Genomic DNA, 60,948 nt, shown 5'->3' with positions numbered 1-60,948 from the left:
TCAACCCGGACCGAAAACCTCCAGATCGATTCCAGTATGCAAAACTTGGCCTTCCAGTGCTAGACAGAGTACAGTCCCTTTTTTAAGGACTTAGCACAGCCTTTTCATACGCTCTCAGGGATTCAGAGATTGAAAGTAGTGTAATAGCACAGCCAACAATTTGCAGACAGCCACTTCCATGTAACGGGACGTACATGAGTTTAGGGGGGGAAAGTGTAACCCAGTGAATTAATTTAAATGTATACAGATTGTGCCATCCTGCCTGCCTGCAGGAGTGACCTTGTGCCGCCATAACAAACTGGTTATTTTATTTTTTCCCCAAATTGATTTACTAATTTCCTTAAACTGTTTATTTTGTTTACAAACCGTTCATACCACACCCCAAATCCGCAACTCATTATCCAATTCGAGCTCATCCCATAACACATAAATATCCGGTGCACAAGGTCACTTCCTCTTTGGCAATCTCCTCACCTGGGGTCACGCAGGCAGCACGGCTGGTTGGCAGCAGAAATTACACACTACCTTCACTAAACGGTCGATCCTAACATTATAGAGACTCAGCGGTCAGGTTTTTTTTGTTACCCCTTCCTTTCCCTGGATTGGATCCGTCGTAAGACTGGCGAGCTACCCAAGGAACTCTGAACTCCCCACACCTCCCCCCCTTCCCCAAAGAAGACTACCACGGTTAGGGTAGGAACAAGGACTCTGGGACATGAGGAACTGAACTGATTTAAGGTCGATTAAAGAAAGGGCAGAACTTTAATTTTTTTGCATTTTTTTAAAAAGGCCTCCCTTTGTTATTATTGATGGATTGTTTGAAGTTGTTTGTGTTTATTATTTGGAAAAAATATTATTTGTCAATACACTTACTTTAAACTTAACTTCTGTATTTGTTGTATTATTCACACACCCTGGGCTTCCTTTGAGACGAACCTAAGTTTTCTGAATTACCTAATTTTCCACTATTTATTATTTCAATTTTTTCCAATTAATATAATTTTCGTTTATCTAGGTTAACATATTCAAAATGTTACACATTACATGATTATTTACAATTGATGAAATCTGATTTGATTTTTTAAAAGAATTTCTATGTTTTAGAGTGATCGTAAATCACCTTGGGCCCACCTGCAGTACCATTGGGGCCCTCCAGGGGGCTTGACCCACACTTTGGGAAGCACTGCATTACTGAAAAAAAAAAAAACCTTAAGAGTTCAATTTGAAACAAGAGCTCTGCATTAATTTATTAAGCACAAAAACTCCTTAAAATGTACATTTTTAACATGTTGCTAGGTGCAACATCTTTTTCTTTCACCACTTCCAGGGATGGTGAGTCCATGGCTCTGGCACTGTTATTCAGGGGCTGAAAAGTTTGGGAACCATTGGTCTAAGATGCCTTCATCTTGACTGGATTGCCTCTGTAGACACAATACTGGCATGCATCAGAACCACCTCCTCAAGCAGAATTATTGGTTAATTGGCCAGTCAGCAAAAAGTGTGGTTTATTTACATTCATCCGGCCTCACTCATTGTAATGAGAATTGCAGTGCTATTTATAGGTCATGATCATTTGACACAACTCGGTAGTAAGATAAAGTGTGGCTCCCTTATGGCTCTTCAATCAGTGTTTTAGCTTTTTTATATCTCCTATCGTTCAGATAACCAAATAAGGCTTGTAGAACCCCACAAGGCTTATTTGCTGAAGAGTTTATCACCATTTCTTTTAAAAGCGTGTTTATGATGACAAAATGAAGGAGAAAAGCTGCCAAAGTTGCACTGCTAGCATTTTAGTATATGGCTAATTTTCCCCAATTCATTTGTTTTTCTAAAAGCTTCGCTGCAAAAAGCATGCAGAAATACCTCACTACTCTAAGCCTGGGAGCAATGTATGGGCTGTTATTTGCATGAACAGTCAACAAGTGAGTTCAGATTGTCACTGTATTGTTAATGCAGGATATGGACACACATTTCTATTGGTATCCAGCAGCCAATAATGGATGTCAATGTAAGGCATAAACATAAAAACAGCGTCCTCAAATTTCCAGCTTTTGGAGAGTAGAGGCATTGTTGTGGCTTTAAAATGGTTCTCTACTGGCATCATCTGAATTAATAAAAACAGGATGTGAAGATGTGTTTTCTTTTCTAGTTTAAGGATTAAAGCAATGTAAACCATGCAGTTTTCCTTTGAGTGTAATCTTAATCCGACCTGACTACAGCTATGATGTAAATGCTGTTTTTTATACTGGCTGTTTACAGTAATTCCATCTATTCTAATGTGTAATTTCCCAACATAAGAAAACAAACCCTCCAGATTACTCAACTTCATCCTGTTTTACACACGAAGACCTCATAGCTTTGACCACTTGATTGCTGTTTTTGATATTCACAACACGTTCAATTATCTGCTTCTTGTAAACATGAATGGTTTCTGATTTCAAAAACAAACATGATTTTAACAGCAGATGACACGCAGGGCAGGAAAGGCACGACTGCTCGGTTAGTGCAATGGAAGTGGTTGTGTGTCTGAGCTCTTAGTCACAGCATCAAAGCAAATATGGTGTTCATGGTAAAAGAGCGTTTACTGGAATCCAGGGTGTCCTGACGGCTCTGTGGGCAGACAGATACTGGATCCAAAGGACTTTTATTACCGACCTCCTGCTTATCCTCATTTTTATTGGGAAATATATTTTCAGAGTGGAGTTATCTTCATCCAAGTACATTCCACATAATGATTCATATATTATTCTATCAGAAGTAATCTGTTGAAGACTTTGAAGGGATTCAAATCAGGGTTTTATACTCATCCATATAATGACAAATACAGTGGGTTATTGGTCAATCTCAATAAAAAGGTCAATGAATCACTTTAAAAGAAGTGCTGTCAACGTGCCAAGATTCAGATGACTTGAAGCTCCTGTGATGAGAGTTTTTCTTGCTGCAAAACAGACATAATGTATGTTAAACCCACAGTAAGTAAACTCCACCACCAGTTACTCTCAATCAAAACGATAACAAAAGATGCTGAGTAGAGATGCACCTCCCTGCCTACTTCTTGCACTGCCTCTAAAAGGTGTAAACATTAAGCCACTATTTTCATTTTGAGGATGAATTTCACATAAAAAGAGAGAAAAGCTGTAAAAAATGGCCTACTTCTTAGTTCCAGAAGGACACTTTTAGGCAGCTTTTCTCCTTCATTATGTGAAATTCATCTATTCAACAAAAACAGTGGTATATTTTTTGTTGAATAGAGTCAGATGTGGGCAACACCATAACCAGATCTAGAGGCTGGGGATGGAGTTAGGGTGGGTGTAGTACCAAACGTGAATAAGAGACAGCAGGGGTGTCCAAACTTTTTCCATTGGGGGCCACATACAGAAATATATGAGGATGGTGGGAACACTGCCATAAGTAGGTCAGAATATGCTCGGTGATTGGGTATGCTTAAATGGCTAAGTGCTGGCTGATGAGGTAAATAGCCAACCATTTTTTAGAATTTTGGGGAGGCCAATCAGATTTTGACATGGTCGAATTTTGATTCATCTGACCACAAAACAGTTTTCCATTTTGCATCAAACCAAAGTATAAAGGAACCACATTTGAGTCTTCACAAGCCACAATAACAATTCAATTCAATTCAATTCAAAACTTTATTACAGACTCTACGTCCAGAGAATAAAAAAGAACAAAAACCAAACAAAACAATACAAAACACATAAAAAGGACAGAACAATACATGCATGTTACCGTGACGGCACAATAAGTTAATGAATCAGATTCAATATAAGCACAAAAAATAAAATTACACTAAAAACAGGCATCTATACCAGTGTTTCCATAGTGGAGACATGTATTTAACAGCACTATGTTTGATGTTCGTTAAGGCCAAAATAATTTCATTCCCAGTGGAATCAAGTCGACACATGAATTTATACACAAGATTTCTTAATACAGCATGTAGAGTATTAACTCCTGCACCTACAAACATCTCACTTGCACTGCACCATCTTGGTCTTTTCAGTAGTAATCTCAGAGCATCATTGTAGGCTACTTGTAGCCTCCGCATACTTGATTTCATATAGTTTGTCCATAAGTGTGCAGTATACAAAGGCATACAATATACTTTAAACAGAGACAACTTAACAGTATCTGAACAAAAACCAAACCTACGAGCAAGAATGTTTACTTGTGCATAAATCTTGCAGCATTGTCTGTAGATATCATCATCATCCATCATTTTATCTGTGATAAAATGCCCAAGATATTTAACTTTACTACAGTAAAGACAGGAAAGTTCAACATCTGATCCTCTTTTGTGCGGAAGATCATCACTGAACTCTTCTTGGCATTATATTTCATATCATGTTCAACACCATATACAGAGCAAATAGACAGCAACTGCTGAAGACCAGCACTACTGGGACTAAAAATAACGAGGTCATCAGCATACATCAAATGATTTACCAATGTGTTACCTATTATGCATCCAGACTTACAGGATGTCAAGTGTTTGGACAAATCATCCATATACAAATTGAAAAGAACAGGGGACAGAATTCCTCCCTGTCTCACACCATTACTCACCCCAAACGGGGTGGAAAGACCATGCCCCCACTTTACCTGCATAGTCTGGTTTGCATACCAGTAAGCTAAGAGTCTAACAATGTATTTGGGCACTCCTTTATCAATCATTTTTTCAAATAACTTTTTATGATTTACTCGATCAAATGCCTTGGATGCATCAATAAAGCACATAAGAACTGTCGAGTTCTGACACCTATACATGTTTACAATTTCTTTAAGTGCATATATGCACAGGTCTGTGCCATGATTTGCTTTAAAACCAAACAAAATTCCACCACATAACATATTCAGTAGGCATCAGATGTAGGTTATTGTAATGTGATTTATTTGTTGTCATATCAATAACAGACCTTTCAGTCTAATAAAACATGTTCACCTTTGTAAAACTGATCTGCTGAAAAAGACAATTGAAGTCAAATTTGAAATCTTATCGGTTCGTTTCGCAAGGGATTTTCTCCAGTTGAGGTCAAAAGTTGATGAGGAGTTGTTTATTGTCAAAGCCAGCATTAGTTACAGAAAAATAATCATTTTCTTTCCTATTATTATCATTCCAACTCCTCCCTGAACTTCCAGCCCATTGTGAGGAAACTTGCTCCTCTCTGATGTCGGCTAAGCGTGTGAGTTCACACCATTAGTTTTCATGATGATATGCTTAAACTGAGGTGTCACTTATCTGTCACTGCCAGATGATTCAAACAAATCTTTCCACTGTACAAAAAAAAAAAAAAGAAAGAAAGGGAAAAAGTTTACAGCTGTAATGTTAAATCCAAGTTTATCTGACATTCATTCTTATGGTAATTCATTACAACAGAACTCATTCAAAATCCAAATGTCTCTGCTTTTATAAAATTTTAGGTAGAATAAAAACTCTTCATTAATAAAAGTGGTAAAAAGATCAATCAACAGTTGTTGAAGGACTTCTTTATTATTTCTTGATCATGTCTGTGGGATCAGCAGGGCAGAGCAAAAACATCTTTTCTGCCAAGAATAGCTTTCAGTGCACTTCTTTGCTAATCTTCAAATGAAGAGACAAGGTTCATTTCTGATAAAACTGCCAGTATCGCTGGATCCAAACTATTTTTTCACCATTGTTTACAGGCTTGCAGTCGCTTGAGCTACCATCACTTTCTTCTAACATGATGATGATTGGTCCTGCCATTCTTGGACTAGGATCAAGCGATTTAAAGTTAAAGAAATTGATCAACCTGATCACAGACGTGGAATCTGGTCAATCAATCAGCTTAAACAATTCTGAGTATGGAAGAAATCCCTGAGTATATACTGCATATTAGCAATAACTTTTAAGTATTGAACTGGAGCAAACAGGTTGTAAACTGCCCCACAATGCTTTGCAGCTCTCAGAGTATCTCTTAGCATAGCTCATCTGCCAGCCAAGCAATGCAAAAATTAATGTGACTATGCTGAAAAATATTTTAAATGTCTTTACTTTAAATGTTGCTGTTTTAAAAGTTGCACCAAAAAGGCCATGTAGCTGAATAAATAATAAATGTTTGTACTTTGTTTTAGAATTATATTTATAGATCAGTGGAGGAGCTAGCTTGTTGCTAACTTAGCCCACAAAGCCCAGAGAGGACATGCATCAATGATACAGTCATGTGATGTGGCGATAATGGGCTAGTAGTTATGGTGGAGCATAGAAACAGCATAGAAACTGCTTACATACAGTATGCATATTTTAGATTTGGTTAAATGTAAAAATGATACCACCATCTAGTTCATAATATCATCAAGAGATTTATAGTATCTCGAGAATTCTTTGTGCAAGGAACAAGGCCAAGGGTAAAAATTGGATGCTCATTATCTTTGAGCATGGCATCAAAACAGGAATGATTCTGTACTGGAAATCACTTTCTGGGCTCAGGAACACTTCACTGTATCTGTCAACACAGTTCACTGTGCCATTCAGAAATGTTAAGTTAAAGCTGCGTGATGCAAAGACATAGCCATATGTGAGCACAATCAAGACGCACTGCTGTATGTATGGGGTGAGGTGAGGTGTGTATATGTGAGGTGAATTGGAAAACTGTCCATCCATCCATCCATCCATCCATCTTGCTCTGCTTATCCGAGGTCAAGTCGCGAGGCACCAGCCTAAGCAGGGAAGCCCAGATTTCCCTTTCCCCGGCCACTTCGTCCAGCTCTTCCCGGGGGATCCCAAGGCATTCCCAGGCCAGCCGAGCGACATTCTCTCTCCGGCCTGTCCTGGGTCTCCCCTGGGGCCTCCTCCCAGTAGGACCTGTCCGGAACACCTCACCAGGGAGGCGTTCAGGAGGCATCTGGACCAGATGCCCGAGCCACCTCATCTGGCTCCTTTCAACACGGAGGAGCAGCGGCTCTACTCCGAGTCTCTCCCGGATGCCCAAGCTTCTCACCCTATCTCTAAGGGAGAGTCCAGACACCCTGCTGAGGAAACTCATTTCAGCGGCTTGTATCCTTGATCTCAGTCTTTCGGTCACAACCCACAGCTCGTGACCATAGGTGAGGGTAGGACGGTAGATCAACCAGTAAATCCAGAGCTTAGCCTTTCAACTCAGCTCTTTCTTCACCATGACAGACTGATGCAGAGACCGGAGAGGTGGCAGCTCAGGGAGGGGTGGAAAACTGTTCTGTGGTTGAATGAAAACTTTTTGCTGATCATAAAATGAAAAAAGAAGACCTAGGACTGTCGAGCATCTTGAATCCTACATCAGACAGGTATGGGGCAACATTTGTCTCCTTAAACTCCTACAACTGGTCTCCTCACTTCCCAGACATTTACAGACTCTTGTCAAAAGAAGAGGGGATGCTATACAATGGTGAATATGCACTGTCCATACTTCTTTGAGACATGTTGCTGCCATCAAATTCTAGCTAATATTCTTCATGAAATGGTAAAATGTCTCAGTTCCAATGTCTGACATGTTGTTTATGTTCTATTATGAATAAAATGTAAGTTTGTAAGATTTACAAATCATTGCATTCTGTTTTTATTTACATTTACACAGCATCCCAACTTTTTCAGAACTGGGGTTGTTATAGTGGCAGTATGTATTGAGCAGTTTTGGACACACTTTTTGGTTTCTATTTGGAAAAATCTTCAATTTAAATATAAAATTGGGACTTACAGATAACTGAATGGTTTTTTTCCTCATCACAGCTGTGAATATCATACAAAATATTTTATAAAAAGCAGCTGTGAGGGTATGAGCCCCCCCCCCTTTTGACAAAGTATGAAGTCATATTTGAAAAAGTCTCAAATTCAGTTTTGGTAATTTTTAAAATAAGATTGGTCTAAGTCCATTGTTATTCAGTCCTGTATAAAAAAAAATGAGGCTTTCAAAATCTACATTTTGTTGAGGTTTCTGCCTGTTCTTAGGCAGTTTGTCATCTCCATTTACTTGTTGCCAAGCGCAGCTCATGGTTGATTAGTGTTAATTCTGGATATAACATGAGCATGGTCTATCAGTTGTGTCTTGAGGCCAACATTTGTTCTAAATTTGTGTCTTACAGAAAAAATAATTGATTGAGATTGATTGACGGGTTATATCTTTAGACAACTGGCCCAATGGAATATTACTTACGGACATATGGAATTATCTTGGCTCTTCTTTTCCTGCCTTGTGAATCCAGCTGTATGTCAGCAAAAACATCTTCATTCATTAAAAGCTCACTTGTCTCACCATCATTTCTCCTATCTGTACACAGTGAAAGACAAGTTAAAAGATGACTTTTTAATGATTCATGCTTCATTTCCCTCTTGGATCCTACAGCAGATATGAGCCAAAGGAAACCTGGAACTCACAGGCAAGTCTGTAATTACTCACTGTGTATCATAAACATATTTTTCAGAAATAAAAATGAACTAGTCTTGAATTTCAGCCTTCATCACCAAACCCTTTTTCTGGGTCAACCGAAGTTTCATCAAGGAAAAATGTCAGGATTTCAGAACTTCACTCTTGACCAAAGAGGGTAAGGTAAGACACTCCAAGAAAATTTATAAATTGTGTATAGAAAAAGAAAATAGATTGGCTATGGCCAGCTAGTCCTTTCCCTGTGTTTGAAGTGTTGGCGCTAAGCTAGGCAAGATGCTTGTTAATGAAAGTTTTACTTTCTGGCTCTGTGTTTGTTGAGGGGTCATCAGAGTTCAGTATCTTTCTTCTTTTTAATTGAAAGGTTGGCATTGAAAAAAGGTTTTAGTCATTAGTATTATCCAAAAATATATATACATTAAGATGTTATTGTTGAAGAAATTGGTACTGGCTTTTTTATTTTCATTTTTAACCCTTTTTCCTCTAAGTTTTCAAAGTTGTGATTGTAACAGTTCTTTGCTTGGAAACTCCAGCTATTTGCTGTTTAGTAAGCAGCATAACGCTCTCTGTCTGCTGACGCCATCTTTTCATAGAGTAAACAAAACTTCAGAGAAATTCAAATTAAAATAAATGTTTTCTTTCTGGCTTTGTCCATACAAATTCAATTACTGTGCCTGCCACTAAAACTAATGGCCCTGCAGTACATGACCGTCTAGGAGGGCGGCTGTATGTGTGAAACGTAATGAAAGCAACATAATGACTCACTCAGGCTGTCAATGCTCCATAAATCAGCCACACTGGCTGCTGTGAAGCTTCACAGAATTCCTCTGTCATCTTAACGCCTTTCCTCAAACAGACACCTGTCCTCTGTCAGAGGATGGCTTACCTCACTTCTGCTCTCTGTTTCCATTAGGCTTGATCTCCATCAAACCAGAACTGTACCAAGGAGGGGGAAGGGGGCTGACCATGCAGCAAAAGCAGTATTAGTAATACTGCGCAGCAAGAGAGAGAGGATGAAGGGGTGTGAAGGAATGCAGCTGTTCAAACAGCTCTTTGATTTAGTGGTCACGGCGCCTGATGTGACTCACTCTGGCTCAAACAGCGTGGAGATCACTCAGACGTTCATCCCTCGGCTTCAACTGTGTTTCTGCTCTGTTTTCGGGCTCTGTGAGTGTTTGTGTGTGAGTTTGAAAGGAAGAGAGTGAGTTTAAATGTGCAAAGTATCCGCTGCACCTGAATCTAATGACTTGTACATGTGGCAAATTAATACCCATATGCTTTCTATTTATGGAGCTTGTTAAATACACAGGAACCTCCTGAAAGTAGGTATAAACTTAGAGGAAAGGGAAAAACAAAAATAATGTTTCCCTATTCCATATCATGTATGCTTTTCTTTCTCCACATCTATCATGCATGAGCATCTGCTTCTCATAATGATTAAAAAACACCTGCATGCCTTTCTATTCAGTGGAATAAGTTGCATATCAACGGCTTTCAGAAATACATACATATATATAAAGTTAGTTATAAGTTTGCTGGCTCCAGCTTATACATGCAGAAACATGTCAGAACCCTTAGAAATGGTTTAAAGTCTTTCCAGGAGAAAACCATGTCACATGATGTCTATTTATGCAGGCAGCAGTAAAACTTTTCTAATAAAGGCCTGCAAAAAATAAAGGGTGCCATGTGGTGGATTTTCTCTTGCAAACAGGCAGTAAGCGCAGCCTTTACCTTTATCTAATCTGTGGGTCTTTCAAAGCACACTAGGTGCATCTTTGAGGTCTAACCAAGCGGCAACCTCCAGGGTTGAAAAATGAACCTAATCCTGAAATGCAAAGGCTGCAGTTCCTTGAGAGTCCACTTGAGGCTGACTACAAGAGCCAAGAGCTACCCATTAAAGCCAGAATTTTGATTCTACGCCACAGCCTATGCTGTAGGTCACTTGTAGCCCAGATCCTCATGCAGAGGTCTATGCATATAGCTGGCTTGCAAAAATGTAGCTACAGCATGTGCTGACACAATGCAGACTGTAAGCCCTGTGATAGAGTAGCACTGGTGACTGCAGTCTTTGAAGATGTCTGACATATTGTGTAGTGTGAGCAAATGGCTGCAGACAACCATGCACCCAGACAAATCTTCTTTCTAGTATCTAAAACAATCAGACATGTATTTTCTCATCCAATTCCCTCACTGACCAAATGATTGCAAAAATGACTCCATACTGTGTCAGCTGATTCAGCAGCCCTACTCTCACCTCTGATGTCTTCTCTCTTTTCATCTTTGAAGTAACCGCATAATAATCAACTGCTGTGAATTGTAGCCCTAACCCAACATAATATGATTGGTTCCAATGGCCATGGCTTTCTGTACACATGCAGACAGGAAATGTGGAGACAGGACCATGAACTGGCATAAAAAATTGCAAATGGCATTTAGGCACTGTCACTACAGTATAGCTATAGTGCGGATTCAAAGAGGAAGTATAAATCACTGTATGCCCATGTTAAAAAGCTAATTAAACTGCTTGCTTCTACTGACTTTATGAGCAAAGCTGAGCGGACCTACATGCTCACTGACCAATAAAACCTGCCTCCTCCTCCTCCTCCATGTCAGAGCCATTGTCAAATGTTTAAAGGCTGCTGTGTGCTGTGATGGTTTGACTCAGGTTCATATGAGAGTAGTTCTCCACTGCAACTAATACATCTTCTAAGGTGTGTTTGAACCAACATCTTGCTTGTCACAAGTCCCAAACAGTTTAAACAAAGCCAAAATTGATGGCTTGAGACTGCAGGATATGCTCAAAAAACTAAATCCCAGCAAGTCTAAAACTTAAAATACAGGAAAATACAGGCTAATGTCTGCATGGTCAGCAAAAGCCAGTAAACCAGGAAAAATGCAACCATGAAGGGTAAATGTATTTGCCAGACTGTCATTAGGCAAATCCATCTAGCAAAGCTCTGATCTACAACATTTGTGCCAGACTGAAAAACGCTTCAGACCATTCAGCGTCATTTGAGGAGAACCAGGTGTTGGCTACGGTGAGTCGATAGCAATAGCTACCGCTCAGTGTGGCATTTAGCGTGGATGTAGCTTTAGGCCCCGTCCACACAGAGGAGTATATGCAAAAGATAGTTGTCGTATCGGCGTTTCATCCACACGGAAACAGCATTTTGGGGGGCTGTAAATGCTACTTTTTGAAACCGGGTCCCAAAGTGAACAAATCGCTTACCGTTTTGTCTCCACGTGGACAGGCAACCGCATCTTTCTTGAAACGATTACATCATACATAGCGTAGCCCACTTACACCTCATGCGCTGTCAACCCAAAACAACAATGGCGGACTACAGGGTTATGTTTGTGCTGCAGAAGCTACTGAACTTATTGTTGCTTTTACAGCAAAATCTGATGCTCTTTACCACCACTGAGATCAGCATGCACCATATGTTCTTAAATTCACCACGGAGAACAACCAGAGGGGCAACGCAGGAGAAAGTTTGTGTCAGTTTTCTGTAATCTTCTTCTCTTTTTTGGTGCATTTCCGTGGCAGCGTTACAGTGCCACTAACAGGCTAATTTTATCAGAATTTGACAAGATTTCTTTGTTAAAGAGCTAAGAACTACACAGAACGCTTTTCCTGACAGAAAAGGTGTTTTCACCCTTCTGCAAACCTACTTCAGCTCCAGGCCAGGCTAAGCAGCACCAGCTGATGACTTCAGCCATGTAGAAGAGGAGATGTTTATTGAAGTCTCCTCAGATCCAGTAATATTATTCCAATTCAAGTCCAAGACGTTGTCAGCATTTTGGATTGGAATGGAAAAGGAGTAGTAGTAGCTAGGCACGAGAGCCTTTGCCACACTTTCTCCCTTTGCATCGTCCTACCTGTGAGTGGATGTTGCATCTACAATACAAAGAATCAAAACAACAAATCATAGCTGGACATTGAAAATGAACTGAGAGTGGCTGCACCCAAGACGCGAAAAGATCTGTTGCACCAAAAAAGCCCACAGTCGTCACTGAAATAGTTGCAGGACTGGGTGTATAAATATTAAAGATGTTTTTATTTTCAGAGAATTGTTCATCTTCAGCGAGGCAGATATTTAAAACTTAAATTCTTTAGGTTTTATGCTGTGATATATTCTTTAAAAAAAAAGAAATCTGTCTGCAAAAACTGTGAATAACGGTGTGTTTGTCATACATTTACATGTTTTTACATGTGGATACATACAGTGAAGGGTAGGGGGCCTGAAGATATTTTCATCTGCCAAAGGGGTGCCCGGTAGAAAAGATTTGGAACCACTGCCTTAACCAGTCAGCTGGATTCTTTTTTGATGATAAAATATCCCTTTAAAAGCAGTTTTAACATAGCATTTTGTCTGCCCTTACTATGTGATTAGTGTAGCCATCCATCCATCCATTTTCAACACCACTGTTTCGTTGGGGATCACGGTGATTAGTGTAGCATTTGCAGCTATTTCCAAGTGCAAACTTTATCATCTTGTATGGTTAGCAGCACAGGTACAGATGCCAGAAGGTAATTTATGAGTTTTTATTGTCTTTTGAGATCCATTTTCTTCAAGAAATGTTTGTTCTGGCCCCGTGTGCTTTTTTTTTTTGGCCACTAGGTGCCACAGTTTGACCATTTGATATACTGTTTCCCATTGTTTCCTCATGGTTTTCTGCCTGTTTTAGCGGCTCTAGGCTATAAATGTAAGTTAAATACAGGCAGAAATTTTAATGTGTTTGTATGTACGTAAAATGCGAACTGAGCTCTGCACAGTGCTGTTATGCTTTGCTGAGGGAAAAGAGGTGCAGAAATCAGATAACAGAAGGCAGTTTAAGAGCATTTATTGTCTTCTGCAGGAGCAAATAAATGCTGGAAAACAATCCATGCATCTCCTCCTTCTATACCCCATACACGCCTTACAGTTGCTTTTGTAAAATGTAGCTTGTTTCAAAATGCCGACCTCCTTTCCTTTGACAGACGTAGCCTTTTATTTTAGAGCATTAAAACTGCGGTCAGGCCCATTGAACTAAAGCTTTGGCTAGTCAGACTTCATAGTTGAGCAATGACTTGCACAAGTCAGGATGCCAACAGAGAAAGCTGAGGCAACGTTCTGGGGGACATCTGAACCCAAAAACAACTTGTTAACATACTTTTTAGCTCGACAAGGGGGCGACTGTTGGACAGGAGGCTAGCATCAATGCTAGCGATCCAACACACATGGGTTGATAATAATAAATCACATCTGGGGATGGTTTGTTGACTTGGCCTTTCAAGTGCCCTGCCATTTCAACGGTCAGGCCTGCTGGTGTTTTGTTCTTAGTGACTTTGAGTCAGTGATCACTCTGTGACAGCAGAAGCACCTTCTTCACGTATTCCTTCATGTATCAACAATCCAAGTCAGGTAACACGGTTGAGATGCATGCTTAAGATATGTGATGGGGTCATTTGTCCAGTCTGATGGAGAGAGTCTGAACAGCCACTCATAACTTGGCTCATTTTTTGAAATTACAATGTCAGATCTTGTTCAGAAAAAAATAAGTGTGTGTTTAACTCTCTGGCTGCTGGATTTAGGCTTCTTATCAACCATTAAACTGTACAGTCCTCGTGTTTTAAGTTTCTAAATTGCCAAATACCCTGTCTATCCTATTTACCACCACTCTTTTAGATGTAACATTTCACCCAGAAGGCAGGGAAAAGTACCCACGTAGATTTATCTTATCAAAAGAGCCCACTCTCTTAAACACTATTATCATTCTTCCTACACTGGTTCTGATTGTAAGCATGTAAATCATAGGCAATTAAGTGTGGCAGCCCTCCTCACAATCTGCCTACAAACATCAGACTTCATGTTGAAAAGAAATCTGATTTATTCTTTGAGCGACCTCTGTGACCCATCACTGTAACAAGCTGATTTTTAACAGTATAACAAGCCTGAGAGGAAGCCAGGAGCTGTCAGGCATAAATAAATCTTAATGTGAAATGAAAATGATTTATGTCTCCAAAAACATCAAATCCCTGCTTTGGCCTGGCCTCCACGTTCTGCCTTTTATAAACCGCAGCTCCTTGAACACTGGGTCTGTCAGTCAAACTGCTCCCCTCCAACTCTACGCCACTCTCCGTGCTCACAGGGGTCAAAACAATCCAAAGAGCCACTCTGACTTCTTCTTACTCCGACTGTGTCAACAAGCTGAGCACAAGGTTTCAGTTTCCCTCCATGCACTTCTCACCTGCCTCTCACTGAAGTCACGCCAAAAATGATCACGTAAAAGTGGAGAGGTCGCCTGCGTGTTGGCTGACGCTGAGTGTGTTCTGTATGTGCGCGTGTTAAAATCTGAGGTCAGGTATCCGCCAGGCTCCAATCCAAAGCACTGGAACACCACCTGATCTGTGAGTGAGCGTGTGCATCAATGAGAGCCTTGTGTTATCAGGCCGCTGCCATTGCCCCCTGCCAGTGGGATTGAAATGGAAATTGAACGTGTCATAAAGCCTATATTGTCAGCCAAATGCTAAGTTATGAAGGAATAATAACAGGCTCTTTCATTAGGGAAATGACAGGTCTTGTTTGCTCTGATTTTTCTGCCGCTGGAATGATCCGGTAATTGTTTCAATGCTGAGAAACAGAAAAAAGGGGAAACATCTGGGATCAATGACAAGGTTTTCTTTGGATTTTAACAACAATGTTTTAGTTCTGGCAGTGTTTTCTAGTTTAGGCAACAATGTTCCGTAAAATGTTTAATCACCAAAGATGCCAGGAACCGTCATATTTTGGGAATTTTACAATTGATTGAGAAAATAAGAAAAATACTAAAGCTGTGTATTTCAACAGTACATCTCACTGTTAAATTAACATATCAATAGGAAAGCAACTAAGAGAGACTTCATCACGTTTATTTTACACTTTTGAAGAAGGATGAGAACAGTGATAGACCCCATAGTGACATCTACGTGTACGCCAGAGGACTGAAGGCCCACAACAGGCTGAATGCAGGATGTGATGAAGGGTGGACATCTGAAGAACTCAACCTGCATGCCAGTAACATGGACTGGATTTGACTTTTAGGATCAGACCTTTAAGGGTGCCCAGCTCCTCATCAAATTGTGGTATGTGGAGTTCCTTTCAAGTGTGCAAGCCTGCTAAACAAAAAAATACTTTCCTACTACCTTATTATCACCTTTATATACGTAATACATATTTCTTGTCACTGCCATTACTCTTGCTAATGCCGGTAGTACAATTATCATTTGACATGGCTTTTCTTCTTCTCCTGTCATGGGCATCGAAGGCTTTGCTGCTGTGGACCGACCCATCTACAAATGCTTCATCTGTTACCATCATCCTTACTTCTATTAACATTACTAGAACAGTTAAATAGACTCTAGGAGAAACACTGCTTTAATTATTAACAGCAGTCCTCTCTATTAATCATCCTAGCAGCTAATGCTAATACTGCATTGTTGTGGTTTCTGTCAATCATAGCTGTTACAGCTGTTTTTGACATATTGCTACCATTACCAATAAAGTTATAGCAATTTTCTACAAAATGGGATATATGTTTATGGCTGCAATGACCATAAATGTTTCTTTGATTTGTTGTTTCTCTTGTCCCTCTCCTTTACTTGCTTTTCTCCACCCCAACCCCTTCCAACCTCAGCTAAGCTTCTTCAGACAGCTGTAAACATGAGTCTGGTCTTTTGTAGCCATTGTAATGGGACTAAATACTGCTAGTGCTGTGCTCATAGTGATTAACACTGGTCGTTATTATAATAGGTTATAGTCTTTATTATAATATTAATGATTAACACTGGTCTATGATAATAAGCTACAACAGAGAGTACGGTCTAGACCTGCCGTCTATGTAAAGTGTCTTGAGATAACTTTGGTGCTATAAAAACACAGATGGATTGATTGACTGCTTGCCACAAGTCAACTCATCTATGAGCATTATTTCAACACAATTATTTTAAAAAAGCTTTGGATGCTGGACTTGTCACATTGTATATCTACATGGTGCATGTCTTTTTCAACTCTAAGCTATGAGTCAGTCAGTCATTAGTTTACTGTTAAGTTAAAGGGTCTTTAATAAATCACCAAATAACTTGCCTATTGAATCACTGACCTCTGAGTTTTTCTGTCATCTAGCATGGATGGGATTAAAGTGGCATAAATGTCCCATGTACACAGGCAGCCTGGGTTCAAGTCTGACCTGTGGCCACTTTTCTGCACTTTTTTGAGAAATATTTTCAGAGAGCTTTGTTATAGGTGCAATCTTATTATTTCATATGATAGCAGAGATCATTTAATAAAAGTTACAGTTTTCATTTTACTTCTGTCTCACTTTTACTGACCTTGAGGACAACAAAAGCAAAAATCAGCTCATCTTTCAACACTCTCTCTTAATAGGGATGACCCATCTGGTCATAACAGATGGCTGTTCAACATGAGTCTGATTAAGGTCTGAGTTTCTGCCTGTTTAAAGGACTTTTTTTCTTGCCACTGTTGCCAAGCACCTTCTCATGGTGGATCACAGTTGGGTCTTTCTAAATATCTAAAACTAAGAGTTGCATTTAGACATGCTTGCTTTGTATTCTGATCTAGGAAAGCTTTTGTAACAATTTTTGCATTTGTGAAAAGAGATTGTGATTTTAAATGCTGTTCACTTTCGTTATTTTAAAAAGGAAATTATTATTCAACTCTAGAACTATTAGGACTCTCCATATATACCTAGAACTACCAGCAGGTAGAATTTACCTGAGAGCGCTGATTTTAATAGGGCCTGATGACCAGGTGCAGTTACTTAATGACAAGCAACAAGTATCAGATTAACTGCAGAAAGAAAACAGGATCATGGGGTAAATTTTACCCACATGGCAGTTCTAGGTATAAATTGTCATCTTAAGTATCTGAATGTGAGTGATTTTTTTTCTTAACAACACCATGTGCCACAACACAGACTTTTAGGAAAATCTAATTTAGATTTTAACTATAGGAAGTTAGAAAAAGATTTTTTTTAAAGCCTTGAATAGCTGATGGTAGTTCTAGGGTTAATCATGAAGTCTTGTGAGAATACTTCCAATTACAGTGCTACAGTGTGTGATTTGTGTCTGAACCACAGGAGTAGAGCTGTGTCACTGCTACTGGTTGTCCACCCTGTCCAGAAGTTTATGACTCACTGTCCGTCTGTCCTGTTCAGTTATTTACTCAGTGACTTTCTCTGACCTCAGTTTTTTCTGTTTCCTTAAAGCTGTAATCCTAATGACAAAATGGAGCAAACTGGAGTGAGACCACACAAAGCAACAGCCAAAATGAGAAGGGAGGAGTTTGTAATGTTAAGGAATGTAAAGGAAACTTTACTGCTATTGCATTAAGAAAACATTAGATATTAACATTTATACATTTACATGCATGCAAATAATGCATTTAATAACATTTAGACCAGTGATTCTCATCTGGTGGGCTAAGACATAAAAGTGGGTTGCAAAGCTCTTCCAGTGGGTCTTGAATATGTACCGCTTGTACGCAAGCCTTAAGTGGATATCCGGTGAATTCAAACATGAGTTTTAGGTTTTCCAATGTTAACCAGTTAAACTAGTATTTGACTCAAGTGCTCTACATATCTACTTCCTTTTCTTTGAAATACAAAGCCAACAACAAAATATCATGAGAAATGACTAGATTCCCATGCTGTCTCTGAAAAAGGGAATAAAAGATGTTTGCATGCATGTCCTCCTGTCATAAAGTGCTTTTTGAACATGTGTTGAAATGTGTTTAAACATGTGCCAGCCTCTCTAGTGCTCTTGTTTTCTATGTGGATTTTGTTTCTGTGGTTTTGTCTGCATAAAATAAGGGACAGAAATAGACTGTTCTCGGTTTATGTCTTTGGACCACTGCAGAGGTCATCAAACACACCATAGGCAGGGAGTATGTTCTCTCTGAGGATTTTTTTTATTGACAAAACTAGTTTTAAGAACACTGTAGTCAGATACGTTTGTGAGATTGTTTCCTCTATCAGCACACCATTCACTTTATAGAGCTTTGGAGTGTTGCACACTCCCCTCTGCTGGACAGGATGTGTAATAGCTCTGAGACAAATCAGGTGTTTGTATTCATCCCTCCTGTACTAGATCCAGATTAAGAAAAAGAACTAAGGGAAAGCTTGTAAAAAAAAAAAAAAAAAGTAAAGGTTAGCTTTGGTACTTTCTCTCTTCTCCTCCATTCAGCTGTGGCAGATGTTGTAAACAGCTGATGATAGTCCAGGCATTATCATTTGGAAGTCGTCTTATGTTGATTCCCAATTTGTTATTTTATCTGATTAATCCAGTTGTTTTGTCTGTGTAGATTTATGTCTCCTAGATTAAGTAATTTATTTTTAATTTTATAAGAAGTTAATTAGCTGTGTTCGATGTCCATTACTGGATCTGTTTAGTTTGGATTTTATTGCATTATTTTCTTTATTTCCTCCAGTCAACCACTCATTTAGCGTTTGTCTTTTCTGTACCCTTTCCCTGTCAGTATAATTGGTCTTCTTTTTCTATCTCTGCTAGGAATAACCTTGCAAAGCAGATGGATATGCCCATTTCTTTGTTTTTCACTGGCGAATCCATCTTGTTAAGCTCCCATCTGAACCATTTGGGCCTGTTAGAAAGTGACAGGACCAATCAACGACGAGGGGCAGTACTTTCAGGCACGGCAGAGTTGTCACGTAAACAAGCAGCAGCAAGAGGCCGGTGCAATTATGGCGGAAGAGCTTAGCGTGGGTGCTGCCAAAGCATAAGTTTTATCAGAACTTGACAACAATTCTTCGTTAAAAGAAGAAAAAAGAACAGCAGTGAGTTGCTTTCTTTACAAAAACAACAAAAGTCGAGTACTTACATGTCTATAGTCGCCATGTTTCGAGTTATTCCCCAGGAGCTGCACACGGCAGCTCAATAGATGCTATGTCACATGTTTTGTTGCTCTTATTGACCTGTAGAGATATGACAGACAGAACGTTCATTCAATCATACTCTGAGGACTTTTCAAAGCCTCTGCCTTTTCTCAAACGTTTCCTAATAAAGCTTTCCCACATGGATATGTGAAACAAATCCATCTGGCGTGTCAGGTTATGCTAGGAACTGATTCAAAAGTAAAAATACAATAAAATAACTACGCAAGATCTGATGCAATCTGAGTGCAATGATATTTGTTATCCATGTGATCAGGGACACAAACATGTTTTTCTAATTTTGTCCAAACACACCTTCAGCTTTTCATTTCAGTCAGCCCACCAGTTATTTGGTACATGTCTAGGCTGTAGGCTTACCTTGTTCATATTATTATATATATCATCATCATTTGTTTTTATGCTAGGAGCGGTTTAAGAAGTTGAATTATAATAAAATAAACATTTGTTTTAGTTTAACCAGCCCAGCCAGGACAAATAGAACTTATAAAAATATTTCAGATTGGTTTTCATGTAAAAATAATATTGCAGGAATTTCACTTAATAGTTTGTTTGTGTGTGCCTCTTAAAAGAGCCGTTAGGGGTGTAGGCAGTGAAGGCACCCTTTACCCTGTTGACCCTCTTTGCTGCGTTGTTGGAAGCAGCTCATCCCAGATCTGGCACTGGCTACGCCTCACTAACCAGGACACTCCATCTCATTGCATCCATTTGGGTTTTCTGCAAGAAGTTGTGGAGAACACAGGTGGCCTGGACACACATCTCTGCTTCTTCTTTCTGAACCTCAAGAGCACGCCTTTACATCCAAGGTACTGGATCTTCAGCCTCCTTCCTCCACTTTGACATACTTACCTGTCTCTCCATCTCTGGCTGCAACTGTCTCTTTCTCTCTCTGCATCCTTCTCTGTCTTCCTTCTTTTCAACCTCTCGCTCTTCTCCAACCGTTGATGTTTGTCCTTGATAGCTTAGGCCAGGGGTAATCAATTAAAATTCAGAGGTCCAGTCAGAGAAAATATATTAAACCAAAGGTCCGGAACATCATAGTCTCTAACTAACACTAATCTGTTTGTGATTTCAGGGACTAGTTGTGCTGATAAAATATGAAAAATTTCTTGTCTACAGCTCACCTGTTTCTCTGTCTGTAAATCTCTCCTTTAGAGCCCTATGAAATCTGTTTTATTTTTTTTTTTTTTGCCAAATTCCATTTTAATATTTTGGAATTCTGTTGTTTAACTGTTACACTAATTTTACCATAAAAACGAGTGCCCTGTTTACATAAATGAATCAAATATTCACCAATTAAATAGAAACAACCTTAAATTTATTAAAAAAAGGGCCAGAGTTGGCCTATTGGGTACCAAAAAGTACCTTTGAGTTTTGACACTGATGGTGGTTTATGATGGTGAAAACAAAAATAACTAGAATGGCCATCTGAGGTGGCAGACCCATGCCTAAGCAGCGCCACCGAGGAACTCACACTCCCATTGATTACTATGGTGTTCAAAATTCGAAGTGTGAGAAAAACCGAACGGGTGCACGGATCATCACCAAAATCTAATTGATTCTTCCCTGTCACTATCCCAATATTCCCCGAAAGTTTGGTGAATATCTGACTTTCCGTTCTCAAGTTATCTTGTACTCATACAAACAAACAAACAAACAAACGAAAGAACAAAGATAAGGAACCCTTTACATAACCCCCTGCCGATTTCATCGGCATGGGTAAAAATCATTATATGGCTGTGTTATTATGTTTTTCCTTGGCACCTGCACTATTTGATTCACGTAAAAAAATTTCATCTCCCTAAAAGGTTACATTAATGCAACATTCTTGACTACAAAGGTCATTGCTGGTTCTTACCAAAGCATTCTTGATTACTTTTGACATACATGACAAGTACGATGAAAAAATAAGAATTATCATAGGGTTCTGTTATTATTATTTTTTCTAGGGACCTACGCTGTTCGTAAAGGGTTACATTAACCAATAAATCGATGCCACATTCTTGACTACAAAGGTCGTTGCTGGTTCTGACTGAGACGTTCTTGATGACTGTGACATCCATTAGAAGTATGATTAAATGAACAGTGTACCATTGCTGAACTTTGGCATTCATTTGGAACTAACATGGCAGTTGACAAAATCTTTGAATGAAAACTTCAAGTTTCTTATAAAGTTTTCCTTTGAATCACCTAACCTTGAAAATACTTTTTTTTTCTTTGTTGGATAAATAACTTTGGAAGACAGGATCAAACAAAATAGGCAATATTTCATTTTATTTCATTTTTTAAAGAATTGTTTTTGGACCTTTTCGTGCCTTTATTTGGATAGAAGAGGACAGTGGATAGACTCAGAAACAGGGGCGAGAGTGGGGGAGAGACATGCGGCAAAGGACCTCAGGCCGGATTTGAACCCAGGCTGCCTACGTACATGGTGTGCGCCTTAAACACTTGACTACGGTGCACCCGGCAATATATTTAAATGAAAATATATGTTTCATGGCAGTCATCCTTAATGCCATTTTTTATGCAGCAGTTCAGGTAGCCTTTATAGTTATTGGAACAAGTCTGTTAGATTCTCTGACCCAAAAAAGGTAGGATTGGACACAAAAATCATTTATTTATCTGTTCAAGTAGCTGAGATATGGCGAAATTTGTCTTTTGCGGCAGCCATCTTGGACGCCATCTTGGTTAAAGTCTAATATGCAACTGCCATCGACAAAATCACCTTCACTTGCCATTTTAGTGTCCAAAAACCTAGACTTGGAAAATAATTGTTTTTTTCTTCAATTTTTTTTAACCCATTTCAATGGGGCTTGGTGTGATGCATCGACCATCTTGGAAAATGGTCGCCATCTTGGATTTTCGTGTGGCCAGCGTTTTTATGTTGTTGTTGTTGTTGTTTTAAAGTAGGCTTTGAAGAGTACATGTACCATACTTGTATCACCATTTGAAGGATTGTTTCACTTATCTGCTCCACTATGGTGAAAGGGCCAAAAGATGCGCTGAAGGCGATTTTATACCCCAGCTGAAGGAATATGTTCTAGAATCAATATGGACCAATCATATTACGCCAAATTTTTGTAAGGCACATAAGCCTGTGTTCAGGGAAGTCCCTTTGGGAAGTCCTTGATCGTCCCTGACCCTGAATATGAAATTATACTATTGACATAAATTATTATAACAAATGTAGCAGTGTTACAGTGATAGTTGAAGCAGGTATTTGATTATGAACCACAGAATATAAAATATAGCCAGAAAGTCAGTAGATGAAAGAAAAAATGCCAAAAAATAATAAAATAAATTAAAAACAAATTTGAAAGATTAAAGTGTGACATTCATTTCGGAATAAGTCTAAATTGGCATTAAGTCTCATCATAAAAATGTGGAAGAAGGCAGAATTGACATTAACACTGAACTCACACGTTTCTAATAAAAAGGTTCAAATTAGTCCTGGAGTCTTAACCCTCATGTTGTGTTCCGGGCAAATTTGAGCGATTTCAAAGTTTTATCTGTGAAAAATGTAGTTAATTTGATCAGACTGACATAAGAAACCATGACTTTGTCAACAAAGAGGATTTCATCGCACAAAAAAAATTATATTCATTTGCATACAATGTTGTGCTATGCTGGCATCCCACATTCAACACAGCAACACTTTCCCTGAACGCCAGCCTCTGCAGGATTGTTGAAGACTTTGGGCTTGGAATATTGTGAAACTGTCAAGTGTATTGTTGGGATAATGTCCTTTGTACACAAATAAAATCTCCCTGGTCAAAGGAACACAACAGGTCTTACTTTTTGTGACTGTATAAAAATTGTAAATGGTTTCAAAAAAGTTCTCTTTGGGAACTTTCACACAAAGCATTCTGTGATAAACAGCAAACTATTTTTTTTTAGGTGATTATTTCTCCAGAAATTTTTTTTCAGAAATCAAATTCAAGATGCATAAGCTCAGATAAATGAGGCAAACAGGTCATAAATAACAGAAATTAAAAGCCTGTACAGTTCACAAGAACTTAAGTTGATTAAAGAACCTAATGCAAAAAATTATGATAAAATACGTATTATTGCAGTTTTTATGATGGATCTTAATAGAGCGGCCATTTTTGACCGGGAACACAAAATTGAAATGAACACAACATGAGAGTTAATGTGTCAATGGTATTTGTCTCTCCTTGCTTCTCCAGTGGCCCCTCTGATTTTCACACTGTACTTGTCAGTTTCCGGGGTGGAAAATGTGTAAACATGCAAAAAATCTGGCCTTCAGCCTCAACATCTGAGAAAGTTCAACACAAGATAAAATGTAAGTGACCTCTTGCATGAATTTCACCACTGCACTTACAGAACTGCAAAGACAGATGACAGTGGGTTTAACACATTTGAACATTTATCCTCTCCACAGCTGACCAAAAGTAAATCAACAATAAATTTAGCACCTGGCTCATGGAGTTTTGTGTTAAAGTTACTCCTTACTGTAAAAGAGATATCTAACAGAAAGAGAATGACAAGTTAAAGCCCCTGTGAGTAACAAGGGACTGTTTTGTTTGTACTCATGGATGACACTTCTATGATTAAACTACATACACAGCAAATTTGTCAGTGTTAACTGAACTCAAATCAACTTAAATTTCGTGCTTTAAAACGGGCTATGTTGCCCCACTACATATAGTTAAACTAAGCTTCTTAACTGTTTAATATTTTACAAAATGACAGAACTGCAGAAACTCTTGAAAAGCTGTGGCAAGATGGGTCACCTCTGGTAAGAACAATGCAGTGAATTGACTCTAACTCAGTGGATAACTTCACCGAGTTCACTCCAGTGAGTAAAACAGCAGTTTTGGGATGTGATGTGGAATCATTCTCTCACCATGTGCTACTGCGTAGTCAACCGAGGTGGAAAAAGATCAAGAGTGATGTACTCAAGTAAAAGTACAGTTTCTCTGGTTAAAACTTAAATAGAAGTAAAAGAACTAAATTAAAATGAATTTAAAAAGTACAAGTACCCTTAAAAACTACTCACAGTCATTTGTGTAAATATAATAAGGAACTTTCCACCCCTGCCCCTTTCATAAAGAACCAACTTAAATGTATGTGGTATTGGCAGCATTAACAATATTTATATTTGTCATCATGCTGAATTAAAAAATAAAAATGTCATTTTTTTTTTTATACAAGCTTTATTTACAATGTCATGTCCAAGTTTTCCAAGTGTAGGAAGCACATTTTTATCAATAGGCCCATGTCGGACAGATACTCTATGAAATCCATCGAACTAGACATGAGTTTCATTTCTCATTCTCAAACAGCCAGACACCTCCTTTACCACTGTCACATAAATTATGTACATAATGTGTTTGTATACAAGCAATATAAAACTTGGCAAATGGAAGGTTATTTGCTACTTCAAATATGTAAAGAACAGTGTGCCAATGAGTAAAAAAATACAGCAAACACTGCACACGTTGTGATGGGTTCTGACCTGTTGACAGCCTGTTGTTGTTTTATCTCTTTAATACACTTTAACTGGCCCCCAGTGCAATAAGAAGTCAAGTAACACTCAGGAACACTGGGCATTATTGTTTCATCCTAGTTATTTTAGTAATACACCACATTGTGACCAAGTTTCTAACAGTTACTGCAATACTATTCTGTATTTTGTTCTAAATTGTCACTATTCTGGGAGGATTTGGGGTTGTAGCTTACAGTGTACTGTACAGCAGACTGTAGAGCTCAGGTTATAAACTTTTCCCAGCTTCTCACTGATGACCTGTTAAATCAAATAAATACAGACACATATATTGGCAACATAATGCAGTGACTGACTTATTTAGGGAGAACAAAAACAGAGGTTCAACAACATCCCTGATATAGATTTTAACAGTATAATGTGGATGTGTTCCAGTATATACATAGTTCCTGCCAAACCTGTGACTGATGGGTGTGGACGGTTGAAGAGTTGTGTGCCATGGAACTGACTGTTCAAGCTGTGCATCTTAATGAAAAGTGGAAATAGGCAAAAATGTTTTACCTCTGAAATTTGCAGCTGAATTTACAACGCACTACATTGCACAGTTTTGAATTACTGATATAAAATCATATGTAGAATCCATTTTGTCACAATGCAATTAAACCAATGCACTAATTTCATTGAATGTTAAAACCACCTGGATACCAAACCACTAACAAGGCTTTTCATTCAAACATTGCCCCAGTCTGTATTTTTATCAAGACACTAGCGTTTAATCATTGACAGGGTCACATTTTACAATCAAATCAATTACTTCGAAGTGTTAAGTGTGCTATTGTTGTAAATAAGAAAATATTTATGTATTTAATCAAATGTGAAAGGTTTTTTTCTTAGTATAGTGACTAAGAAACTCCCTGAAAAGTTCAGAGGTAAATGTTACCGTGCTGTTTCACACACATCTGAGCTGACACTAAAAACTGTCTTTTATTAGATGGAGAAATCTCCTCCCTCTGTTGCATAAGATTAAGTACTTAACAGTATTTTGATATAAGGAAACTACACATCCATTGTAACAGTATAAGTGGTGATATAATAATACTAGTAAAATAAAAATAAAAAATGAAAAACACTGCTGTACAAGCGGCAACAGAATAAATAAGCTATTAAGATAAAAATGCACAGCATGAATTAAAACAGGGTTACACATTATAACAACTGTGAGTAAAATGGGTTAAAAAAAAGAGGAGAAAACCCCATTGAGCCTACTCTATCCAAACATTACTTGTTTATTAAGAAATGATGTGGGTAAGACTTCTTAGACTTTACTTCTTCCTCTGAGGTTTGTCATCCATTCTTGTTTTATTTCCAAACCAAGGCACAATTATCAGGGGATAAAACGATCACTTTAAATAACTCTGTGGAAGTCAATGGAAATAAGATAAACACGGTCTCTGTGTTAATTCACAAAAATGAACGATTAGTATGATCTGCGAAGTGCGAAGGTTTAGAAAATGTTTTGGAAAAGAGAATGACTATCGATTAGTAGCATCTGATAACTGCTGCTATAATTCTAACCTTGTACATGTTTTAAAGCATTAGCCAACCAAATAAATGTACTGCACATTAGCTTACACAAGCTAATTTACAGTTTTAAATCCACTGTCTTATAAAAGTAGTATTATAATATTTTTTCCTTTTGGCAAAAATGCAGATATTTCCTACCAAGACCAAAAAAAAAAAAAACTATAATTCAGCCAACATCAGCAACATGTTATACGTACAATACTTCATCAGGCAATAGATGCAACACTGACAATCTAAAGACAAAACTGCAAGTCGGCTTAATGGGGTTTTCTACCTTGTATAAAAGAATATTTGTAACAGTTTTATTCATTTAAAAACACTGTTTTTTTGCACATCCTATGCTTATACTGCAAACTGTCCAGAAGAACGGCATCAAAGTAATGCCCAGTTAGCTCTTCCTCAGACTTTAACTTATTGTACTTGTCAACACTTGAGGTAAGTCCACTTTTATAAACATGTTGTGGAGAGGCCAAGCAGAACCATGACAACAAACACTTTGACATTGAAAGAGGACATGACCTTTTTTTTTTGTCATGCAGGCTGAATTTCAAGGCTACACCTCTCAAACATTTCACTCACACTAATGCCAACTCTCCTTAATCTATGCTGATAAAGACAGATTTGTGAAAATATATCATTGAGGTATCCCAAAGCAGCCAGCATGTTTAGTAGAACACAAGGACAAGAAAAACAAGGCCCATTAATTAGAAAACTACTGTATCGACAGACTTAACTGTCATGCTCTGCCCTTGTTGTAGATGGTTGTAACAGACAGTTGAATTGTAACAGACTTAATGCAGAGGAGAAACACAAGCAGGCATGTCCATGTGGAGTGAAGGAGGGACGAGAGATAAGAAGCAGAATGGAGAAGAGCCAGAGACAATAAGGAGTGTGGGAAAAAAAGTTAAAAGGGAGTCAAATTTAAGGGCAGGATGATTAGAGTTTTCTTTTCCCAAACTCAAGCCTCCTCAGGCTTGTCTTACGGTTATAATGCATGACACTGCAGAGGGTTGTTAGTGCTCATGCTCTTGCTGGTGTGCTGGTTATTTGCAGGCTTGAGTCAATGCAAAGTCATGCAAACAGTAGACAGGCAGGCAGGTAGTTCATGCATCTTTTGCCAAAGACAGGCAAGGCCAGTTCATTGGGGTTGCCATCATGCAGTGACATTGCTGTTGAAGGAGGAGAAAGAGAGATAACAGTCAAACAGCAAGGCCTGATGGTGTCAAGTTTTGGTCTTGAACAAACACAAGCAAAACAAATGAACAGGGTTAATTAAGCCTCCAAAGGTCCATCATGTCCATGATGAGCCTTTAACAAATAGCAATGTGAACAGAACAAAAAAATAAGGTTAACAGAAGGAACAGCTGCGACATGCATACCTTTTTAAACTTATGATGTAAAGACACATGGACGATACTGTGCACTGCTTTTTCAAAATAACCCAAACAGCCTTACTTCCATGGTAGGAACTGGCGCTAAAATGTTATTTAAAAAATAAATACGTCAGCTGCAATTAGCCACAACAAATAAATGCCTTATTGGCATTCAGGGCAATCTACAAACCAAATCCCTTTAACCAAAACAACCTCTTTAACTTTCTCACAACTTTTTCCTTAAAGGCTTCTCTGCCTACGTTGTGTGAGAAAGGATGCTTGATGTGATTTAAAGACTATACTGAGTTATTATCTTTGTGTCTCTATTTAATTAAACAGTATGGCACATAGGGTGTTGTCTGAAACAACCTATTAATGCTGGTAAATAGTGGTGAACGGGTGCCATTCCCACTCCGTGTCAGTGGCTCATGAAGATATAAATAATTAAAGACAACTGAACAGCACATTGATCTTTCCCACAATCTCTCCTATGTTGTCTGCACTAGCTGGAACTTGGCTGAAGAATTATTTTTTTACTTTTCTCAAGGAGGAAATACCACTGACAATGTTAAGTGTTTTTTCCCAAATCATGCGTCCTCTTACAACTTAGCAAGCAAATGGATCATTAACATGATGACTATACATTTTCTTATGTCTCTGTGTGTTTCCTCTACACTGATCTGATCAAATCATTATGGCATGGCAGAAGAACATATTTCCTACATTAAACACTACAGTCTCAACTCTGACTCTTGTAAATGACAACTGCTGTTACCTGCTTAAAGCTACATCTTTAAATTTAAAACTGTTAACACAAGACAGAAAATCTGGCGACTCCAGTCAAAAATAAGGTGAACCTCAAATGTCATCACAGCTACTGATGTGCATAAATACTGCATGGACAGGTAGAGTGATTCTTCTTAACAAAAATGGCAGACACTTGGTAGAAAAATGTGATTCTTCTCTGCCTTAGAGTCAACATGACTGGTTTGTAGAAAGTTAGCCTCAGAGTACAGGCTGAGGGAGGCCAGTGGGAAAAAGTCAGACCCTGTCAAATATGCTGGGCTGTGCAAGGGGGGAGAAGCCTGGCATCCCAGGTGTCAAGGTAAAATATGCTTAGTCAGGAAAAAAAGTGGTGTCAGATTTGGGCAGCCTTGCCTGGCATCTCTACCTCATGGATCTGATCAAGAAGAAAAACAGAAAATCAATATGCAAGGAAATAAGAAAGTCCATTAGAAATGATTGGTAATAGTGTGCCTCAAAAAAGGCACATCTACATAAGTTCACGGGATCTGTAAGGTAGCTAGTCGCTTTATTTTCTGCCCTGCTGCCATCTACCTGGCGGTAGTTGGCTGGACGTGGCCTGGGTAAGAGCGACGTGTGCTGGTGGCTTGTCTCTGCCGGGCCAGGAAGGACTGACCAGAACCGGTGTTTGCAAGTCTGTCTTCAGCCGCCTTCTTTTGCAGAGACATACCCTGGAGACAAATAAAGACAAAGTCTTATTTAATATGCCTTAATGGTTCATTTCTACAAAACATCAAATGCATATGGTCTTATTAACAAAATAAGAGCAGGAGGGAATGAAGACACATTCAAAGTCACAACAAAATCCTTGTCAGTCAATTTACTTAAATGAATTAGAAAAAAACACAAACACTAGCACCAGCTAAACTTCATGAACACTGCCACAGGCTACTGATCGGTTTGTAACAGTAGTAACATTTTGTTAATTTTACAGAAATATATATAAACAAACTGGGGGTGTAACTAGGTTTGTATCTTGCACTATTTCAAACAACAGATGTGTCTGAAAGGAAATATAAATTGGATATAAACCACCAATTCCTGTGCAGTGTCAAGGGAATTTGCTCAACCAGCCAGCCTCAGTGGCAGGTTAAAGCAGTATAACAGTCATTTATGGCAGGCTAAATCCTGATCTCCTGCTTGATCTGATTTGACTTCATTAGCAGAGGCTGGCAAGCCTATACACTCACTGGCCAAAGAACCCTGCCTCCACCTTCAGTGAGAGCTGTTGGCTGTGTTTACAAAAAGAACTCAAATCTCATCCTGTTGAAATTTTTACATGGATGAAGGAACATCACCTTCTGCTCAACCTGTCCAAGACTCTTGGACAAGATCTCTTTGGGTGAGCTTTTGAGATTCAGCCCACAACAGGGTTGTATCTCAGCAGGTGTGTGATTTATTCTTATTTAGTTCTCTGACTTTTCCTTTAGAGATGTGAAAATAATCAAAATAAAATAACATACAAATCTGTGGTTTTAGTTTACCCTTGGCAGTCACCTATAATGCTGTGTCTGGCTCAGCAATTTCAGACATGTGGCTGTAAATAATAAGCATTTTCATCATAATCCAAATGAATAAATCTCAAAGTAACTCACTGGATCAATAAATTTGGATATTTGTGTCCATAAAAATCATAAATAGTGCAGTTAGAATAGTCTTGTATTGTCCGACCAGGGGTTGAATCCCTAATTTAAGTGTGTTATGACTTATGTGTGACTAGTCTACATGACCAAGCTAAATATTTTTGTATATTATAGCTTTTTTCTAAAAAGGAAAAAACACTGTCAAAACTGCTGGCACATTTGACTAATGTAAAAGTCTCAGAATGTGGGAGTCCTTCTTACCATGTTGTACCAGGCTGAAACGATCAGCTTCTCCTCGTAATCTCTCTGGCCCTTTGTCTTGTCCATCTCTTTCTGTTTGGAGGAAACATAAAGCCACACAAAATAAGCAACAGACAGCTATGTAACTGAGATCATGTTGTACAGTTTAAAACGCTGTCTTCTCCAGTTAGCCACCTAAATCAGATCTGACTGAAACTTGATTACCTCTAGTGAGTGTAACATCCTCTCCTTCTCCTGTAGCTGGTTCTTCAGGGCCTGGACCTCTGGACCTGAACCTTGGTTTTGCTTGGGATCCAGGGTCCGAATGACCTGGAGTGGACACAATTAATCATTTCACCTACCAGTAAAAATCATCACTGCAGAAAAGGTAATTTACCAGTTGCTTTCAATAACATAAACTTACACTTTTCGCCTTTTCCAGGTATTTCTTATACCTCTCCTCCATCTGCTTCATGTCATCATCTTTCTTCTTCAATGCATCCTCTAGCTCCTCCACTCGTTGAGCTAAGAGAAAAAAAGGAGCATTAAAGCCTTCTTAAACACTTAAATAATAGTAGAAATGACCACAACAGAAAAGGGATAATTCCACTTCACATATTGAGAATGCAGCAGAGTTCAAACTCACAGCTGGCGTTATACTTGGGCTCCATTTCATCAATGAGGGCATTCTTCTTCAGTAACTCGTTGTTCAACTCTCGTAGTTTCTCCCTGAAGGGTTGACAAAGGACAAAAATCAAAATACCACTCCAAAAGTAGCTGAATAAGGCTTAAGAAGTTATTTTACATCATATTTTATGTCACTATGACAAAACAAAACATTCAAGTCAACAACTTACATGTGCTCCTCATATTTCTTCTTCAGGATGGAAGACTGAAAAATAACAGATCATTATTACATTTGGAAACATTTTGATCTAAACCACCTACAAATACTAAAAAGACACATTCCTCTTCTCATCCAGCAGAGGGCAGTGTAGAACTAAAAAGTGTGGACAATATCTGTGTTTTACTACAAGGGATGAGTGAAGTTCTTTCAGGCTGGACAATCAGAAATATTGACTGGCAAAGGAGTAGTTCTCCACTTTGAAACTTCTATGAGGAATTCTGATTACAAATGCAGATCTACTATCTAGCTGGTGTGGAAGGTGGTACGCAGAAAAAATTAAAATGAAAGCAGAATTACGCAGAGTACTTCTAGTTTAGAAATGTAATAACATCAAGGAAGAAGGAAAGTCATTATCTAGAGGGTAAATGAAATAGAAAACAGCTGGATTTTAAAGGTTTTCTAGGAAATGCTTTTCTACCTCTAACAGGAAAAGAAGAGCTGAGAAATTCTGACTCCAGGTGAAGAGGATAAAGCTCTCTTGTGTGTAGCATCTCAGTGTAATATATGCACAACAGCAGTAAAATGCATGGTACACGGCTAAAATTTGCCAAGTAGAGGGGTTTCCTGGCTGTTACATTACTTATCATTGACATGTGTAAAAAGACATGCTCTACACAGCATAAACAGATGATTATGTTCTCTTTTTAACAATGTGCAAATGGATTACATTCTGAGACACTACACATTTGTTGGAGGACATAAAAGACTAATCGCACACCCTGATTTAGATCATCTAACAAGGGGGAATATTTCATAAATTGCAAAAAATGTACTTACTATAGTCTGACAGTTGGAGCATGATTTAAAAGAAATTGCATGAGTACTTCACTTATTTTCAAGAAATGTTACACGTGGATGGTCTAATATGTTTTTTAAGTCAATATCTTATCCCATCTTTGTAGCCGTCATTTGACACTACCCCCTTCTACATAAATCTCAGAGTGATCAGTTTTGCCAGCATGTGTTTTTTTTTTCTTATTTTGTTCAAGTCAGAGCATGCATAAGATACGTAGATACTTTTTCTGATCATCTAAAGTGAAAAGGTAAATGTTTAAGGCAGGATTTACAATGATGGTGGGCTGCAAAAAATTCCAACTGAAAACAGTAAGCAAAAAGTTCATGATTTTAAATCTACAAAAGAGCTATACAAATAAACGTAATAGTTTAAAACATCTTTTAAAGTCAAGAGATGAGAAAATAAGCCCTCAGAAGGAGAGTTGTACTGCTTTTAATTGTTTGACTTGTTAACCAGGAGTGATGTGATGGCCTAATCCATGAACTGAACATATAAATGTAGAACAAGTGACTCACATCGTCTGCTTTGGAACCCTGTTCTTGAAGACTCTTCTGTAGCTCCTCTACTTGGCTCTGCTCTTCCATCAGGCGCTGGTTTATTAACCTAAATGAAAGGCACCAAATTTAAGTCTAAAATATGATTTTAATATAACACTGAACAAAATGAAAGCTGAACAGTGGTGGATTAAACATTGAGGAGGCCGCTTTTCACTGACATTCCAGTACAGACAAAGAAATGCTTTGTAGGAAAAATGTGAGATTGATCCATGTTCCAACACAAAGAAACAGCTCACACTGAAAATGTAGCTCTTGAAAGTGCAGAAATACACCAAAAGCTTTTAGAGTTTTACTAGATTTTTATTTTGATTTTTCTTATACATTTAAAGATGAGCATGAGCACCATCAAGTCAGGCCTTTAAGTCTTTTTCCAGGGCAACTGTAAAAAGGTTTATCTCTTAGTGCCAATGCTGCCTGGCTGCATGTTTCTGTTGTCTTTACTGACCTGTTCTCTGTCTCCAGTTCATTATTTCTCCTGTTAGAGTCCTCCAGTAGACTCTGCAACAGTGCAATCTTCTCATTGTCTGATCCTTCCTGGGCCAGCTTCAGCATCTTGTTCTCATGTTGCAGACGAATCAAATGCTCTCTGCAAAGAAACAAGATGATTGCAAGTACACAGTTTAAATTTGTTGCTCTTCCTCTGCACAAGTTCAGTTTAATTTCAGTAGATCTGATCGACTTTTACTCCATTTGTTAACATTTTTGCCACAATAAAATCAAAATAAGAATACGCAAATGTACAAAAAGTAAAATACACAAAACAGAAAGATAAGGATGTGGTGACAGCAGACAGTCTCTTTGTATGAAAACATTATCACAATGTAAGAGCTTGGTCATACTTTAAACGTGTCAGAGTGTTTTTACTTGTTTTTAAGAAAAGCATGTCCGTCATTTCAATCATCAGTCCAGGCACCGAACACATAAGCTTGTTTGATACTACAAAAACTTTACCCGAACCATCTCTTAGATCAAATTTTTGAGGGTGTGGTTGTTGACTCGATTCCTGTTGAGGAACTGGCTAAATGTTTCCAGATGAACTCACAGCTGCTAGTCAGAAGAGGGTCGGCCAGGAAAAGCAGTTGAAGACTTGAGAGAATCTCCTAATATCGCTTTCTGGATAAATTATTATGTAAGCACAACTACATTTCTTCTGGTAGAGGTCTGATTCTGCTATTCTATAGCAGAGTGAGATAAAAACTACAGTCAGACATGTTTTTTCTTGTTTTATATTTTACAGAAAGACCCGACTGATCTATCGCAGATACTGCTTAAAAAGGAGGAATCTGGCTGAATGAAGAGTTTTCGCACCCTCAGAAAACCAACTGACATGAATCCCCAAAAGACAGCTGCTAATTTCATATCATGATTTTTCTCTCTACTTTATATCTTGGATGAAATATCAGTATTGCATTATCTTACAGCAAATGACATCACTCCAGCCTTCAATACATCATCCTTACAGTACTTCTTGAGCACTTCTTGAGAATTGGCTTCCTGTACAGAAATAAATCAAGTTTTCCATTGTCTTGTAGGAAGAGAATAGTTGAAGCTGTGCTCCTTTCAGTTATTGATTATGGAGATGTAATTTACAGGCATGCAGCAGCTTCAACGCTCAGGCTCTTGAACACTGTCTATCACTCTGGTTTAGATTTATAACTGGTGATGGATACAGCACTCATCATTGTGTCCTATATGAGAAGGCTGGTTGACCCTCCCTTGAAAACAGGCGCAACAGACATTGTTTTTTAATACATTTTTAAAGCCTTCATTGGAAAACTACCACCTTACATCTTAGACTTGTTGGAGTGGAGTTCAAGCTCTAACACGACCGGCTCCACTGGTTGGTTAGTTCTTACAGTTCCCCGAGCTTTTACTGAACTTGGTAAAACTGCATTTTCCTTCGATGCTCCAAGCTCATGGAACAAACTCCAACAAACTCTAAAGACTGAAGTCCTAACCTCTCTTGCAGAGTTTAAGACCTTGGTTTCCAGTCATTTTGTTTCCAAATGTGATTGTTTTGATTGATTTCTGCTGGTTTTGACTGTTGTTTTTTCTTGCTTGTTTTAATGTGCTTGTAATCTTGATGACACTGGAAATGAGGGATACCTCAATGTCCATTTAAGAATAAATAAAGGTTTGAATTGAACTGAATTGAGTGTTGTGAATAGCTGGCCTGCACCTGGTTACCTTGATTCTAATCGTTTTTTTCCTATTTTTAGATTTTAGTAGACAAGAATTACAAGGTAAATTCTTGGTTCAATAAATAACCAGGCACAGTATACTGCCAGCAGAGAACCCAGCCCTCTTGGAAAGCAGCAGTCAAGCTGATGTAACTCTCACACACTCTACTATTACATAAGTCACTACAGACAGGCCAAACTCGTCTACCTTACAACGGAAGAGAAAAGAAGAGGGACAGGCAATAAACACCATCTGACTGCAAACTGAACAACAACATGACAGACAAACTAAACTCAAAACACACTGACGGGTACCCACACAGACAAGCTCAGAAACACCTGCAGGGGAACCAGCTGAGGTGTGTTTGAGCAGCAAAATCCCAGCATAAGATACCATTCATCTTTGGAAACAAACTACTTTTGAAAAAATATGGATGACAATCCATTTGAACCAAAACTCAAATCCTTCTTATTGACACATGCAGTACTTTGATGTCATATTTCTCCCCCATAAAGGCCTCACCATTTACTTATCTGCAGCAGGTAAGTACTAAATATGTTCCAAAAAATTTCATATCATCAACAAACCAAAAAAATCACACGGATATAAATTCATACCGAATTTCTGGGGTGGTGATCTCTGCAGCCAAAGAATCAGAGCCATCATTGCTTGTCAACGGGAACAAACCTAAAACATATAGAAGTCAGTGTTATTGCATGGTAAACAAAAAGTAGCCATATTCCACTTAAAACAGTGGTTCCAAACTTTTTTCTGCCGGGTCCCTCTTTGGCAGATTATAACAATTTAAACATTTTGAAGTCGACCTACCCACAACCACACACATCAAAACATTAACATAACACTGATATACACTGAAAACCCTGTCAGTAATGCTCTCAGCTTATGGATTCCTGAAGTTTAAGGGTTTTGCTACAATATTTTTCTGCAAAAAGCACAGAATAGCTACTTCAGTAAGTAACAACAAACTGAGAAAAATAAGTGGCTATCACAGTGAACGCAACTAAAAGTATTCCTGCAACATAAAACTTCCACATTTTCAGGATGTCAATAGATCATTGCTTTAAACAGATGTGTTTGAATCTAAATCAACTCCTTAAAAATGATACATTTTTAAAAGTTATGCTTACAGTCCTGCTATAATTTCAATTACATTCTGAGCTTGTTATGCGCTGCTGAGCTTCTGTGCTGTTAGACTGGCAGCTTTACTTCATTCTCAGTGTCCAGCTTTGATTCATATTTTGTCTTGATTGAGGCAACTCCACAAAAACCTCTCACATGGCAAGGCAAAGGACAGAGTGCGGCTCTCTTCACTGCATAGGTAAAAATGAGAACTACATATACATGTGATGTTTTTCCTCCCTTTGTTTAGTTGTTATGTCTGGTGTAGATTTATTGTTAGCAGTACCTGGACGTCCTTTCACAAAATTTGCATAGTTTTGGTTGCATTGAAAAACACTGTACATTGTTTTCTTCTAGCCACCCCCATCCCAGGGACCACAGGCCTCACTTCTTAAGAGAAGTGCCAGCTCAGCCTCTGTTTAGGAACCACTGTCTACCTGATGTAAGCTGTCCCTCCTGGGCTTGCACACAATGCAACTCCTCAATAGTCTCCTTCAGAGAGTCCCTCTCCGTCCGCATACGCTAAAAAGGAGAAACAAGAGGTGAAAGAAGTTAGAACAGAAATGGTCCGATAGAGAGTAGTAGAATTCAAAATCTCCAAAGTGCATACTGAATCCTTCAATCAATCCACTAATTTTCTAAAGCTGCGGTATATTCCTACTTATCAAACAGTGTGCTACATTAAGAAGTCAGACACACCTTTCTGCTTTAAATTATTCTGGTTAGATATACAAAATTTGTTTTGATTTACTTGTAGAAGTAAAATGAGTTGTACATACATCTTTTTCTTTTTGTAAAGCGTCCACTTTCTCTTTGACCCGTTTGTACTCAAACTCCATCTTGTCTGCCTTTTTAGACTCTTCAGACAGCCGGTTCTGGAGTTCGACCATCTGCAAAGAAACCAGCAGTTAATGAGCAGTCATTAGCACTAAAAGCGTGTATGTAAGTATTATGAGAGGTGATAGCTGGGGTACATATAGCAATCAGAGGCCATGCAAATTATAATGAGTCACAAGATGCCTGGGTACCTGTCTCTTGTATGTCTCCAATTGGCTTTTTGCTGCATTCGCCTTCCGTAGCTCTTCTTCTAAACCAACATTTGTCTGCATTAACGCTGTGTTCTTCTCCTCCATAAGTTTATTCTATAACAAAAAAGACAAAAATATACGTTCACATTTTGCTGTGTAACTTAACATTATTGCCAGTTGTATCCTAAACTGGAGTGATGTTTTAAATTGATGTTTTGAACAAAATATGTGGGACTATTCCTATTAAATAAGGTTTTTTTTTCTGTCCGCTTTCTGTGTATGATAGTTCACCTGTCTCCTGAGGAGCCCCATATCCTCCAGTTTCTTTTTGTAGTGTTCCACTGTTCCCTCCAGCTTTGACACTTTGTCTGATGAATGCCTGAGAGGTAAACAACAGGTGCTTTTATTTGCGATTCATCTACAAAGGAAAGGCTTTGTTTCTGTGGCAACACACCAGAGACAACAGAAGTATGAAATAACAGAAAAAGCGCTCAAAATATATTTTTTCTTTTAAGTCAACTTTTGTTTTTCAATCCCAGTGTTCAGTTCCATTAGTAGTTGCTGCAACAGTACTTGAGTCATCTGTATCACGTATCAGGGTACCACAATCTTGGTTTTGTCAGCAATACTTATTTTTTAATAATCAGTGTGATGGAGCTTCAAAGAAATTATAAAAAGCACAAGAAAAACTTTCATTACCTCCAAAATCTTTAGAATAAAATCCAAGCATTTTCTATACACTGCAAACTAATTGAAGTGCAACATAAACATCATATGTACTTGAGTTAAATACTGCATCCCTGTCTTACCTGAGGACATCCATTTCATCTTTAAGAGACTGGGCCTCATCAGCCAGGGACGTAAGCTCTTCATTCTGTGATTTAACATCTAACAGCTCTTTCTCAAGTTCTTCACACCGGATCCGGTAGTCATCTTTTGCTGCCTCCAACCTACAAAGAAAGAACGATTATCACACATAAGAGCTGAAAATCTGTGACATCCACATCAGTCCACTCATGTCTTCTTTTTATGTTCATTTTATCCTTGTACCTGAAAGTTTCCTCCTGTAGTTGCTCCAGCTGTGTCTGCAGCTGGAGGTGTCTGCGGCCAGCAGGGCTGTTTATATCCTCTATGGAGTCAGACTGGTTAAGTCTCTCCATCAGGACCTGGTTTTCAGCAAGCAAACTACTCTTTTCTTCTTGAAGGGCTGCGACCTTTGGGACAGAAGAGATCAAAAAGGAAGAAAAAGAGTGGAAATAAAAAAAGAAAAAGGAATAGAAAGGGCAGAAAGAAATGGTTCAGTATGAAGATAAATTGATTCAGATGAGGAGAGAGAATGTAAGGAATGAGATGAAGAGGTGAAAATCAGTGGGAAAGGGGTTAAAAAACAGAGGGATGAGAATGAGCATGAGGGGTAAAGAGAGGGGAGGATGGAAAGGATGTTCAGATGTAGAGAAGAGAGGAGAAGAAAGGAGACAAGTTAGAAAAAATGGTTCCATGAAATCTAAAACTGAGGGTCTCAAGCATATGTGCAATCAACCAATGCAGTTATTTTCAATCACTCCACTCTGGTAATACAGCAAGCACACTGTAAACACCTTATCAAGGCAAACCAATAAACTCTAACATGGCAGAGAGGGCTGGTTTGATGTTGTCTTCTCAATGTGATTGACAGGAAATCAAACTCCACACAGAGCAAAGCAGAAGCTGTTCATCTTGGAATGAGACTAATATAAAAGCCTAGTGCCCTTCAAAAACTCAAAGAACTGACCTATATTTTCTGCTAAACTTTGTTTTAAACCATAAATTGACATTTTACTACACCTGATACATTTTAGCATTTAGGAATCCAATGTATCAGATTCAAAAGGTTGTGGCATTGCCATGTGGAAGTTTTGAGCAAAAAGTAGCATTATTATGATTTTTTTCACAGCTCAAAAAGGAAAATGGATTCAATTTAGCTGTATTAATTCTCAAAAAGAGAATAAGGTGTTATAAAAACACTTGATTCCAACAAATAAAAACTTGTGTTGTGTACTGTACTGACAGGTTTGTGTTTTAAAGCAAAAGCTAAATAGAAGGATCTTTTAGAATAATAAATGGTAACAATTTTCCTGTAAAAATGTCGCATTTGTTCAGCATGTCAAGAGAAATGATGCCTTCCTTTGTCCAAAAGCCACAAACTCATACTTTCTAGTGCTGCTGTGGTAGAGCATGAAACACACAAAGGTCAGAAGGCAGAGGGTAATTAGTGATGGGGTGACAACTGACACACCCACATAAAAACTGCAGCTGTGGCTGGTGTGCCCCGAGAGGACCACATGTACACGGTGCACAAACACTTGTGCACAAACGTGTACACATAAACATGCACACATAATCAGGAGAGGAGGGGAGGGGGTCTGGATTCCAGAGGGGATGCTGGTGCAAGCAGACTGAAAAAAATCCAGGACTATTAGACACACAACACACCATTAATGTAAAATAGAGACAGGAAGAAAAGAAAGATTGGATTTACCCTCTCTTCTAGCTCATTTAACTCTAACCTCAGTCTATCACGCTCTTCTTGGACATGGAGGGCCTTTAAAGCAAGGCACAGTATTGAAATAGTCAGGAAATAGGAGACACAACAGGAGAGAGAATGTAACCTTTAAACTACAGCTCCATTTTCTGCAAAAATAAACTTAACAGAACACAAATGTTGACTAATATGTCAGTTAAACAGTCATCTGCTGTCATTAGTTCATCAAAACACAAAAAAATGTCAATAGCTAAGACTGTCGAAATAAAAATATTTAAATCTGATGATTAAGAAAGTTTAGAATATATTATAGAAACGTTTCCACTGAGGCAACAGTATATTTATGCAAAAAAGGGAGCTGCTTTTAAAGTATTCTGGAAAGAAAAGCTGTAGATATATTAAGTATGAACAATCAGATAGTAAGAGTTAAAAATCTTTTACAGAAATGGTGAGAAAAAAACATTTAATTTAGTGGAAGAAGGACTACTGGGGTATATATAACATGCTATTTTTTCCATACATTGTTCTTAACATGAACTTTTAGGTACATTTCTTAGCACTTCAGTTACCGTAAAATCCAGAATACAGGTCAGCCTGTTATATAAGCCACCGTCTGTTTCTGGACTCTTCCATGCAAGTACTCAAAAATGCTGAGGTTCCAAGATCAGACAAAAGCGGGCACACTCAGGGTGGTGAAATAAAAGGTTTAAACAATTTCCTTGTTGTTGCTAGATCTATAATGTGCAGTTTAGTACCATCTGCTGATTCAATTTAGAGTAGGGCTAAGTTTTTAATCAAAATTTCAATTAAATACCAATATGGCCCACTGCAATTTTCAAATCGCAGAAGGTACAATATTTTTTGATTGAAATGTGTATCAAAATACAAGTTTTAAGCTTTTTTGCAGCAGAGATGTTTCACTCTACACATTATGCAAACATTCAAGTGTCCATTTTTTTTAGAATAGTTTACAAAAAATCCTACTTTCCTTGTTGCTGTATACAATTGTCTTACTAAAAATGAGGAAAAAAACATTATGCCTTTCAAACAACCATTCAAATTGAGTTTGCAATGAGTTAGACTGATAGCAATTAGATATTTCTCCAGAATTGTTCTGCCTTTTTCTAACCCACCAAATATTGTGTTCATTATCATATAAAATGAATTATCGTTTGTTTCTGTTGTAAAATACATAGGATGGGGGAACTTATTAATTAACATATTAAATCACAATAGCAATTTGGGGGGGGGGGGGTCCCATTACAATTATTTTTCCAAATCATTCAGCCCTAGTATAGAGTTTGCGCACCTACTAGCTACAGTATGGTAGTTGAGAAACTCTAACTCCATACCTCCGCTTTTCTTTAAAATCACTATTATGGCCTAATGAGGAAAAAAAAGTGGTTTATAAATGGTGCTACACCATACCAGTCTGGTCTTTGACATACATTTTCCAGCATAATCTGTGCAATGAAGCGGCTGTTTGCAATACACTCTGAATGAGGCGAATTTTTGATGGTGTGATATGGCAGCTGCATGCACTTGATGCTTATACTAGTATGTAATTGGTCCTGACATTATACAAGAAAAAAGGGTATTAAAGGTGTGGCTTGTACACTGGATTTTAAGGTACTACACAAAATATTTAAAACTCATTTGTCTACAGTGTTTTCATCATACAAGGTATGGGTATTAAATAATGAGACTGCACTTATGAGGATAAAACCACCTGGTTCACAGTCACATCAATTTTTATATATCAAAGGCTGGGTATTCATGCACAACTGATGTACGTTTCCATTAAGTGATGTCTTTATTTCACTGCTAGTTACTGACTGAAGTGCATATGTTTTTGTTAAGGCATCAGAAAACGATTCACTTAAAAGCCGTGCAATGCATTAACTTGAAATTTTTGGTAAAATTGAACAAAACAGAAGCAGAATCTTTTGGTACATTAACTGATGTGTAAGGGGAACACTCCATGTCATGTGCACGTGTGTTTGAATGGCACAAAACATTTGTGAAGGCAGAGAGAATGTCAAGGACGATCAACATTCTGAGCGCCTATGCACATCAAAAACTTCCAAAAATTTTTTAAAAATGTTTTAAAATCATTCAAAATGATCAATAAATCAGTATAAAAACAACAGCAGAAATTGTCTTCACTGATAAAGAGACAGTTCAGCAAATTTTGCATTAAAATTTGAACACACCATCATGTCATCAACACCATCGTCATCATTGAGGAAAAAGCACAACAAAGCAAGTCCAAATTCAAGGCCGTGTTGGATTGTTTTCTTTGACACTGAGGGTACAATTTTGGAGGAGTGGGTTCCAGAAGGGTAAATCAACAATATTACAAACAGGTTCTAGAAAAAAACTATGAGAAAAAGTCAGAAGAAGGAGACCACAGTTGTGAAAAGGTGTATTCATTCTTCATCAAGACAACATGCCAGCTTACACTGTGCTCTTGGTAATGCAGTTTCTGGCTCAAAAATCCCTATTCACCTGATCTAGCATCGTGTGACTTTTCCCTTTTTCCTACAATCAAGTCTGTTCTCAAAGAAACACATATTGAGTCTGTGTCAGAAGTTAAGAAAGAACAACAGAGGTTCTGAGGAAAACTGTCCAAAAATGACCTACTGCACTGCTTTGATCAATGGAAGACTCAAATACAGTGGCATGGTGATGCAGAAGGGGAGTGTATTGAAGGAGAAAGACACTGAAAAATGATTATGTTCAATAACATTGTATTAGTGTACAAGTCTCATTTTCTATAGCCATACCTTGTATGTAGTATAAACGGAAGTGCTTGATTTTTAAGATGTATTTTAGCTTCAAATGGCATTATTGTATCATGAAGCTAACTCTTCATGAATGACACTCTGCCTACATTACATGTTGATCTATTCTTATTTCTGATTAAATTTATATTTAATTTATTTTTTTGACTCTTTGGAAACTTGAAACAATTTGTACTGAAATAATCATGTTATACACATTTAAATAACTCAATCAATCGCAGTTTATCCAAAGATATGCCACAGTATTAACTAAAATCTAGCCTCCAATCGTATTACATTTTCAGGCATGCTGTGTGCTTTTTTGTACAAAACCAGAATTCAGAAAGTCTTAAACACCATGGCCATACAGCTGCATCAAACCAACCTGCATGTCCAGCTCACGACACCTCTGGGCGATCTCTTCCTTGGTAGCCAAAGCATCATTTAGCTCCTCTACTGTCTTCTTCAGCTAAGAACACAAATACAAATACTACTGATTAAAACAAAGTGTTTAGATCATACTGATGGTACTGCTAAAAAAGAAATTATTTAACAGTTTCAGATAGAAGCTCTAGTGTGAAGTCTACATACCTGTCTGTCTATATCCACATATGAGTCATTTCCTGTCACTGGAGTCTCTTTACTCATCAGCTATGGAAACACAGAGAACAAGTCCATAAAAGGTTAAGTTTAAAAAACAAAATCAGAGCAACAGGACTTAAATGTCAATCTTAAACCTGTGCAGGATTACCCACTGATCCCAATCGTTAAACAATTTTTAAGACATTTCAAATATATATTACCTATTTAATGTCATTACTAAATAAAAAATAATCATAAAAAAAATCATTCATAATGATCTTAAAAGCAGAATGGTTTACCTCCTGGATGGCTGTCATGACAACATGCTGCACAGACTCCTCCATCATCATTATAGTCTGGATGTATTCTAGTGAACACAGTCAAAATTACAGGGTAAATTCACGCTTCTGAGAAAAATGTACTGTCAGGGATTCATAATACCGAATTTCGGTGACAGCCCAGATGCCAGTATGCCAACATTTTCAAATTCATGTTAGCAATACTGGTATGTCAATATCAGAATGCACTCAAGGCATAAAACCTCAGTCTTAAAAGACACATTAAAGTTTAATGAATGAGGATGAACACAAAAAAATAATTTCAGCTGGCATAAGGTCAGCTGTTGGGTCCTGCCTTAAACAGAACAAACGTACATACAGTCAATAACTGTATGTCCAACAAAGTGTCCCTCTCAGTTCTACAAATCAAACATTTTGGTCAACAAATATGACCTTAAGTGTTACTATACTTTTTAAGTTTGTATAGTTATGTCTACTCTGCCTCTATGTCCAATAACCATGTATGAATGAATCCTGTCCTAAATCAAAGAGACACCTCATACTTTAAACAGTCTGTGATGATTTACCAACTGTATTGTCTGGAATCATACAAGAGCAAGAGCTGGTTTGTCTCATGTGCCCTTGTGTGCTACACTGTTTAATCCCCAAAGTCTATGTTCACCCATAAAGGGTAGGTGTTTCTTTTTACATCTTTCCCCTTTTATCTAAAGCTTTATTTGTGTAAATAAAGTATAAAAAAAATAAAAAATATAAATATTAAAATTGCAAACTGCACACACACCAACAGTGACAAACTGGTTACTCTGTACCTTGTTTCTGTTCACAGTTAACAGCACAGCCCAGTAAAAGCTGCAGCATCCTCCCAAGTTCTGCTGCATCAGAGTGTTCTCCAATGAGGTTCACATCTGGCAATGTGAAGTCGTTAATGTGCTGGCCCAGGACCTAGACACAGATAACAGGTGTTTGAATGTAGTTTGGAAATAATGGAAACATGTTATTTCAAGAACTGTAATATCATGTGATGAGTTTAAGAGATTATGGTGGAGTGGGCAGTCACATTTTCTCTGAAGCAGAAATCTTTCTCCTTATGTAATCTGAGCTCTAAGAAGTGATCAAGACATCAGAATACAGTTTTCTTACCTCCTGATAATAGTCTAGGATTCCCTTTAAGATTTTCTTTAGATTGCTGACCTGAAAGGAAAAGACATAATACAATAAAAAGTTACACAAGCTAAACTAATCAATGAAGTTAATATATTTAAAAACGGGTCATAGTAGTAGTAGGTTGTCTTAGTCATTGAAGCATAACAAACTAACCTATAAGACCATCCTGTTGAAAATCAAAGATCTGTTTGTATTAAAGCAAAAAAAACATGCAAATGTTTGAAAAAAAAGGTGGATTGTTACCTTTAACCTCCAGTTGTCCCCAACCTCTGGCTTGATTCTACTTATCCAAGCATCATTGAAATAAACTATATCTCTAAAATTCAGACAGAAAAAAGAAATTGGATTCCAAATTTTCAAAAAGCATCTGACTGAAAATATCAAAATGATATATCTTGAGGGGGAAAAAAACTTACATTTTCTGCAGAGCTTGAGCCATGACGATGCCGCTTGTTAGGTCTTCTACTGTCTTGCATGGTGCCTCCACTCCAAACGTCTGGATCTAAACAACAAACACAGACACATGTTCAGTGCTGGGAGCAGTTAGTGCTGCTCAGTGCAACCTAAATTGAACCTGATTGAGACATACAACAAACACTGTACTTGACAGCCATTATATCCTCTTTAAAGGTTTTCACAGTTCACTTGTGGATATGAGAACTTTATAATCAGCAAATGCAATCAGCTAGATACTACGTGAATCAGGACACACAAACACGCTTATTACATTTTGCATTAATGATGCCTTTTGGGCATTCGTATACCAAGTGACAGCACTGTAGTGCGCACGTCCACATCATGCATTAACAATGCGTGTTCAGGGTTGACCTCATGAGGGAACTCACATGCCCTGTAATGCAAACATAAGCCATACCAATTTCCCGTTTTATTTTTATTTTTTGCTGAGGCTTGGTATCTCAACATGCTGTGTGCTGTGAAACCACTGGCAAAACAAATAAAAGGGGCAGACCAGCCATAAGCTATGAGACCTAAGACCCCTCTTTAACAGCTTTTCTCCCTCATTGTCAGTACATGATATACTATTCAGCCAAAAAATACTTGTTAGGTAGTGGTTAAATCGAAATGACAACTCAATTCAAGACGAAAATTCTGAGGGAGTAGTTGTGTGTCGCTTGCAGATAAGCCAGTTAGTTCTAAGGGAGTTGTTTTCCTTTTTTCCTGTTTTTGTTGTTGTTTTAAAGATATTAAAGCAAAATGGGACCAAATGAAAAGCTGTTTGAGAGCCAAAGACTAGCTCTTATTACTGAGCTTAGACAAATAATCTGAGTATGAAAAAATTCCCATTACTCCAAGCAAGGCAGGAGTGATGGGAATCCATTCCTTTTCTTACTAGCAGAATACAGCAGATCATGTCAGCTGAACGGGTTATTTTAAAGGCTTGCCAGTACCTGTTGCATCTACACAACCAATCCTATCCTGATGAAGGGATCCTAGACTATATCCATATGTAGCCTGAGCTTTTGGTTATCAACACATTTTCACACAATGAGGTGCAGCAATACAAGAGTTAAGGAATGCCACTTTCAGAATGCCCAAAACTGATATAAATCCCAGTTAAGGCATTATCTAAAAACAGTACAACTGTAGCAAACTGTTTTTTGGGGTTGAATTTTGGTCTATAAATGCATGCTAGAGTTAGTATGAAACTCACACTTCCTGCCCCAACATGATTTTCACAGCTTTGCAAGTCATCACTGCACTGTTTCTCTCACATCAGCCCATCACTTCCCTTCCTTAGGATCCTTCCTTGAAATGCCTTTGTTCTTTTTCTATCCTTCTCAGTATTCTGTACAGCTTTTCCTCCAGGCTAAAAATCTGTTACACTGACAGAAGTGAATATTTTTCAGTCTGCATGTCAGCAGTCCATGTGCATAAAGGAAGAGGGGAGGAAGCTGAGAATAGGAATGCTGGATTTCTGGCAGGAGGAAAATGACGTGGTTGAAATTCCTCCTGCACAACGTTCTACTGGTCTCACTTTTCATTACGTGGCACAACGGTCAGCTGACAAGCTCTCAGCTGCAGCAAGGGGAAGCACTCAAACAGACTGGCCAAAAAGTTTTCTATGATGGCATATCAATGAGGGACTAAATATTTCCTGAAGGGTTTACCCTGGATCAAAATTAGGTAACAGGGTAGAACTCAACAGCATTGAGTGTTTTAGCTGAACTCCAGCTGAACTTTAATATTTTCACTCATTTTATGCCTTTCATTAAACCCACTCAAAGTTCTTAGCAATGAAAAGACTATTATGAAAGCAGCTACAAGTTTTGGCAGTAATACGGCAATGCTCTGTCAAATGACCGCTTTACTGGCTGTAGAGCTGTCTTTCTCAAAATAAACATGATGCAAGACCAACAATTTCAACACCATCTACAACTGCTGATTTGCCACATTAAAGAAATCTGAATTGATCGATTGGTTTATATATCTTTTGGATTCTTAAGAAAAGAACCTCTAGCTCTGTGACTTGAAGCAAAACAGCACTTTGTGAGAGGCTTGTGATAACACTTATTAGAGACAAATCAGTAAACAAGAAGACATCTGATAGTGAGGACACACTTCACATGACACGAGGGGTGCAAGACATTCAAAATAACAACAAGTCATCACTCCATAAAATAGTGGAACTTTACTGTTTTAAAGGTGTTTCTAACATATGTAAACAGTTCTTTAGTCAAATTTCCTTTAAGGTGTCGCCATACTTTTTGTAACACTGATCCGACATGAGAAATGTTATTTTAAAAAATCAAAATCAAATTCAGATACATTTTTTGTACTTGCTGACACCCTTTGAATGACTGACTTCATACACCATGAAGTTCTGATCTTACTTATGATCTTCAGTTGTTTTTTTTTTTACAACTATCCTTATTCCTACTTACTAGTTTTCAGTCTATTCAGGTAGCCAACACCATATGACACAATTTCTCGGAGTATACATAACACATCTCATTGCTGAAGCCAAACACTGCCCAAGAGCCACAACATAAAGTAACCTAAACAATACCACTGATTACATAATACCAGCAATAAGGAAGAAAAAAAACTTCTCCCCAATTTAGCTTACCACACACGACATTTCCTTAAATATCTGTCAGATCAGCTCAATTTTCAGCTAGTTTTTACCACACCACAATAAAAGTTATCTTCCCCCCTAACATTGAGTTACTCCCATGCAAAGAACAATACAACTGGAATTAGTGAGGGGGATAATACAGTTGCACAGTGCTAAAATGGCTTGAGCTGTATCATTGTAGAAAAGGATGCAAACATACAATTGTTCCTAACTTAGTGGTGACTCTGCACGAAAGCAACAGTTGGATTACATCACTTCCCTTAGCAGGAAAATGATGGGAGGAAAGAAAATGTACCACTATACAAAGACAACCCACAGAGATCTTAAGACACATTTCCTCAAACATGACAGTGCTACAACCAAGCAGACACTTTCTAAAGACTATAATTTAGCCTATTAAAGAAAGAAAAGCCAATGCTTCTTGATATGTAAAACCTGAAATGTAAGTCAAACTGTATTAGAAAGTTTAGTCTGTTTTTGGGGGCCAACAAAAAAATAAATTGTCATCTTGCATGGTTATTTCTACTACATTAAAGCAAAGTCCACAATGCGACGTTCCTGTGCAGCTGTGTAGCTCTTTCAGAGCCATTTGTTTTCACTACGTGGAGTCTGCACTGCTGCTAGCTATCAATACAGTTATTGAGCTCTCAGTCTGCCGTGATGATTGTGATGTATGAATCCAGAGACTGTGAGTCACACTACCTATCTCTGCTCTTCATTCACTGTCTAGAAACTGAAGGTTCTTTTGCATCAAAAAAGCACTCAAAGTGGTGTATTTACTTACCCCCATTTTCTTTAAAAACATGATTCTAACTAGGGAGAAAAGCTGTAAAAAAGAACCACACTACCTTGGTCTTCCTTGCTGCCAAGCTCCCTACCTGCTTGCAATATGCAATGAGTGGGGGTAAAATTTTCAATACTTTCAGGCTGTGAGTAATATGTGATGGTGGTGGCTGCACAGAAACATTCAGGGCTTATGAAATGCATATAAAAGTTGTATCAGCAGTGAACTTTAGAAGAAAAAAGGGCATTAAGAGTGTATATATGCCAGATATTAGTGTCCCCAATGTTTGATGTCAGGTTGGAACATTTGTCAACAACTTGTCTTGCCAAAGCGACTTACTACAACACCAGTCACTGATCTGCCCAGGCCTTAGGATCTTAAAGCTTCCAAATCAGTTCCATTATGTCAGCTGAGAGTCCTATACCACTTAACTCTTTTGTGATGGCCCCTGTGGCTATTATTATACTCTTCACCATTGTCCAAGAGCAGCAATATGTTTTCATGGCTACTTGACTGCAAGTTAGGTCTACAGAACTGCAGTATACATGGCACTGGATTACAATGCCTTCAACAGAATGTATACCCATGTGGTGTCTCTCGAAAAGCCACTGTAGAGTAAAGCAAATGAGTCTCTTTATGCTGTGCAGAACAATGACCAGAGAATAAAGCCCAACTTTTCCAGCTCCATTTCAATAAGGGATGGCATATAATTAGAATGATTTGAGTCTATTATCTATGTCTCAATGGAGGTCTAAAATGCCCATCCTGTATTTTTTTTTTTAAGATTTTCCTCAAACTAAAAAAAAAAGTGTAATTTTTGGGGGTTATCCCATCTGCATCAAATAGTACATTTCTGGTTTATTTAAACTTCACACTGATTATGGTGTACTCAGGTTTAAAGCAATGTCTTTGTTTGGAAACAGTGCAAAGTTTAAGCCCTTGTGGTAAGCCTCAGAGCTGTTGTTCCTGAACAGAGATAAAGGCCAATGAGCTGTGGCCAGCAGTGCAAAACAATGGGAGCTATCCCCACACTGTTAACTTCAGCTGTTACATCAGAACTCCTCACAGAAAGCTCCAGGTTAAGCCAGGTCTATATCGCCAGAATCACCACCCAAATCAGCTTTTATGATTATATTAATCGCTGAACCCTGAAGCTTTGGCCAAACACTGGGGGGGGGGGCTGCTCATGCAACCACTGGAATAATATTTTGAGTTAAAAATAGCTTTAACAGCTTTAGAAACTGCTCATAGCTCACATGCATGTTTTGCATTTAAAGTACAAAATCTGTATCTATCTAAAACAGTGGCTCTAAATGTTGGTCCAGTGAGCAACATGCTATTGAGATATCCATTTAAACATTTTGAAATTGGCACAAGTTCTTTATTAGTGCTTAGGTGTTCCATCTAGTTTAGCACTGGTATTGTTTTATCTTGATGCTTTAATCCAATTGTTTATTAATCCACTTCTCACCTACATGTCCACCATAGAACATCTTGTGTGATTAATCTGTATGCTATCTTGGGTCCTTGTAGTGCATAATCTGTGTGTTAGCAATATTATGGTGGTTTGAAATCCATTCATCTTGGAACAAATTGTAGTTATAAAAAGAGTTGCCCATGTTATACAGCCTCTACAGAATGTAATCAACCTTCTGTGATGACAGAAATATGTCTATGGAGTAGTTATCCACTAACAGGTCAGAGGAAAAGGTCCAATTTAGGCCATGCTTAAAATGATCATTCACTGAAAACCAGGTATACCCTAAATGGTTGGCAATGGGCCCTTTTTTAATATCTGATAGAAATTTGAAAATAGCCTAATGCTTGGAGTGACTGATCCAATTACCTGGTTAATAGTGAAATGTCTGTGGCAGAGAGAAGCATTGTGTTTGTGAAGTTATGTAATTGTAAAGGCTAACTGAATAGCTAGTCAATAAGAACTGAGCACATTAGAATTTTTAATCAAGGTGAAGTGAAATGATGCACCTTTGACTGTCCACTTGAAACAGCTCCAACATCCATCTCACTTGAGGCTGCTGTGTTAAAACCTCCCCAAACTTTGTTGAGTCCATTTAGTTAAAAACAGTTATCCAGTGTTGAAATCTGTGTGAAACCAGCAGATTAAAGCCTGTTAGTCAACTTGCATTGGCTCTTAGCGGTTAGTATGTCTTCTGACATTAAGTAAATTACAGTGCATATATAATTTACCTTTAAAATAAGGAAATCTATATTGTGGCAACTTGAATAAGTAGCCTAGTTGTTTGGAAATGTGTTTTCTCTGCAATATAAAATATTTGCATCAACTGTTTACTGAGTCAATGTTCTGAGACCTACTGCTTTTTACTTATGACAATTCACACTGTTTAAGCCTACTGAATAGGCTTAATGCATGTTTCCAGCCTGTCAATAATCTTGTTTATTCACATTGACTCGTGATAAATGAAACACCAAATTGTGTAACTCAGTTGTCCTGCCTGTAGAATATTTGTTGCATTGCTCCTTGGGAGGTTTTGTATTGCTTTGTTGAAAAAAAAAAAAGAAAAAGTAAAAGCATGCCTTGATTGAATGAGGATGACTGCTGTGCTCTTATAATCAGGTTACTCTCCCACTTGTTGGTGGTTCCATTGCACTACAAAGCTAAGTAGACAGACCTACAGCTAAACCAACTGCTATGTCAAAACATAAAACATGCTCAGTACAACTATCAGCTGATCTCACTCGAACATCATCAGTGATCAGTATCATTTGTGACAAACCTGACTGGGGCACACCTACAAAAAAATGTAGTAGTTCAGTTTCAAAAAAGTTCCATGTTCAGACAACATTTGGTAGCTACCACTGTGCACATAGGTCTGCAGCAATGATTAAAACACTCTAGTATAATACATTCCAGGCCAGTTGTTAGTGTGGCTTTTTAATGAAATAACACCAACATTTATGTGGACAGATAATGAGGTAGAGTTGCCTATGTTGACTATGAGTGAGCAGCAAAAACACAACTCAGGAATCTGCTGTTGATGCTGTAGTCACCCTAGGGATGCATGGCAACTGACTGGAACCATAATGTGCATGTCTAAAGCATCTAATCATAATGCAGGGATACCGAAAGGAACTTTTATATGCATGCACATAAAGTCTCTATTTTCAGAGGAACTGCATATTAGCAGTTTACACAGTGAAGAAAACTGGGCTGTTTTCATATGCTAGCACCTAGAGTTGTTATCAGGGTTATCCAAACTGTGGCTCCTGGAACAACTGTGGCCCTTTTTCAGTAAATTTAAGGATATTTCTATTTAATTAGTATACATTTTATTCATTTACATAAACAGAACACTCTTTGTTATGGTAAAATTATTGAAAAGGCTAAAAAATGTTCCAAAACTTGTGTTCCAAAAAAATTTAAATGGAAAAACAGAAAAAAAAATAAAATGGATTTCATAGGGCCCTACTCTATATTGTGCTTTGTTTAATCATGCTGAATGTTAGCGTTAATAACTGGAAAGTTATTCTTCTTTGCCACCGGAAAACCGTGCATGCACAAACTACTGTGTTTAGAGCAGTGAAGAAGCAAAGGACCAACTGCAGCAACAAAGACTGGTGGCTGGCTGGCTGCGTGACATTTTTTGCTCTGTATTTGATCATCAAAAGGCCTCTAGTAAACCTGGTGTGGATTTCATTTATTACCATTAGACTGAATGCTGACTGTCATATTGTTTACCCTTTGTGAAGGTCTGCAAACCAATAGCAGGTTGTTTCGTCATCCCATAATGCCACCTAAAAAAACAACAATGGTGGTGGATGGCTCCTCTCTCTTCCCTGCAGGACGGAAAGATGTAGGAGATCTTTTATACCCTCAGCAATCAGACTCTATAATTCTACTATAAACAGATGACTACATGAGACTCCAGACAAATGAATTTCCCTTTGGGGATGACTATAGTTATTATTGTATTGTACTGTATTGTAAATAGAGCATAATGGAGAGAAAGAGCCTGTGATGCAGCTCCCTGTGTTATTGTCATTCTAATATTTAGCTATAAAACTCACAATAATAAGCAGAAAAACAACTTTAGTGTTGCAGAGATGCTGTACATTATGAATCTATTTGTTGAGCTATGTTCAGAGTCAAATATGGGTCTAAAATAATTTGCTAGTCTGCATAGTCACTCCAGAAAGTTTACACTGGTATCGGATCAGTACTCGGTATTGGCCGATACCCAACACCTGGTAGCAGAATCAGCACTGGGGAAGAAAAATGGTATTGGAACATCTCTACTGGCACCTTAGAACCTGTTTTCAAAAACCCTAATTGCGGGTCGTGTAAATGAACAGCCAATACGCAACAAAAATAGCAGTTTTTAGATTAAAATGTTGTCATCATAATAATAAGAATAATATCTTGAATTTATATAGTGCCTTTCAAGAAACCCAAGGACGCTTTACAGGAACACATATATATGGACAAACTATGTGAGGGGTAGGATGAGTGTAAGGGGTGGTTTAGTGAAGACTGTGGGCTGTGGTGAACAGGTGGTGCTTGAGACATGTAAAAGTGGCCTTAGTTTACCTGAAAGCAATCTGAAATGTACTGTCTAAAATACATGGGATACCTCTGCTACAACTGCACTGGAAGTGAGAAAGTCTGAGAGTATACAAATAAAGTCTGAACAGTGATTTAAAAAAGCTTCAAGGGGGGCTGTCAAGTGAAACTCAAGGTTTTCAGAATAAACCATATGTACAGTATGTGGCCAACATTAATTAACATTAAGTTTGAGAAGTAAGAGCCATGTGATTATTTTGTAAAACTCTTCAGCATTTAGCAATAAAAAACACACAAAAACCCACACTTGTAACAACAGACTACAGTACACCAAGAAAGCATGGACACAAACTACTTGTAAAGGCTGAAATGAGAAAAAGGAAAAAAGGAAATCAGCACCCTTGTGTTTGAGGAAACATTTGGGAAGGGATGCAATTAAGCTGTGGAAAGGGTGTATCACATGACTATGTCACCTGACTAGAGCAAAATAACTGGCAGCAAAAGCAGTCGAATTAACTCAAATTAAATAAGTATGAGAGAAGACTAATTCCTCACTACGATAGGCATATGTCTACAGAAGGGTGTATCTTATGTAATATCTGTCAGGTCTTTGATTTGCAATGACTTTGCCAATCAAGAAAATAGCATAGCAGTGCCACACATGTCAACCTTGTACAGCTTTAGAGTAACAGTCAATGTGCAAGAGGTGCTTCATGAAGTGGCATCAGTTGCAAAAATACATGCTGCAAAAATAACTGAGACACAATGCAATCAATGTTACAATTCCAGTTGCTTCACAGACTTATCTTAATTAACCTGTTGACCTGTATAGATTTCTGTTGTTCTTTGTCAATACTATTCTATACTTGTGGTGCTATTATAAAGAAAAACCATCACACATCAAGGCATTTTCTTCAATTTCAGCTCTAACGAACTAAGAGCAGCTTTTTCTAGGCTACCAAATATAACTGTATGCATAGTGTTGTTTTTAAGATAAAAGTAGTTTTCTGTTGAGCAAATGTACTGTCATCAGATATAATCACTTGTATCTCATAATCTTATAAGACAAACTGGTTTATACACCAGAAATAACCACAAAATGAAACAATAGCTGAACATAGATGTGACTGTTTCAATGAGTCAAAGATGAACTGACATTTGGATGATATCTGGTAGTATTTTCGATGCCACTTATACTTCATGTTAGCAGGTATGCTGCCTTAACTAAATCCTTTCAAATGTTTATTTGTTCATCAGAACTGATTCTTGTGATTCTGTTTTACTGCATTAAATATTCTATATCATGCAACAAACAACCATTTACTAAGCCATACCTCTGTGTGCCCAAGTGTGTCTGTAATGAAAACATTAAGCAGGCCTACCTCTTGCCCTGACCCAAAGCAGAAGCAGTCCCAGACATCTTCATTGCTATTTCATAAGAGGTACAGTCTCACATGTTTTAGTACCAAGCAGTCACACTCTGTGCTGTGACTTCGCAGTTGACAAGTATGTGAGGAATGCTTGCACGCTACATCATCACAGGGAACATGACGAACGGCTGCAGATAAGGCAAACTATGACAAAAAGGAGGGGGAAAAGCTGATGCACAAGCTGATACAAAATACAAAATAATTGTATAAGAACTGTATTTAGTAAGATTCTTATATATTATATCAAACAATCAATTTTTACTTCCCTTTGCCTTGTTTCTTTCATTCACAACCAAGAGACCCTTTGCAAAATGTTTGGTGATTATACAGTTAATAAATAACACCATGAATGTTTTTTTCTGGTTCAAATTAAACAGCCAGGATTAAGGGGCTGAATGACTTCTTATTTCACAAAAGGAAAAGTGCAATTTGATTTGATTACATGACATGTAAAGAAGCACATGACCATGGAGAAGCAGCTAAGCTTTCTTGCACTATGCTCTACTACAACCTGAACCCCAGGCTTGTTTCCACTTTACACTATTGACATTTGTACCAGTAGTTTATTGTGAAAACATGGAATTACTTACATACAGTTTCCATCACATGCCAATCCCTACCAATCCATTCACAATTTAGTACAAGTTAGAAATATATGACCCTAACTGCATGCTATATCAATAACAGACTTTTCATAAACATCACCTAATTCAGATTGTAATTAAGTGTAAGGTAGGACAACACAAACAGGAATTGCTCATCATCTGAGCTCAAGACACGTAGTGCTTTTCAGCACTGTAAACAGACAAACCGTTAGCATGTCATGCTACAGTCTGATGCAGTACTTGACTGAATAGCTTCAACATCTGCTTCGTGGTTCTGTCCACTAAGATTGAGAATAATATCTTATGAATCTAAACTTTGGTGTGATATTTTGTTGACGGGAGCGGAAAATGGAAAATCACATAATGATACACTGGACAACAATGGCAGGAATTCATTCTCTGAGCTGTAAACGCTGTATACTCAAAGGAAAAAGCCTTAGCTCATAAACCGTTGAACCATAACAAGGCCAACATCTCTGCCGTTTGATCCCTTAATTGCTCTTCAGGCATTAGAAAAGTTAACCTAGCTAGATTTCAGACAGCAAAGTTCCGAAATTACAGTCTTTACTCGGTTCACGGATTTCTTCCGACTAGCTAGCAAAACATCAGCAGCTAAAGTAGCAAACAGCTGGCCTGCATACGTAACCAACGTGAGCCCATGTCATTTTCCCCTAGCCAGCTACCGTTACCCAGGCTGGCTATAGAAGCTAGCATTAGCCGTTATGCTAGTTAGCATCACCGGCGCCGGAGAACTGTCTGTGTGTGGAAAGTAGCCCAAAAACTTCATATTTTGTCACCTACCCATGTCAGGAGGCTTTCACAGAGTTCCATTCGATCCAAAGACTCTGAGGTACTCATTGTTAACTAACGTAGACCGACTTTGTGTGGTGAACAGAGCCTGTGGCCGGCAGTCGGCTTCATGTACTCCCGAGGTCTCTCGCTCTCTGGATGTCTCACAATCTGTGTCGGCCAATGGTCGGGTTCGCTGCTTTGCCAGTCTGGCGTCTGCCTGAGGAGGGTTAGGTGGGCGGAGTTTACACTTCACATACAGAAAACTCCCACAGTTACAGAGGAAACTCCCTGAGGAGGATTTTCTTTCTACGGGACAAGAATGTCACGTAAAGTGAGTGCTGTGAAGTTTGTCACTCTGTGGGCCAAAATTCAACTGCTGCTCGAAGTCGCTTCAGCAGCTATACTCTCAAACAGAAAAAAAACAACACTCAATCACAGGGCTGGATTTTACGGAGCCACGGAAGAGACATGGGTGAAAAAAATAAAAAACGCAAGAATTAACCCCACTCAACCCCCACACTTCAAGACAATATCACCCCTAAATCTGCCTGTCTTGTGTCTAAATTTGGCGATTTCCCCGAGGTCGCAGTAAGCAGAACATATAAAAAATGTGGAAATGGGGGGCCAAGCAACAGTTTATAATGCTCAAACTTGCAGAGATTGCTTTTCTATCAACTATACGTGTAGCCTACAATTCGACAAATTTACAGTGTCAATATCAAATGGTAAATAACATATTTAAAGCAGAAAATAATATGAAGCAACCTGACTATACCTGCATTAAAACTGTAAAGGTCACTCAATGGTTATCACTGCCAGCTACCCTGCTGTGAGTTCCTACTTGTTGTCCACCTGTAGTGCTCATACATCAGCTCACCCTGACTTAGAAAACACATAGGAATACCTGGATGAGATTAAATGTTTTTTTTTATTATTATTATTATTATTATTATTATTATGTGATTTTATCTACTATACATTTGTAATAAAAAAAGAACAAAAAAGAACAAATGTACAATTCTGCCAATTATTTCAGAAAGATACATAAGAAAGGATGATGGTAAAAATGAACTTAACACTTATGGCACATTATTGCATTTTCTCCACTACTGTGCATGTGCCCTGGTGGGCATGTTAACAAGTTTTGTCCACTGACAGTGCACTTTAGAGCAGTGGTTCTCAATGTGGGGTCAGGACCCCTCTGGGGTTCACGAGACTTTAGAGGGGGTTGCCAGATTCCTTCATAAAAACAAAGATTTTTTTTTTTTTTTCAGTTTTATTTTGGGCTTTTTGTGCCCTTTATTGATAGAGAGGACAGTGGATAGAATCGGAAACAGGGATGAGAGAGTGGAGCAGAGACATGCGGGAAAGGGCCACAGGCCAGATTCAAACCCTATCTGCCTGTGTACATGGGGCGTGCCTTAAAAATCCTGAGTTTCTGGACTATTTTCTTATTTTAACCATAAAAGGCCCAGAAAATTCCTGTGAGTACATGTTTTTGCCCATTTTTCCACAGTACTTAGAACTTTTAATATATGGCAGTTATTTACATTTTACTGCATGTTAAGAGTGTTTTAACAGTTTAAAATGAAGAAACACAAAAAAACGGGGGAACTTTATGCTAGAATCTTAGTGAGAAAAGGGGAAATTACAGTAATAACCATATGGTGGCTATGAAGCACAGTTTCTCAGCTTTCAGAAACTGTTGAACTGGTGAATTTTTCCGATAACACAGTCATGCAATTATGGTCATGTAGAGTGAGCTTCAACAGAGCGTTGTCAGTGACGCGCTAGGATTTAAAGGTTAAACCACTAAGCCACCTACGCCCCGACAAAGAATTTTTAAAAATGATTTCAAACTGCATATTTAGAAAAAAATACATGCATACAATTAGTTTGTTATAAAATAAAATCATGGTCATTTGATGAGATGATGCAAGATGCAAGTCTGCACATGACTATTCTTAAATGTGCATGGCTGTGTTCAACTTTGCTTCAACCAGCCTCCTGTATAGTGGAAGTCCCTTGTCTTTGGCACCTTTACTTTTGGGGTTGCAGGCTGAAAAGTTTGAGAACCCTGTTGTACAAGATTGAGTTTCTTTCACTAAGATTGCAATCTAAAGGGCATTCTGTCAAATTCTGTCCACTTAAAGGGCACCAAAGAGGGCATTTTTCTAATTTTGTCCAATTAGAGGGCACTCTAGAAGGCACTCATTATTTTGAAACATCAGGACATCTCAATTCCACAACTGTGGCCTTTATTAGACCACCTGTCATATTTGTCTCAAAGACCATCCAGCATCATGAAGTGCTTTAATGTGGACTCTTTCATTTTCAGTAAGCTCTCCATGTTTTACCATTTTGAACAGGAATGAGGGATTTCAAACTGAATTCACCCAAATTTGCGCCAGCTCACTGGGCTTCTCTGAGAAGACAGAAATTAATCAAGTATAACATTCAACCACTAAAAGTAATTTTTCTGTTCAGGAATGCAAGTAAATAACTATAATTTGACATATGTATCAAGAAATAATAATGTGCTTTGCTATTTTTTCAGTTTTTTTGTAAATCAGTAAATTTGAAAATTCATGGATAACAATATGAATTATATTTTAGCATTACAAATATCATTTGGGTTAAAGAGTTTCTACATATTGGTGTATTAACCATTGCAGAAACATAACGAATGATTTTGGTAATTACCAATGCTGTTAATTTAGGGCAGCTGTGGCATAAACCTTACTTTGGTTAGGGTTAGGGTGGTCTAATAAATTTGTTAAGCACTGTATATGAGCAATGATGAGCTTATAATTAGAGGTTTGTGTGAGAAAACATATTTACATTACTCCAAGTTTTATTCTACTATGTAATTTGGCTACTGTATTGTTTTCTACTTCTTATGCTCTAATACAACAGGCCACAGGAGTGTCCTCATCTCGTTTATGGAAATTACAAGTAAAAATTTGGGAACAAATAAAGTTATGCATTCCTCACTCAGCAAAAGAGACAACCTGAATATTGTCCACACTGAAAAGTATTTTTGCCATGAATGGTACAATTCATGTATCGGCATGCCTTAGCAAGTCATGAATCTAGCTTTTCTTTGAGCAGTGACAATGCTAAGATTGGGAATGGGCAAAATTGATTCACTTCAGCAGAAAGATTGGGCAGTTTGCTCTGAAATATATCTGCATCATGCTTAGACAGATTTGTGTTGCATCAGAGGAGCAAAGACACACTGCCAAATTCTTTAAAGTGATACAAAACCTGCCTGACCTGATGTTTTGGAATCCACAAAAGATAAAGCATATTTTATTTCATTAACTCTCTTGGCTTTTCAGAAAGTTTTCAGCTGAAAAACTCTGACATTAAAGAAAAGGTAGAGGATCTGAGCAATTACGGTATGCATGACTTGCAGTAGTGCTCAGTATACTCTCTCAGCAGCTGCAGTATTTTCCTACCTGTGTAAGACTCTCACCTAACCGGTTCTCAGCTGAGGAACCGCAGACACATTTACAACCTATAGTGCTGTCAATGGCTTAAGTTTGGTTATCAAAAACAAAAGGGTGGAGCTTGCTCAAACTCCCCAGAGACTAACCTGAGGAGACACTCATTAGTAAAGGTGGTGAGCGATGATGACAGCACAGCCACACCTCAAATTACAACATTCCAAGAGGGAACTGAAGGTCTTTTTTGAGCTCAGAAGCTGTCAAACATACAGAACGGATTTAACAGTTGACTGCTGATCCGCCTATAGGTCTCAACCTACTACACTGACTATTCATGAACATAAAGGCCAACGCCAGCTCAGCAAACATAGCCCCTAGAAAGCAAATGGTCTGGATACAGTTTCAGTTAGTCATCTGAAGCAGCCATTTTCAGTCAGAAGGTCAGGACCCCGGCTGGATTTAAGAAACTTTAGGATGCCAAGAAAGGGTTAAGTGTACCAAATTTATAAATTTCAAAATAGAATATCTGTCTTCAGCTGGACTGAATGATACAAGCTGTGACAGTTGGCTAATGGAAGTACACAAGTCAAGCTTCAGTTGATCCTATCATCTTCATTATGTTTGTTTCTGTAGAGGCAGAAAAATGTGCTTACGTTAAATTTTCTTATGGGCAAGATAAAGTAAATCTTATCATAACACTCCTTTAGGTGGGTTGTCATAACACCAGAATTTTAGACTTACAGTTAAAACCAGAACTTTACATACACTATGTAAAAAGACACATAACCTTTATTTTTTTCTCAGTATCTGACATTAAATCAGACTAAAGGTTACCTGTTTTAAAGTCAGTTAGGATAACCAAAATTATCTGTTCGCTAATTAACAGAATAAGGAGAGAGAGGATTTTTAGGGAGATTTTTTAAATTACTTTCTTCCTTCAAAGTCATACATTTTTATAAACATTTCCTTGGTATTTGGTAGCATTGCCTTTAAACTGTGTGACTTGGGTATCCTTCCACAAGCTTCTCACAAGAGTCTGCTGGAATTTTGGTCCATTCTTCCTGACAGAACTGGTGTAACTGAGTCAGCTTTGTAAGCCACCTTGCTGGCACATGCCTCCTCAGCTCTGTCCACAAATTTTCTACAAGGTTAAGTTTAGAGCTTTGTGATGGCCACTCCAAAAGATTGACTTTGTTGTCCTTGAGCTACTTTGTAAGTAATTTGGCTGTGTGCTTAGGGCCATTGTCCATTTGGAAGAGCCATCTGAGCCCAGGCTTTTACTTCCTGGATGATGTCTTAAGATGTTGCTTCAATATTTCTTCATGATGCTATGTACTTTGTGAAGTGCACCAGTCCCTCCTGCAGCAAAACATCCCCACAACATGATGCTGCCACCCTTGTTCTTCACAGTTGGGTGTTATCAGGCTTGGAAGCTTCCCCCTTTCTCCTCCAAATGTAACGATTATCATTATGGCCAAACAGTTCTAGTTTAGTTTCATCAGACCACAGGACATGTCTCCAAAACCTAAGGTCCATGCGTGCATTTACAAACTGTAATCTTGCTTTTTTATGTTGGTTTTGGAGTAATCGCTTATGCCTAGCTGAGTGGCCTTTGAGTCCATGTGGGTACATGACTCATTTCACTGTGAAAATGACACTCTCTTACCAGCTTCAGCCAGCATCTTTTCAATGTCTTTTTTTTGTTCTAGGGTTGATGCACACATTTGGCACCAAAGAACATACATCTCTGGGACACAGAACCCATCTCCTCCAAGAGCGGTATAATGGCTGGACATTCCCATGGTGTTTATACTTCCATATAATTGTTTGAACAGATTAACCTTTGGGCATCTTGAAATTGTACCCAAGGATGAACCAGACTTGTAGAGGTTCACAATTCTTTGG

General features: G+C 38.1%; 1 protein-coding gene across 3 annotated transcripts; it reads right to left on the bottom strand.

Annotated features, from left to right (window-relative positions):
* Positions 1-24,493: 24,493 nt before the first annotated feature.
* On the bottom strand, positions 24,494-55,863 carry hook3 (hook microtubule-tethering protein 3). Of its 3 annotated transcripts, none has more exons than XM_041810622.1 (25): positions 55,604-55,861; positions 44,763-44,848; positions 44,590-44,662; positions 44,323-44,373; positions 43,992-44,124; positions 43,183-43,250; positions 42,893-42,952; positions 42,687-42,770; positions 39,516-39,578; positions 38,048-38,211; positions 37,807-37,947; positions 37,289-37,376; positions 36,998-37,111; positions 36,749-36,859; positions 36,407-36,491; positions 35,447-35,516; positions 33,094-33,234; positions 32,607-32,694; positions 31,246-31,280; positions 31,035-31,117; positions 30,813-30,913; positions 30,614-30,718; positions 30,410-30,481; positions 29,100-29,236; positions 24,494-28,941 (listed from the first exon to the last, which is right to left on the bottom strand). In XM_041810622.1, exons 1-25 carry the CDS (start codon positions 55,658-55,660, stop codon positions 28,929-28,931), a joined length of 2,223 nt encoding a protein of 740 aa, XP_041666556.1. In that variant the 5' UTR covers positions 55,661-55,861; the 3' UTR covers positions 24,494-28,928. The 3 variants fall into 3 exon arrangements, with proteins under 3 accessions (XP_041666556.1, XP_041666554.1, XP_041666557.1); XM_041810620.1 differs by having other exon boundaries at positions 24,495-27,557; positions 55,604-55,863; XM_041810623.1 differs by lacking the exon at positions 39,516-39,578 and having other exon boundaries at positions 24,495-27,557; positions 55,604-55,858.
* Positions 55,864-60,948: the final 5,085 nt, after the last annotated feature.

The sequence above is a fragment of the Cheilinus undulatus genome, linkage group 17 (assembly GCF_018320785.1).
Source record: "Cheilinus undulatus linkage group 17, ASM1832078v1, whole genome shotgun sequence".
NCBI lineage: Eukaryota > Metazoa > Chordata > Actinopteri > Labriformes > Labridae > Cheilinus > Cheilinus undulatus.
The sequence above is the reverse complement of the archived record's forward strand: the minus strand, read 5'-3'. Positions and strand labels throughout refer to the sequence as shown.

What these genes read in the sequence shown, in the direction of transcription:
- hook3 (XM_041810620.1), bottom strand. Translation starts at nt 55,660, where the DNA reads ATGAGTACCTCAGAGTCTTTGGATCGAATGGAACTCTGTGAAAGCCTC. An exon ending in AGGGTTCCAAAGCAGACGAT is followed by an intron (nt 31,281 to 32,606) that starts GTGAGTCACTTG and finishes GTTATTTTTCAG; the next exon opens with TCTTCCATCCTGAAGAAGAA. An exon ending in AAGAAATATGAGGAGCACAT is followed by an intron (nt 31,118 to 31,245) that starts GTAAGTTGTTGA and finishes TCAACCCTTCAG; the next exon opens with GGAGAAACTACGAGAGTTGA.